The 71,717-nt window shown below is 47.9% G+C and overlaps 2 protein-coding genes and 1 long non-coding RNA gene across 4 annotated transcripts; 2 read left to right on the forward strand and 1 right to left on the reverse strand.

The window, feature by feature from the left end:
* The first annotated feature begins 3,607 nt into the window (after positions 1 to 3,607).
* Positions 3,608 to 5,119, forward strand: LOC149326493 (uncharacterized). The gene is made up of 2 exons (XM_089565067.1): positions 3,608 to 3,749; positions 4,668 to 5,119. The coding sequence occupies exons 1-2, from the start codon at positions 3,608 to 3,610 to the stop codon at positions 5,117 to 5,119; spliced, it is 594 nt and encodes a 197-aa protein (XP_089421193.1).
* Positions 5,120 to 28,688: 23,569 nt separating this feature from the next.
* LOC149326494 (uncharacterized) lies at positions 28,689 to 32,320 on the reverse strand. The gene is made up of 2 exons (XR_016286247.1): positions 32,175 to 32,320; positions 28,689 to 30,869 (listed from the first exon to the last, which is right to left on the reverse strand). It is a non-coding gene; the product is annotated as an uncharacterized LOC149326494 (long non-coding RNA).
* A 6,303-nt stretch (positions 32,321 to 38,623) lies between these two features.
* On the forward strand, positions 38,624 to 44,900 carry LOC149326495 (BEN domain-containing protein 5-like). 2 transcript variants are annotated; one of them, XM_089563259.1, is made up of 4 exons: positions 38,624 to 38,728; positions 39,854 to 39,987; positions 42,357 to 42,582; positions 44,728 to 44,900. In XM_089563259.1, the coding sequence occupies exons 3-4, from the start codon at positions 42,408 to 42,410 to the stop codon at positions 44,874 to 44,876; spliced, it is 324 nt and encodes a 107-aa protein (XP_089419385.1). In that variant the 5' UTR covers positions 38,624 to 38,728; positions 39,854 to 39,987; positions 42,357 to 42,407; the 3' UTR covers positions 44,877 to 44,900. The 2 variants fall into 2 exon arrangements, with proteins under 2 accessions (XP_089419385.1, XP_089419384.1); XM_089563258.1 differs by lacking the exons at positions 38,624 to 38,728; positions 39,854 to 39,987 and having other exon boundaries at positions 41,264 to 42,582.
* The last annotated feature ends 26,817 nt before the right edge of the window (positions 44,901 to 71,717 follow it).

Consider the following 71,717-nt stretch of genomic DNA (forward strand, 5'->3'; position numbering starts at 1 on the left):
CGATGTTTTATGTACATGAGCTATCTACAAACCGTGGCACATCAACACACATAAGCTACAAAAAACTGGAAAAAAGGCAATAACAACACAGCACTGAGATTGAGTACAGCTCCGGTTCATACTCGGTCTGTGTATGCAATTCTTTTATGTGTACAGTCATTCTACCGAAATGACCTTTCGCAGAAACAACAGATTCACAACGTCGGTCCATCATGCGTGCTTTCCACAGGCTGTGTAATCCAATTAAAAACAACATATCTCAGGGCTGATCAACAAATGGTAGTGCAGTGAGATATCGTACAGAATGCGGCTAAATGAAGTTTTTTTTTTCAGTGTCTGTTGCATGATGCTCCAGAAGAGTATTGGATCTTTACAATGAATGGGACAATGCTCAATCGTTTCAGAAGCATCCCAAAGGCGACAGTTCAACATAGACACGAAAATACAATTTTTTTCTAGCCATGTTTTAACTGGTACTGTCTCAGTGTGTAGCCTAAAGAGAAATGTTTTTGTGCATGGCGAGAGGGGCATTTTACCTACTCTGTTGAGTACGTCATGACCCTGTAAACCAAAATACAAAAACCGATACTTTGGCCGAGGAAAGAGCATACAGATTAAGTCCTTGTACATTTAAGGCAGAAAGCTCGGCTAGTTGGTGTTTGGATTGAGAGGACGTAGTAGTAGCACTAAAAAACAAGGACGACCGAGTAGAGAAAGACAACACAGGCGCTAGTGTTGTCTTTCTGTACCCTGTCGTCCTTGTTTTTTAGCGCTACTACTATGTCCTCTCAGTCCTTGTACAACCGTTTCCTTGACACCTGTGGCATCTTCACGTGTGTTTCCGATGTGCGCGCACCTTTTATCGCCTTATCTGGCGATCCTTCATAGCTTCGACCTATCGCTATGTACACGTGCTCCTTCCTATCTTCCGGCCACTCGGCTGCTTATAAATACGTCCTACACTTTTGAATAAACGTTCATTTTTCTGGTTCTACTGGCTGTGCGGCTGCTTCCCTGGTTCGGCGTTCTGCGGGCATGCTATGGATATGCAACAGTGGCGACGAGGATGAACACTGCCCATGCAGTGAAAGTCGACATTGAACAGGAACCCACAGAGAACCGAGAAACCAAGGCCAGCATGGCTCACCACCTTCCGGACTTCGAAGAAGGCAAAGATAAGTGGCAACCGTACCTTGTTAAAGTGGAAGCATACTTCGAAGCGAATGTGATTGAAGACGGGTCTAAGAAAAGAGCATTGCTGGTTGCCGCGTTAAACACGCATACGATTCAAGTGCTGGCAGGAAAGGTTGCCCCGCGAAAACCAAATGCGTTGACGTATGCAGAAGTCGTCGAAGTACTAAGTGAGCACTACAGTCCGAAGAGACACGAAATCACCGAAAGCTTCAAGTTCTTCAGTCGTTGTCAAGCGGAGGGAGAGCCGATTAATGAATTCCTGGTAGAGATTCGCCGAATAGCTGACAATTGCAATTTTGGCAGTGCTTTGGATCGCATGCTACGAGATCGCATTGTGTGTGGTATACGGTCAGGTGCCCTACAGAAGCAGCTACTCGCAAAGCAGGGCTTAAAGCTTCAAGAAGCTGAGACGATGGTCCTTGCAGCTGAGGCTGCGGATAGTGGCGTGGAACGCATGTTTAGACCGACAACGACACCCGGTACAACGACACCCGTGTTAAAAGTACGGGCGTATCAGACGGGAATTCGGCCAGATGAGAGGAGGGCTGCTGAGCATCAAGAATGCGCAAGGTGTGGTAGTACAAAACATAGTGACGCAGGTTGCTCCTGGTCTAACGCCCGTTGTTACCGCTGTGGACGACGTGGTCACCTCGCAAGGAAATGTCGAAGCCACGGCGCTCAGGGACAATGCACGGCAAGGACGGCGCGAACTAACGCCCTTTCAGGGACGGAAACCTCAGTAGACGAGGAACACGATGCCGCCCACATTTGGACTTTGGTAACTCAAAGAAAAAACTGTCTGGAACCACCGATCCGCCGAACATTTGCCTGGGGAGGCGTGCAGCTTAGCATGGAAGTCGATACTGGGTCGCCCGTTTGTGTCATTCCGCGTCACCTGTACGATAAGCATCGCGAGCAATGGCCGAAACTCAAACCGTCCAGCCTGAATTTATCGTCCTACACAGGACGCCTTCCAATAGTTGGGGAGCTTGCGCTCCAGGTTTGCCATAAAGGGGCGACAGTAAAGTGTGCGCTGACCGTGTTGGACTGTGCTGGACCAAGCCTCTGTGGTCGTGATTTAATCCAGCAGCTGAACAGAGCAGGCGTTCCGGTGGTTCGGTTTGTCGAGGACTCCGTGTCAACAAAAGAAGCAAGCGAAGCCAGAGTGAACAACATATTCCATGACTACCACGACGTGTTCTCCGAGGAACTGGGGCTAATCAAGGGTCCTCCAGCCAGCTTGCACCTGAAGGAAGGCGCCGTACCCAAGTTCTGTAAGGCCAGACCCATTCCATACGCGTTACGCGAGCGAGTGTCACTTGAACTAGACCGTTTAGTTTCGCTGGGCGTACTGTCCCCGGTGGCTCATTCTGAATGGGCAACGCCCATAGTCACAGTGCTTAAGAAAGACGGTGCAGTAAGAATCTGCGGAGATTTCAAGGCCACGGTAAATCCAGCGTGTGCAACAGAGCAATACCCATTGCCAATCATTGAGGATATGTTTGCCCAACTTCATGATGGGGACTATTTCAGCACTCTGGATTTACGGGATGCATACAGTCAAGTGGCTTTAGACGATAACGCGAAGAAAGTTTGCGTCATTAATACGCCAAAAGGGCTATTTTGCTACAATAGGCTTCCTTTCGGGATAGCCTCTGCACCCGCAATATTCCAAAGAAAAATGGATGAGGTTTTGGCTGGCCTTCCAGGAGCGCAGGCTTATCTTGACGATGTGCTCATTTCCGAGAGAGCGAGTGACAGCGGTGAGAGGCTCAAAACCGTCTTAGAGCGCTTCCGAGAGTGCGGTGTAAAGCTAAGGACCGATAAGTGCAAGTTGCGTAGCCCAGCGGTAACTTATCTTGGTCATCGCATCGATCGTGATGGGCTTCATCCGACAGAGAAAAACCTTGACGCTATCATGCAGGCGCCGAGCCCCTGTAATGTCAGCGAGCTACGTGCGTTTTTGGGTATGGTTACGTTTTACGCGAGGTTTCTGCCGAACATGTCAACCACACTTGGTCCATTGTATCAGCTGCTTGAAAAAAATGCACGTTGGCAATGGAAACAGCCTCAAGAGCTCGCGTTTGAACGTGCCAAGGAAAGCCTTAAAACAGCCAAGGTTCTCGTTCATTTCGACCCTTCGAAGGAACTTAAGCTTGAATGTGATGCATCTCCGTACGGTGTGGGAGCTGTCTTGTTTCACACGACTGGTAACATTCACAGGCCGATCGGGTTCCGCTCGCGAACATTGACCCAGGCGGAGCGCAAGTATTCACAGCTCGAGCGAGAGGCACTGGCTCTGGTATTCGGCGTCACGAAATTCCGTGACTACCTTCTAGGTCGGGAATTTACCTTGGTGACTGACCATCAGCCACTGCTCGGCCTGCTGAGATCAGACAAGCAAACGCCCACAATGGCCGCCACACGGATACAACGGTGGGCGCTTCACCTGGGGGCCTACCGATACCGGCTACAGTACGCACCAGGACGACAGATGCTGAATGCGGACGCCCTGAGCCGACTTCCGCAGCGTTCTCCGGAATCTGGCGACGACGGTGAGCCGCCCGAATATGTGCTGTCGCTGAACGAGCTGAACAATGGCGCCGTAACAACGCGTGAGCTGAAGGCATTGACGTCTTCTGACCCTGTCCTGGTCGAGGTCAAACGGTACATACTACATGGGTGGCCCAGGAACACAAACGGAATGACCCGGGCTGTGCTGCCGTTTTTTGACCGTAAACTAGAACTATCCGTAGCACATGAACTGGTGTACTGGGGTAATAGGGTCATAATACCGACCGAAGCTAGGGAGCGTGTGCTGCATATCCTACACGAAACGCACCAGGGTTCACCGGCAATGAAATCCGTCGCACGTTCTCTGTTCTGGTGGCCAGGCCTCGACAGAAACATTGAAGAGGTGTCTGCTCAGTGCCAGCGCTGTGTGCAAAATCTGCCAATGCCAGCCGCGGCCCCCGTCGTTAACTGGCCTGAAACAGGCGAAAGGTGGTCCCGTATTCACATTGACTACGCGGGTCCGATCTGCGGAAAAATGATACTCGTAGTAGTCGACGCACATACCAAGTGGCTCGAAGCACTGCCTTTGGCGCATGCTTCAACGCAGACTACAATTAACGGTCTGCGTGACATTTTCAGCAGGTTTGGAATACCTCGCACAGTCGTTTCTGACAACGGTACCCAGTTTACCAGTGAAGACTTCGTGTCGTTCATGGCAAACAACAACATTGTGCACCTTCGATGCGCTCCATACCATCCCCAGTCTAATGGTGCGGCGGAAAGGGCCGTGCGAACTGTGAAAAATGGCCTTCGAAAAATGAGTAAAGGGAACCTGGAAGAGAACCTAGCACGGTTGCTTTTTAACTACCGGAGGACTCCGCAAAAGTCGGGTAAATCCCCAGCAGAGCTGCTTTTGGGCTATCAAACACGCTCACGCTTGGACACATGTTTTCCTCCAGCCCTTGCGGGACCAAAAGAGAGCATCGATGACTGGCTGCCACTACCTGGAAGGGAGGTATATGCCCGCAATTACGGTGCGGGGAGCAAGTGGACACCCGGCCATGTGAAGGCGACGTCTGGATCGAGAATGGTGACAGTGGAAACATCGGACGGAGTCGTCCAGCGGCACGTAGACCAGGTCCGCCCGCGGCAAGAAGCACCAGGGGTTACCCCGGCAGTAACTACAACCACCACACATCCCAGTGAGCCAGACGAAGCAACACAACTACAGCATCCAAAAACTGTGAGCCCGGAGGAAGACACCAATGCGCGGCGCATCCCAAATGGCAACGATTCTCCACATTTTCCAGCACCAGATATTCCGGTGGCCCCGTTGAATACGGGTGTCGCCCAGCAAGCTCTAAGACGCTCGACAAGAGAACGCAAGCCAGTGCAGCGCTTTCATTTCTGAGGAGGAAGGAATGTGGCATCTTCACGTGTGTTTCCGATGTGCGCGCACCTTTTATCGCCTTATCTGGCGATCCTTCATAGCTTCGACCTATCGCTATGTACACGTGCTCCTTCCTATCTTCCGGCCACTCGGCTGCTTATAAATACGTCCTACACTTTTGAATAAACGTTCATTTTTCTGGTTCTACTGGCTGTGCGGCTGCTTCCCTGGTTCGGCGTTCTGCGGGCATGCTATGGATATGCAACAACACCGAAAAAAAGGAACTCGGGGGAAAAACGAACAAGTAGGAAACGAACAACACACCTCATGCATAACTCCACACAAACAAGGACGATCAGAAGCATAAAAAAAAACAATGAGGATGGGTGAAACATGAACTAAATTAAATAAAAATTTACTAATGGACTAAATTTAATCGCCGCAGCCAGTACGCCTCGTGTTAAACTGCACCACACTCTCGCTCTGTGCATTGGAAAGCGTCGTCTCCATCAACTTCCATCTGCTCTGTCCCGCGGCACTGCCTGCTCACCGTCATCTTGTACGCAGCAGAAGTCTACGACTCTCCTCTCCACACATCCAATGTAATATTTCTTAGTCAATCCGCAGTCTTTTTAAATGCCACCTGGTCTCATTTCCATACTCCGCAGATATGTTTCGTGCAGTCTCTCCTCGATCCCTTAAACATTAAGCTCACAGATATCCGTCCACTGTATAGCATCTCACCTTCAGTCGAGATTGCATTTGATAACATTTTCCCATCGAATGCCAAGCTCCAGCCCTTTCCTCTCCTTCACGGTTTGTTACAGGACCACCTAAGGTCCTTTCCTTTTCATATTCTCATTGCTATCGATGCCTAGCAGGATCGTGAAAAGGCAGGTGTGGGCATTTTTTCACCTGCATTGGGATGGTCCTTTTCTCTCCGTCTCCCTGACTCCACTCCAATTTATCTGGCCGAATTATTAGCTGTAATTCTAGCCTTACGTAAATTTGATCCTGCCGTTTCTCAAGTCGTGGTTATGACGGACTCTCTTTCTATTTGTTTTTCATTATCATCACCCTCTTACGCCTCTTTAAGCAGCTGATCCCGCTCCATCTAAATTCGGCGAGGTTGCTTTGGGTACCGGGTCACGTGGCCATTCGATTAAATGAGGTTGCTGATTCATTAACAATGGCCTCTCTCTGTGGCCCAATAATTGCTGTCCTGCCAACCTGCGCATATACTCCTGCGGTGAGGTTTCGCAGTTACACAATATTTCAGGAATTTTCAGCCTCGGCGCTTACTTCATCTCAAGAATATCAGCACCTTCTGCACCCTTGGAGTAGCAAAGACTGGACCTCGCGCAGACTGGAGGTCTCTTTCACGCGTTTGCGATGCCGAGTTCCTCTGCTAAATTTCTACCTTCACACGTCTGGTCTGGCGGTTTCTCCACTGTGCCCATTTTGTGCCGAGCCTGAGACAGTGGATCACTACCTGCTGTTCTGCCGCCGAATCTCTTCTTTGAGGAGGCGCCTATTAGAAATTCCGTTTCACCAGCTGGGTCTGCCTGTGTCCACTGAGGTTGTTCTTTCCTTTGGCGCTACTTCGCTTGGACGAAGCTACAGGAGTGCGCGCTGTGCAGTTCAAAAATTTCTTCTAGAAACACAGCGACTCCCATGCTAATGTTAATTTTATTTGTTTATTTTTCGATTTGTTTTCATTTTTCTGATTATCAAACAGTTCATTTATTATTATTATTTATTTTTTCTATATCTCTATCAGTCAATACAAAATTGAACCATTCCATATGTTGCACTCAAATTTGCACATAAAGCCGTCGTTCCATCTTCGATCTCCCAGCTAACAGGACCCCTTTCGTTTCGTCGTGCAATCTGTCAGCCAATGCCCTGTTAAGACTCCTTTTCCTCTAAAACTGCTAATCATTCCAAAAGTTCACCGCCTGTGTCTTGGCCACTCCCCCGTAGTGGGTATGTGCCATTCTACTTGAGGCCAACCAACCAACTATGCTTTCACCCTAATTCGAATGTAGTAATCCTTCTCCGTAGTTTTTCCTGATCAGAGCAAAATCAGGTTTTTTCTGTGATTTCTATAAGATGCAAGGAAATATTCTTCAAAGAAAAAATAGTGAAAAGAGCTTAGGTCACCTTGTGCTAGCAGTATGATATGTGCCTCGGAACTTAGACAGATGGCTCGAGAAAATATGAAAAATTTGATTGGATTTGTTATTGGCATTGAATGGTGCGAATGATTAGGATAAATTTGCGCACGTTTGCACTGATGCTATTTATTTTTGCTCGTTTACATGAACCCGACGATGGCGGGTTGAGAGAGGGAATCGGGCTGAGCAAGGTGAGCCCAACTCAACGACTACAGCGGCGAAAATGCTTTCCCTGGGCGCCAAAGAGGCTTGAAGGGCCGTTCACCCTTGTCCAAAAATCTGGGGAGCGAACCGGATTCGGCCGCTTTTAACGCCGACCCGGGGGTGGTGGTGGTAGTGGTTTATTTAAAAAATAAAAAGTGAAGCAAAGAGTGTTGCCGGCCGCGGCAATTGCTATCTAATATCTTAAGCACCCGAGCTGCAGCCGGCGGAAACGAAAGGGAAAGGAAGAGGATAGTGAGGAGAAGTATAGAGGGGAGCGACAGCGAGAAAGGACAGGGGAGAGCTTTGTACACTATTTACAAAATACAAAAGTAATCAAGTTCGCGCCGCTCGCGCGCTAATGTCCAAGCATTGTCCGAAAATAAGTGCGCGCGAGCGGCCACTGCGCACAATCACTTACACAAGAAGTAAACTGTATGTACATAGCCGCGCGCACGTAGCGTCCTGTCTCGGATTAATCGCGCGCGCGGCACACTGCACTAGCGGCCGGGGTGGGGCGCCCGGCCGCGTATACCGTCCGAGGTAGCACCCACGGAGCGTTCGTGTCAAGGCCGGAATACATGGAGCGTTTTTACCGCGGCGCGTCGTCGATTTTCGCCCGACGGCGCAGATTTGACGCCCGGCGTCGAGAGAAACGCCCGCCGCCGCCGATCAGGACCGGCTAGATTTTGACGCGCGGCGTCCGGTGAGACCGGAAGCGGCGGCTGAAGCGAGCCAATGGCAGCACAGAAAGCCCGCTCTTCCGGTCCTCTGCCTGCCGCCGCCAACATGGCCGCCATGGCCGTCGAGCTGCGCCGTGTTTTTGGCACGGAAATGTTATTGTCGTGAAAATAAACGCTTCATCAGACTTGAAATGTCGCTTTTTTTGGAGAACATGGCCGAATCTTGGATCGGAATGCCTGCGCTCCCTCCCTGAAGCGAATCTGCCGAAGAAAACTGCAGCCGCTGGTGTCCGCGGCTGAGCGGGCGTCCAAAGGTACGCGACGGCATGCATTCGAGCTCGCAAATTTTTAGAGATACTTAAGCGCGCGTGCTAAAATTTGTGCAATGGTGTCGAAGGGAAACTTTCCTGATTTTAACAGAATGGTCAGCGTCGCTGTTCTCACAGACCGCCTTGCACAGTGGTGTTTGCCACTTGTTGATCACATTTGCTTTCGCGTCGAGGGATACGCGGCGGCGCGCCGCCGCTTCAACGCTCCATGTATCTCCAGCCGAGCGTCGCGCCGCCGCGACGTTTTCTGCCGCCCGAATGTCGTCGGAAAAAACGTCGCATGTATCCCGGCCTTCACGCGTGCACTACCTGGCGTAGAGCAAGCGGGGAGCCAAGTCCGCCTGCTCGATGAACGCACAGAGGCTCACCATTGTTCTGTCACGGGTGCGCGCACTGCCGCGCGGCCACAGGAGCGCTTCGAGACTGTCCGGGATGATTCCCAGCGCCCTGTAGGCCGCGAGCATCTCGCGACGCGGCACTGCAGAAGCGGTACAGCGAAGGAGCATGTGCTCCAATGTCTCCACTGCGCCGCATTCAGCGCACGCGTCGCTCGACGAAAGTCCGTGGCGCACCCGTCTTTCCCCGGGCCACACGCAGCCGACGCGCACTCGGATGATCATCACCCGCTGGAGGCGCGACAGTGAGCGCGCGCCAACGAGAGAAATGCGCTCTCCTCGCGCGATGCGAGGGTCCGGGTGTTGCTGACGGAGGTGGTCGTAGATCACCGCACGCACATCTTCCAGAGCGAGCGGTTCGTCGCTGGGAGGAAGCTGATGTGCGGCGGTGGCGAGCTCGTCGGCTTGCTCGTTGCCGCGGATGCCGCAGTGACCGGGCACCCACTGCACGCGAATACTGCATCTGCGCTCCGCGAGGCGCTCAATGCGCTCGAGTAACGCGCACAGCAACGGGGTGCCACGGGCGGGAGTCTGCAGGCGGCTGAGGGCGGCATGGGAATCACACAGCAGAGCACACCTGGGTGGCGGCGGAGTAAGGGTGAGCACCAGGTCCAAGCCCAGGCGAAGACCCAGTAGCTCCGCCGTGGTCGAAGAGCCCAGGTAAGCCACTCTTTGCTGGCGGTGCAGCTGCAGGGCGGGGATGGTGGCCGCTGCGGCGAGCGAGCAGTTTTCGCTCACCACGGAGCCGTCAGTGAACAAAAGCAGATGGTCGCGCAGTTGCTCGTAGATGACGGCTCCGGCTAGCTGCTGCACTGCACATAGTGGTGTGCTGCGTTTTCCCGCGATGCCGACGATCTCTCGCTGTACCTCCGTCGTGAGGGGCCAGGGGGAGCAGAGGCCGAAGGGGGGCGTGGTGCGCGTCAGCTGGTCATGTTCCTGCAGTGCCGCGCCCATTCTTGAGCGCGGGTAGTGACGAAGGCGCTGCAGGAGTTCCGCGCCGTCTGGTGCGCGGTGAAGGCGATCAATGTGGTGCAGCGAGCGCTGCGTGGCCTGTAGCTGCAGCGGCCACGCGCCCGCCTCGGCCAGTGTCGCCTCGCATTGCGAGTTTCCGGGTAGACCGAGGCAGGTCCGCAGCGCTTTGCGATGCTGCACCTCCAGTGCCTTCCATGAGGTTTGCGCACCGGCCGACCCGGGGGAGAAATAGTGGCGCGGAGAGGCCGATCGGTCCGAGATCGATTTCTGCCACCCGCAAAATTCTGGCGATCCCTTCGGCCAACAGGAAGGCCAGGAGGAAGTTATATTCCCGCGGCTTCCGACATGGCGGCGCTCGTCGAAGCAGGATGCCCCGTTTCGCCGCATCTGTTTTCTGAATACAACTGTTTTGCATTTTGAAAGAAAATCTTCAAATAAACAACCAATGAAATGAAATGAAATCGTTGTTGCTGCTTTTTTCAGTGTGTTCACTAACATTAAATGGGGCACCGGTCTTTCGCTTCGTCTGACCTCACGTATAAAAAAAACGTAGCCGAATCTGCTTAACTTTTTATTGAAAGCAACGATTCTGCCGCTTCAAGGCTAAAGAAAACGTTGGTGTTTGGACAGTAATGGTTCCCGTCCTAAAAACCAGAGGAGGGCGGCTCCACGCTGAGCATATCTTGGCGTCTTTACCAGCATACGCTGAGCTAAGAGTGGGAATTTGAGGAAATGGCGTAGCGTCCCGCAATACACCAGCGTTTAGCATATGCACGCTTACGGTACGCATAGAGTATAGATTTACGTTTTTTTTGCTAACCATATCTGCGTACGCCGTCAGCTGCGATGCCGTGGCCGCGAGAAAAAGCAGCTGCACGGCGGTTCCGCCTCTTCACGAAGTCAACACATGATTTCGCTTGGCTCTTCGGACTTTTGGGCAGCTGTGAAGGGTGCTCGAGTGTGAGTCAACCACCCCTTGCAGTGGAATTGACAAGACTGGGCAGCGTTTGCACAAAGCAGTAACCGGTTTTCTTCCTGACAACTCTACAAAAAGCCCCAGTAGCGTTGAGTCAGTAGCCACTGGAGATAAATGCACATCTTTCCAGAAGCGGACCCCTCCAGCATCCGGGCATGGTCGCCAAAGTTCCCCCTAGCCATTTCTAGGAAAACTTCTTTACAATGACAGGGTGGGTTGTACATAGCAGGCAACGCTGCCAAAGCTAGCGCACCTGTTCGCAGCACCTGAAGTTTGCTCCCACTGCACCAGCGCCACTTCTCCCCTGCCGATCATTTTGGCATTTCCGGGCTGTCCGGGCACGTCGCCGGCGGAGCGCATTGAGCCAGCAGCCTGTCGACTGGTATGCGCGTGCTGCTCGCGCAGCTGGCACTCTCTCTTTCATTCTGAACACGTGCCGTCCTGCTCGCGGGCGTACAAAAGTGGGTTGCCGCTCGCTGTGAATTCCGCGACGTTCTCAGAGTGGAGAAACTTGTTGTGTCAGGGGCTGTCACAATAGTTCTCTGAACATCAACGGCCAAGGACTGCCCTTGGAATTCTACAGATTTCCTGGAAAAATTAATATTGGAAAAACTAACCTACAGTAACGGAAATATTGAAGGTAATGGTCTACCCTTTCTATATGCAGCAAAATATTAAATATTTTTTATCGCTCGTATCGAGCAGTGGACGATAGGAAAAACGTTAATACGAAAAAAAAATGCAAGCCTATCGATGTGAGATTGCTATAGTGAAATCTTGCAGTATGTGAAAAAGATGCGTTCATACACTTTTTCCTATTCAAAAATGTTTTTGTCCGGCATTGTTGGGTATGAAATGGATGAGAACGAGAAACGGCAGGCCTCGATAACTGCTATGAGCAGGGTGAAGTAAGCTTTTTCCTGTTGCTAAACACGTTTGGCATGTTGCACGCGTAATAGTATTTATGAGCAGTTTTTGCTGTAATTCACTAAGCATGCAGTGTGTAGTCAAGCTCGCGCTAACGAAACTCATTTTTTTGCCATTTTTTATTTTGGAGACTGACAACAACTAGCGGCATTATGCAGACGCGTGTGAGGCAAGGTCATTGATCGCCTCAGTGTTCCGACTTGTGACGCCTGGCTCAATTTTCGAAGTTGCCTTACATGTAAAAAATGTCAAAAAATAAAAATAATCAAAATCTTTGCTTGCACATGAATGAGCGTTTGCATATGAGCGATGGCTCTGCAAATAAATTGTTTTGGGGATGCGCGTGCGCTGTAATCGGCATTAAAATAAATATACCAACCGCTTATCTCCGTTGTAGCGATTGACCAAACTAGAGCATTTTTTTCTCTTAGCCGTATATAGCAAGCAGCTGGTAGGCGCATTTCGTACGTGTTTTCGTTTTTCTCCTCAGCCTCGCGTGTCGCCTTAAGGCCACTTTATTTTAAGTTACAATAAAAATTATTTCCATTATTATTCAGCGAAACACGTAACAAAATCCTTATTATTTGGCCAACAAACCTGCATGCACCGAACTGCTCACCCACCCAACGAAATTAAGCATCTTGCGAAGATGGCCGCGCCAAAAAAAATGGTATTTACCTCGAATTCCACGTCTTAAAGGGGTCGTGAAATGTTTTCAGAGAATTTTGAACGACGTGTGTATTTGGAATTCTGACACTTCATTCTATAATATACCTTGGTTCGTTTCATCGTCTGGGTTGATTGAATAGCGAAAAAAAACTAAATTTCGGTTTCCCAGCGCGCGTCCCCCTCAACTCGCAGCAAACGTCATTTTAAGAAGCCAATCAGAGGCTTCTGTCGTCAACACAACATGGCGGCTTAGCGAGGCCTGTTTAGCCATAGTTGACCGAGGTTACAGCACGCATATTGACTCGAATGTGGCACCGTCACGGCGTCGTCTGCTCAGAATGGAGTCTGCTAGCTGTCACGCTGACACATGTGCGAAAACTTGGCCGGCGCGCCGCACCAGTCGCCGCTTGCGAACTGCCGCCTACTGCAAGCAGGGGCACGGAGCGGCAAGCATCTTTGCGCCGCTAGACTCATGCCCGGCCCACAACTGGTGTAACACTGCCACCGCACACCAGCGCCTGCGCTCTGCTTGGCTACTGAAGTTCGCACTCGAAAAGACAAAATAGCGATGTTATCAGAAAGACTGCCGGCTGTACTCGGGCGGCGACAAAGCATGCCTGCACACGTAGCGCACTTTCGGCAACGGCGCTGGACGCGGGCGCGCCGGGCGACGAACTGCACTGCTCTCTGGCTGCCCTGGTCGTCCCTAGGCCTTTTTCGCATCGAAGCCGTGTTGGACAGCGCTTCGGAAGTAGCCTGGGTTATAATAAAATGCCTGCTTTTGGCATCGCTTTACTGTCAACAGCATCGTCTCACAACAAAAAATATGGTCATTGTTGCGGTGCGCTCGGCAGCGGAGCTATATAGCGGACGCCAGGCGCGCAAGCCGGACCGCAACGGTCGGGCAGCGGCAGCTGAGCGGCGGTTGTGGCAAGAAATTTGCTCGTATTACAGTTGCTGCTTCTACCAGCAACTCGGAATTGTTCAACGATCCTCAAAAATGATCTATTTTCCACACTTCTTGCTCCCACAGTTTATTATTTGCGTGAATAAAAATCTTTAGCACATTTTTATGACGCCAGCGGACGCGTGATCCAGGTTTGCCGGCCGGCCCGCAGACTCGCTGTATTTCACATTCGCACCAGAAAAGAAAAAATAGCCATGCTATCAGAAAGGCTGCCTGTTATATTCGAGCAGTGGCAGCATGCCGAGCTTTCGGCAACGACGCCGCCTGCGGACGCGTCGGGCGATGAACTGCGGGGCTTGCCGGCGGCCCTGGTCGTCGCTAAGCCTGCCTGGTTTTGCATCGATACTATCGATACCGTAGCTGAGGGAGCTTCGGAACTGGTCAGCGCTGTGAAAGGTACTACTCTCGTCACCCCTTTAACTGGGAACCTGTCCCATAAGAAAATAAAGATATGCTCGATTTCCGCGAAGCCAGCGGAGCTAGCAAATACCAGCTATGCGAGCGGCGACCAGGCAGTAAATAAAGCGGTCATGGGACGAAATTTGCTTGTATCGCCGAATTAAATGCTGCCAGCAACTCGGCATCAGCCAACGATCCTCAAAAATGATTCAATTTTGGCATTCATCTATTCCAGTGCTTGTTATGAGCGTGAACAAATAATACTAGCGTGTTTTTCTGACGCCGGCGGCCGGCATCCAGGCTGACAGGCCGGCCCCGAGAAGCGAACCCCCACGTCATTATGACGCTGGCGCTCTGCGCGCTCGCATTCTGCCCCTTGTCAGTGCGATGCGCCGCGTGCGGCTTGTCACTGACATCGGTTGGGCGCAGGTGGCGAGCTGCTCTCAGTCGTTGTTACGCCGCTCGAAACGGCACGTCTCGCGCCCTGCAAGTAGCAGTCATGCCGAGAGGCCGCGACACCTCTGCCTGCGGGAGCCCCGACCGTGAACCTGCGAACCCGGTCGTGGACTCGAGTCTTCATCTCTATCGCAAGGGGTGGGTTGACTCGCAGCCCCATCTGCAAATTATGCCTAACCCTCTTCACGCTTCTGGAATATATTTTTCCTGCAGCAAAGAACAGAAGCGCGGAGCCGATGCGCGCCGCGATAGCTGACTCGTTCGTATCGAGTTCATGTAAACAGAGAGTCGTCGAGATGGGCTGACCTTGCTGAGCTCGATTCCGACTCAAACCACCGCTGTCAAGGAACACCACCGAGATAGGTTCACGTAAGCAAGGCTATGTCGAGCCGCTGACACTGAAGCCAAGGAGGATGGAGAAGCAGAACTGAAACCGAAACTGGTCCGAGGTCAGTGATTGATGTATGACCACGCGCTGCACTTTAACAGAGTGCAATTACGCGTGCAAATAATTGGAAAACCTTGTTTCACTTTCTGAATTTCTCATAAAGCTATTATTTTAGGGCAAACGAAAGTTGAACATATCTCTATACGTTTCTGAAGGTCTTAAAATGACGTAGTCGAGTAGTGCGTGTGCCGGCCGACGGCGGCGCATGGTCGTTTCATGAACGCATAAAGTTAGCGATTTCGAACGGGCTTTATTAAATGCAGACTCAATATTGTGACGAAATATTGCGGAATCAGCATGTCTAATGTTTATGGAAGCAGTAAAAATTAAGACCGGGCAGCTTCATTTTCTTTTCACAACCCCTTTAAATGATCTCGTCATTTACTTGCGGTACACATTTCGCCATTACGGGACCGGCTTTTTCGTCAACCATCTGCTTCACGGAGTGGGCCTGATCCACTAGCAGTTCATTTTTCAAGTTTGCGCAGCGAAAAAAAAATTCACTGTCCACTATCTGAGAGCGTACTGCCGCGACAGAAAGAAATGCGAACAGCGCAGTGCCTAGGCGCTCCGCTGCTGGAATTTATTTCCGTCACGCTTATACTTAGCTCGCAACACAAATACGCTAGAGACATCCGTGATACAACAATGTACCACTGCTGCGTCTTTTTGTTACTACCGAGATAAAAACGCATTGAAGATAAATTCCGACTGCGCAGCGCGTGGGCGCCGTGCTGCTCGCATTTTTTTCTAGCGCCCTGTACATTTTGCTAATCCTCTGAAGCTCTGAAGGGCAATTTTCACTGGCGTCTGCAGCGCCCCCCTGCGAAGCTGTGGTCCCCTGAGCTCTCCTTGATCCGTGACTAATGTAACCCAGCCAGACTGACCACGTGTTCTTTCTGGCGCAGCGTAAAACTGAAATAAGATACATTGTTTCCGCCCGTTGTATTAACGTACTTTAATTATGCAGGGCGTCACATTTAAGACACCTCTGTTGGGCCACAGCGCCGAGGGTATTCTGGATTTCAAATTCTAAAACTGATGTGGATATTAATTGTAGTGGGCTACACGCCTCTCAATAATTAAAAAACCTAACAATAACAGTTAAAAAGTCAACTATTCAATATTAGTTAACCAGGCTGATAGTTAGCACGTCTTAACCGTATTCTGAATTACTTCACCGCTGGCAATGCTTTGGCGAAAAAAAAGGCATTTGTTAACTCAAGAGGCCTATTTTTAACAAGTGTGTAAAGTCTTAGGTGTAACGCCCTGCATTGCCAACCGACGCGAAATTAGGAGGTTGTAGGTTCGGATCCGTCCGGCGGCATGTGGTTGTTTTATTTTTTCCGTTCTAATCAACTATCTTTAAAAGTAACAACCCTATTGCAATGCCACTGACTAACTCCTCAAAATAAAATAAAAATAAATCCCCTATGCTCGATGGTTTCGGTGACTGTTGGCTTCCGTCATGTATAACCACGGAGTCACTCCATTCTACCCTTCGCGCACAGCATCCTCGAAGCGGGCAGGAATGTTCTCATCACATCCCCAGAATACCACCACCATTCGATTCCACCTCAGCCTCTTGCGGGGTCGCCCCACTCTGTATCACACTGCATGGCCTTGCCAAAGCATGCAAGTAACTCCAAAAATACCAAGTCCGAAACCTGAGCGGTGGGAGGCCTCGCAGCCCGGCTCAACGCCTGCCATCATCCATCATCCCCACCCCATTCTACTAATTTTATTCCATATTGTTCTTCTGTTTTTGGCGGTTTCACAGCCGCTGTTCTTGTTCCCGCTTCCAGTTTCCTGTAATTAAAATTAAAAAAAAAAACAGAACATGAGAAGACCGTGTACTAGGATAGAAGCCGCAAAGTTAAGCAAACATTCTTGGAAAACAGGACGGCGTTAAAAGACCTCAGGTCAGTACCCGCGTTCTCAGAAATATGCAGACTGGCCATTTTGATAAATACAGAAATTAATAAAAAGGGGGGGGGGGCATTAGAATAGGTGGATTTTTGGTTCGAATTAGGGGATAAAGGGTATTTCGGAAAAGAAATGTCATAAAGTTAACTGCACTGATGTTATTGGTCAGATGTTTTAGGGGAATCCCCAAGGTGGAGTAGATTTGTAATGAGGGAGTAATTACTCACTGACATCCACCCGAGCGCAGCCATACGGTTACGGCTTTTTTTTCTTTAAATACGAAGTTTCTGAGAAAGCTGTGTAGCTTTCTTTTGTAGCCATATGGCTGCGCATGGGTGGATGTCAATGAGTGATTACTCTCTTATTACACTCATGTTATTGTCAGTTACACGTCTATTCCACTTTTATTTAAGGCAAGCCAAAACAAATTGTGTTATCTACAAACACTTTTGAAACGGGACTAGTTCGAACACCATGTGGGTTACGTTGACTGAGTTTTACTTTTCGTCAGGGGCCGTCACAAGGACCAAGGAATAGCAGTTTACATTCGACCTCAAGGCTTTTTCCGCACTCTAGGCACCCGGCAGCAGTGTGATAAGAACTTTGGAGATATAGCTGAGCGGCCGCATCAGTTAAGATCAAAGCCGAGTCCTTGTGTCTTTGTGTGTCAAACTTAGACAAGATTGCAACGGAAGTCAACATAAAAAAAAGAGGACGCTCAGTGCTTGCCGAGAAAAAAAAAACCTTCCATGCCGCCAAGAGTGCAATGAAGGCCGGATGCACTGACTCGTCAGTATAAGGTATCGGAGAAGTCGTGTTTAAGATTATTAATGGTAGCGGTTTTAGTTAAGATCATCACAAACTTATGACAACTCATACTATAAGGCAGGGCGTGCATTGAAACCCAACTGAAGTTTCCCCGTCAGCTAAAAAAAAAAACGAAACGAGGGGAAGATACAGACATCAACTCTCAGCCCTGGATTTGAGTACCCACGGTCCACTGTTTTCTTGGTCAGAGCAAGCTCCGGTCCCCCGTTTTTCTTTGATTTCTATTAGATACAAGTTAAAATTCTTGAAAGATAAAAAATGCGAGAAGATCTTAGGTCACCTTGTGCTAGCAGTGTACGCGCCTCGGTACTTAGGTAGATCCCTCGAGCAAATAAGAAAAATAATTTTATTTCATATTTGCATTGAATGGTGAGATCAGTTGGGATAAATTTGGCTGGTTTGCACTGATGCTACTAATACGCAGCAGGTCAACAGAGGGAGTTTTCCTGTGAGTCCACGCACGTGAGTCGACAGCAAACCTCTTCTAGAACGACCGAGCTGCGTGCACTTGGCAGCAAGCGCGTAATACAACAGGGACATCCGTTTCGAAACGAGCTGGGCGGGAACCTGAGCTTCGTGCTTCCTTTCTGAATGAAGTATTTCGTGCAGCCATAGGCCAAGCAGTGAGCTGGCATTTTCATTCACGATGCAAAAGCGAGGCAAGGAGCTCACATCATTCGCCGCACTACAGCGAGGGAATAATAAGGGAGTAATTACTCATTGACGTCCACCCGAGCGCAGCCATACGGCTACAAAGGAAAGCTATACAGCTTTCTCAGAAACTTCGTAGTTAAAGAAGAATTTGACCTACAGCGAGGGAATGCACGGCCGGCTCATGTTTTCCAACCAAAACCAAATCGCCTCATCGGCGCCTGCGCACGGGCGCTAGCGCGTGGGTCGGAAGCGGGGTCTGGTTTGCAACGATCGGAGGACCTCGGGGCTCTCGGGGACTCTCTTCTTCATGACTGGAAGCTCTTTCAGGTTCCCCCTAATTTTCTTGGAATTCTTGCAGCTCCCCAACCATCTTCTGTTTATAGTGGTAGTTCAACAGCGCAAACACACACAGACCAAGAAGGAAACAAGACAAACACAGTGCTTCAGTGCTGTGTTTGTCCTGTCTCCTTCTTGGTCTGTGTGTGTTTGCGCTGTTGAACCACCACTATTCAGCGCTGTGTTTGTCTTGTCTCCTTCTTGGTCTGTGTGTGTTTGCGCTGTTGAACCACCACTATGAATCTACACCAACTAGCCGAATCTGCAGTTCTTCTACATCTTTTGTTCACGGCTTGACATTTTTTCAGCCGGCTCGGGAGGGGAATCGAGCCAGCACCAGGAGCATGGAGGTGCATGCCACTTTTCGACGCCCGTCGCGGCGCGTGCTGGGCGCGCAGGCGCTTAGCCTGTACGCCTCGGAAGTGACCATCGAAATGGGGCTTTAGTGTTAGGAATTGCGAGAAACAGCAGCGACACGGCAGTTCCGCTTCGTCAGGGCGTCAACACTTGCGAACAAGTCTTAGAGCTTACAGCAGCCGAATCCGCTTGGCTCCTGGGATTTTCGGACAACTGTGAACAGCTTTCGAGTGTGAGTCAACCCACCCCTTGCAGTGGAGTTGACAAGACTTGGCAGCGTTTGCACGAAGCAGTAACCGGTTTTCTTTCTCACAGCTCGACGAAAAGCCTGTGTAGAGTTGAGTAAGTGTCCACTAGATAGCGTCGTGGTCAAAATTTCCGGAGCCCTTCACTACGGCGTCTCTCATAGCCTGAGTCGGTTTGGGACGTTAAACCCCATAAACCAACCAACCAACCAACCCGTCGCAAGCGAATCCTCTCCTCCCCCATCCCCTTCCCCGCTCCCAGCAGTGCCCACACAATGGGAGTGGCAGAAGCCGAGCTCATCCCTCCCTCATAACCACAAGTAGTAGTAGTTCCAGTAGCGCACCCCTCCATTGGATTGGATTGGATTTGGGCCTTATCCCTTTGTAACGGGCGGACATTACACGAACGTCCTAGCCAACTTTGTGACGCTACGGCGAAGTCTGTCCCGCCGTGTCGTCATCACCACCTAACGCTTCAGCCCTCCACTGCAGAGTCCCTCATAACCTGAGTTCCTCTGGGACGTCAATGATGATGATAGATTGGCCCAAGGGCACCCGTGGCCAAGAGCGCATGGCACAAGGTATTTGCTTCTACTCAAGGTGGAGGCAAAAACCCATCTCTCAAGCATTTCACCCTGAATAAGCCGAGCACCAGGCCAGGGGAAAGCTTGTACCCATTGTATAACAGGTGGGTACGCGGCGGCACTGGGGATCCAACCTCGCACCTCCCGCATGCGAGGCTGATGCTCAAACGACTAGGCCACCGCTGCGGGCTTTGGGATGTTAAACCCCATAAGTTAAAGTAACTTAACTATTGAGATTTTGCAGACATGGCAATCCGCCTTCTTATATGACCCATGTGCACATGCCCATAGATATGACTGGAAGCAATCTAGTAGATATGACGGGAAGCGATCTGCACACAGTTACTCAGTGCCGTGCCATGCGTAGCGCACTAAAAACAACGAAAACGATCGCTGCAACGAAGTATTCGCAACCCATTGAACTGGTTCTTCAAAAGAAAAAAACGAAATTCACGGTAAATATTATCCGTCCTGCTTATCAACGTAAGTAGCTAGTTATCATGAAGCTTGTCGAGACCGTCCGCAACAAAAGGACGCCACCGATCGGGCCAGTAGGACTACTGAAGAAGACGGTTCCGGCGTCAAGGTTATTCTACCTGGTCGAGGTGGATCTTCCTGGCTTTTTCCCGCAATCGACCTCCGGGAACAACTGCAACATCGTGGCGATGGACTACCTGACCTTCTAGGCCGAAGCGTAAGATCTGCCGAATGGCAGAGTGGCGGAAGTCGGGAAACATTACAGCTATAGCTATACTCAGTTCAAAACTAGAGTTTCAGTCCGGTGTGCGTATGTTTAACACTGGAGTGACCTTTGGGCTTAGTGGTCTCACAGCAACAGCCTTCTGTGAGATGCCGATGCATACTTTGGCCATGGCCAGTGCGATGTTGACTTCAAATTAAACCCCGGTCGTTTCCAAAATATTGGCCATCCCAACCCCCAAATTTAGCTGACCCCATCCCTGATATTTGACCTTTATCAATTTGGACCAAAATCGATGCCCAGGGTAATTTGAATGCTGTCGATACGATGCTATTCTCCAAATTTGACCCTCGCTACTCCTAAGTTTGGCCCACCCCAAAATTTAAACCTTCCTCGATTTATGGTTAATGGTTTATGGGGTGTAACGTCCCAAAACGACTAAGGCTATGAGAGACGCCGTAGTGGAGGGTTCCGGAAATTTGGACCACCTGGGGTTCTTTAACGTGCACTGACATCGCACAGTACACGGGCCTCTAGAATTTCTCCTCCAAAGAAATTCTAGCCGGCGCGGCCGGGATCGAACCTTCCTCGATTTGGACAAAATTCGATGCCCAGACAATATGACTATAGGCTATGATGGTAATATCCAAATTTGACCGAGGTCACTTCAAAAATCTGGTCCCGCCAGCCCCCGAAACCTGACTTCCTTCAATTTCGATCAAACCGTGTCAAGCCTAATTTGACCTCAATCGTTCCGTTGGTTTGACCTTTGACATTTGAACCGAATCCAGAGCATTTCGTATATTTAAACGACATGCTCTGGATTCGTGACAGCGATATTCACGCGATAGACTAGCAAGAATAGCTATCGCTCGATCATTCGATGCAACATAGTTATATAGCTGTTAGCGCGGTTATTACAGGGGACGGGTAGAACAAGCCTGGAAACGCATTATCGTCGCTAACAGAAACTTTTCAGCTGCCGTTTTTGAACAAAATTTAACCTTGGTTCCTGCATCAAATCCACAGTTAGCGCACACTTCGTCGCTCCATAGTCGCTATTTCTTCAGTTTTACAGCGAGAGCATCAGACGTCACGTCAGGAGCGAAATCCTCCATCCCATCTCACAGAATTCTTCCTAAGTGACGAGCAATTAAGATGTGAAGCAAAAAGTGGTGAGGCATCAAAAGCAGGTTTGTTACCTTTCTGTTCGAAAAGCGAAAACTTAAGTCAAACCAGACGTGTAGATGCTTGGACTGGTTGGATCGTAATTCGGGGAAAAAACATAGCGCAAAAAAGACGAGGACACACAGCTTTAACTTCTGTTAGCAGACTGCCGCGTCTGTCATTGCATACCCCTTCTCAAAAAATGTGCGGTTTCAACATTGCGCGAAAATTGCTTTACAGGTGAAATAATTGAGGCTAAATGGATTACACTTTTGAAAACTGACAGTGTAAGTAGCCCTTCTGTGACGATGTTGATAAAGGAGCTTGCGTATGCGGTTGATATACTTTGCGAGCGCAGTGTACTAATGGTTGTCACAAAATTCGGCGCATTTTAGAAACAAACAAAGAAAAACCACCGCGCGCACGGCGTCTCGCCGGCGCGAGCCCAACGGGAGAGAGGGAAAGCCCCGCCGAGCGCGTGCCTCTCTCTCCACCGCCACGGCATGCGCGGAGGTTATGAGTCATCCACGCCGATTTTTCTGGAACATGCGAGTCGTTTCTTCTGTTAACCGGGGGAAGAGGGGGAAGCCTTGCGTGCGCTAAGACATGTCCCCCTCCTCTGCACTCGGACGTCGGCGACGCCGCCACGACGGCGCCACGCTAGAACACGCTGGAACCTTCGCGAAACGACTCCTCTGACCAATGGGGACGCGCGGCCGGCGAGAGAACGAAAGGGAAACCACACTGCAAATGCTGCGTGTATGTGCGCGCCTACTCTGGCGCGTTGAACAAACAGACGTGAAAGCGAGCCTATAAAAGAGGACGTTGACCGCTATCAGTCAGTAATACCCCTGTCAAGCGGGCAAGTTAAGTGCACTTACGGAGAGTGCGCTTCGGCATCCCGAGTGACACTTTGGGCTACGCAGTGCTAAACGGGAAAGCAAAGTGCACTCATAGTAAAAAAAAATGGCGACAGAAAATGAGCGGAATTTCTGAATAGGACGATGGAAAATAAAAAAAGACTCATAATATTTGATTGCTTAACGTGATAGCGCAAATAAAACGAGGTTCAGCAGTTTTTAACGTTGAAAAAAAAAATGAAAATAGAAGAAAAGCCAAGACCAGCCAAGACTATCCAGAATTTCGACAACAAACAAGATGGCGGCGGGCAGCGATGTTGCATCTGATCACGTTTACTTGTTTTGTTGCTTCGCTTGTAGTTATAACCAAGGAACTTTTTTTCTGAAAACAGTGTTATAGCACGTAAAATAAAGTTGTAAGTACTTTTTATGCACTATACATTTTGTACCATTGGAACCGCTGGCGTCGAGGCTACGCACTCGGCCAGCAAAGTGTGGTCCGTGAACGCACTTTCAGCGGAGTGCACTCTTCCGCGAGTGACACTCCACTTGCGTCGTTTAGATGCGGCAAAGTGTACTTACAGCGAAGTACACTCTCCTTAAGTGCACTTAACTTGCCCGCTTGACAGGGGTATAAATCTCGTTAAATATGAGTATCTGTTCTCGCTTCGGCGAGCGCGGCTTCGGCCGCTTCTTTTTGAGCAGCGTCCGCTCCGGCGGACGCAGTTGTTGCTGCGACGCGCGTCTTTTCTTTCCTTTTTTTCTTTCCTCTGATCTTTTAACTCTCCTCTATCTGCACGTGGCAGCGGTGGTGGCTTAGCTCGAGCCAGTAGCAGGCCCGTGCAATTTCCTCTTCATCCTTCTCTCAGTCACAACAACAACAACAGCTATCAGTCAGTCCGGACCGCCGTTTAAGCTTCATCGAAGCGCGCCCGTTCGACTCCCGGGGAAAACACCACTCGGCCAGCCACGGACCAACGAGGCAACGTTCGCCAGTCTGCGGGACGGCATCGTCGTGGAACTCTGGTCGTCGGACTGCCGCAGTGCCCGGTGAACAAATTGTGTTTTGTTTGTTTATCTCTCTCGCTTGTTTTAGTGCACTTTAGGTGTAATATTTCCGTTGAATTGTATTCTCTCTCGAGTTTAACTTTGCACGTGTTGCATTGTTCAATTAATCACTGTGTATGTGTCTGTACTAGTGATTGTGTAATCATCTGTATCGTCTCGTTGCTATATAAACTTTGTTTTGTTTTGTGAACCTTTGGCTCCGACCCATTCTCTGGCTTGCGACCAGCGAAAGCTGGGCACCGAACGCCCAAAAACCTCTTGTCACTTGGTAGCTGGTCTCCGCTGAGTTTGCCACGCTGAGTCGAGGGCATCTCCTTTGAGTCCGGGACCGCTACCCCCACACGCTCTAAGGGTGTCTAGGAGCTTCCCACGTAAAAGTGCGCGAAGTCTGGGTGACAATGGTAGAACTGTGATACAATGGTACAAAAACCACCCTTCCTTTATGCAATAAATCATTGTTGGAAGTTGGCGCTGTGTGTGTGAGGCCGTCTTTTACACGCTTCATTTTTTCCCCTCAAGTTAAACGCAGTAGACATCTGCTTTTCTCCATGCATTGCTCACCATTGTTCTCAGCAGCTCTTCAGGTGGGAAGTCCTCCCAGCCAACGTCCTGGTCTTCAAAGCGGCGTCCGTCACGTGGGCAGGTGTGGACGCCGTGCTTAGCACTCCGCTCATAGCAAGCGTCGCACAGCGCGTGCATGCAGGGCAGCAAAGCTGTCCTGTTGCGTACCAGTCCGCACGCGCTGCATACCCTGTATTCCGGAAGAGGCTCGACGAAGGCCAGGGGCTTCCAGTCGATCATTGGCGAGAACCCGTCAAGCGTATACCGCCTTCCACTCGGAGCCATCGTTGACCGCGTTCCGTTGCCTCAACAAGGGCTGCTCGCAAAGCTACGCAGCTGCGGAAGAATGTACATGGCCAGGATTCTGGTTCATGCGCCCCTAGCTCACAAATCCGCCACCACGCGCCGCATGAAGTTGTGCTCCTCCTTCTCTTACATTCCTACTTCCTGGTTTGGGAGAGCTATGCCTTCACCTTCCCCCAATGTCCACTTTGTGTGTATAGACAGGCGTCAGGCCGTGACGTCACGGAGATGCGGCGGCGCTGGAGTCAGCAGTGACTTTCGCTGTGCAGGCAAAAGCCAGTACCGTGTGCCTTGGGTATGCCATGCTTGAGCGTTTCTGAGCGCATTTTGCAATATTCCGGCGAGCTGTGGTGCGGGTGGTTGAACCGCAATGCTCAAGAAAGGCAGCGGCACAAGTTTGCACAAGTTTATCGCATTTAGATAATGGGCCAAAGCGATGCGCAGCGGCCATGGAACAGGAAAAGTTCGGCGACGGATCGGCTGCGCGGCTAGTATTGCATTTCTGCATCGAAATATAATAGTTTGCGCCCTTAATCCGCATGTTTGCTCTTCAGTCGCGCCGCAAACAGTGCAAGAATCAGCGTCTGCAGCTTGTTCGGGTTCTGTCGGGCTTTCATTATGAGATGTCTGGACTCGACATTCCATGTGGGTGTGACCGCAAATTGAACGCAGGGGACCGTTTTCAGGCAACAATCACCCGGAGTACGTCCCGGGCAGAGCCGTATATTCCCTTCGGGAGAGTTCGGCGGTTTTTTGATCTCGCTGCCAGTCTGGCAACTGCTGCACTCGCGTCTGGCAACCCATCACCTCCGCCCCGCCAACGCCATTTTGTGCCGAGGCTGCTCGCGACGCTGTGCAGGCGGTGGTGCTGTCAGCAGTTGCGCTTCCCTTGTGACCGGCCTGCTGCATCTTTGCTGTTTATTCGTGCACTTATCGGCCGTGTAACCTTTCGCGGACCAGCACGGAGATCGCAATGGGAGCCTGCAGCGCAGTGGGCTGCTCGAACTCGCAGAAAAAAGGGTTCGCACTTTACCGTTTCCCGCAAGGCGACAAGAATCGAGCACGGCGCCGCGTTTGGGAAGTGAGAACGAAGCGAGATAAATGGAAAGCCAATGACAACTCACGCCTTTGTGAGGTAAGTGTAAAATTAGTCTGTGTAATTATGCCCGCATTCATTGTGTACATGCGCGCACACCTGTTACATGCAGGTACACTTCGAGCCAGAGCAGTTTGAGCCACTTCGCAAAGGACCGAAGAAGCTGAAGTGCACAGCAATACCGACACTTTTTTCGCATTGCGCAGGCAAGCAGAAGCGGGAACCGCCAAAAAAGAGAGAGGTAAATCTTATGTGCCTTCGTTATCGCGACTTGTTTACAGCAGTGATTGCATCTTGCTTGATAAGCGAGCAGTCTTCGCAGGGCATGCCGGTCGCAGTAATTCAGTGGACTCAGTTATAGTGATATGGCTTTGCCGCTTACCGCTCAGAGTTCTCGCGTTTAACCATTTCAGCCCTGGGTTTTTCGTTTTGGTCGCAGATTTTTCCTGTCTGTTTTTACAATGTCTAAGGCGTGATGGCAACACAGTAAGAATTTGAAGCTCTTGATGCAAATAGGAACTGATTTACAGTTATGGCGTAAAAATCGGACATCAGGTCTCAGTGGGTGAAAAAATGCGAAAGGGACCGCTTTATTTACCGCAATTAAAAACAAAAAGGCGACCGAAAAAAAAATTATTGATTTGCAGTACTGAGAACTCTACAGAAGCTTCTTTCACTTTGTAAGAGATAGATGAATCATGCAGTTTCTGCAATCGATGCTCCCTGCTGTTTACCTTGCGTTTTTGTATCATTTTTCCACGTTCCTGTCGCTTACATGTGTGTGTGTTCTAGATGATAGTATGTCACATCAGCAAGTGCACCATCTCGCTGCATACATAAAATCATGACGATGTATTGATTGATTCATGTTTCTCAAAAATGGAAAATGTGGGTATGTATAATGGTTCGAAGATACATCTGCTGGGAAAAAAGAAAACTGTTACAGAAACTTGCTCAAATAAAAAAAGTGCACTTATTTCATGTCAGCTGTTGTACAATGACAATTGATTTAGCTGTGTTATTGTACAGGACATGAATCACCGTTTGTAATGAGCCGTTTGTATTTGCTGTTTTCAGAGTTTTATTCCTTGCTGTACAAGTTAAATGATCAGCCAGCCTTCTGCCATTTCCAATGCTACTGCTAGGCTTACGCCTGTTTTGCCAGACTGCCTTCGTCCCGTTTAGCATGTCCTTTAGGAAATGCATTAAATATTGGCAACACAGCCTTCAAGTTGCCTGTCAGTTTTCTGCTGCTTAATATGCCAAGTAAGAGCTAAACACCTTTTCTGCTGTTTGCATCTTATGTTTTCACTGTTTGCTGCTAAGTTGTCTGGATTGTTAATTTGTTCAGTATTCATTCAGCTAGCTTTGTCTGTCTATTTACTCCAGCAGAGTACTTTCACAGTCAGCATCTCGGCTCCAAGCACTGTGCCTGTAGGAGCTGATTCGGTGCAGAACCTGCTTGAAAATGTAAGATGCACACCTATTCATATTATGCGTGGTTTTTGGTTCACTCTAAGGGCCTATTCAGTTTTCTTGTGGCATGTGCTCATGCTGCAGTGTTTACTTCGATGATGTGCACCTATGCTGCCATGCCTTTGCCTGAATCTGCTTCGTCTCAAACTTGTCCATTACAGCAGGTGAGCTACCTGAATTTTTCCTACCACTACAGATCTCACGTAGAAAGGTAAGCCACTGTAGCTTGCATTCACATTTAAATTTCTATCACTCTTTCTTCCACTAATTTATGTTGTCGCTTGAGTATGATCACTGTAAATGAGCTGTAAAAATGTTTAGGAAGTGCAGTGTGCATGTTAGCCTTGTGCTCTTAAGCAGTATGCTATGCTACCCTCTAGAGTGGATGACCAACCACAGCAAGCAAACCACTTTTCGTGTTGTAGTATATAGCCCCATGCTGGGAATGGAGTGCACCATGCATAGATAATGAGGGAACTGTAATCAAAGGTACAGGCAGGATGGCAATAATTTGACTGGCCACACACCTAAAATACTAGAAGGAATGCCTGAACGAACATGAAATTGACTGAGTTGGCATCACTATAATTGGTTGAAAATCTTTATTCCATGTTTGTTTGGTAGAATTTTTTCAGACTTCCAGAAATAAAATAGACGAAGGAATAAGTAATCTTCTCAGTCCTTATACCGGTGCTTTGCCCATTCTCAGGCATTTTCAAACCACACGCCATTAAAACAATAGCTAACGAGACAATTTTTTAGATGGTAGTTGTATAAGAGTTTGTTTGAGCCTTGTGCATGCATATAATAATGGCTGTGGTTGTCCTTCGACGTGTGGGTTTTCAGCCTATGCTTGGCTAAAGTAGTATTTTACTGCTGATTACTGCTTTAATACCCAGTTGAAAAATACACCAGGATGGCTTGGTGTGTTCTGGTGTTTCCTAGTGTGAACACCAGCTTCTGTAGTGTGTTCTGATGTTAACACCAGACCGGGCTGGTGTGTTGTAGTGTGCACACCAGATCGTTTTGGTGTGTTGTAACGTGCACACCAGCCCGGTTTGGTGTGTCTTAGTGTGCACACCAGCCCGGTTTGGTGTGTCGTAGTGTGCACACCAGAATGGGTTGGTGTGCTGCAGCGGGCACACCACAACGGGTTGGCGTGTTGTCGCGTGCACACCAGAAAGCGTTGGTGTGTTGTAGCATGCACAATACACTTGATTGGTGTATTTTGGTACCCACAGCGTGCAGTGTTAGTGTGTTGTAGTGCATATACCAGACTGCATGGGTTGTGGTGTGCACACTGTTTTGGTCGTCAATTGCACTTAAGAGTGGATTGGTTAATTTTGGCATGAAAAACACTTTGAATAGGCATTAAGGTTTGGACACCAATCAACCACATTCTGGCTGACACACACAGGAAGTTAGTGTGCTGTTGTAAACGTATACAACTACACTGCAGTACCTAATTTAGTTTACTTTAGTTTGGGGGCATACACAGCAAAGACAAATATTGGCAGAGTGCATCCATCCTAATCTGGACTTCTTGTCTAACGCGCGTCGCACTGATCACAAAGTGTAGTATAGAACTATACCAACCATTTTTCAGGTAAAGCGAAGGGCAGAAGTGTTTCATGCTTAAGCATGCCCTAACTTTGCTTCACTGGATGTTATGTGCTGATGCAAATGCCTCAACATACCATTTCAAGCAGAACGTATGCAGCAGAAGGTCGCCCTTTTAGATCTAATCGCCTCTGTGAAACAATGTTGAGTAGAATGATAATTAAGGTAACCTCCTAACATGTTTTCATAAACATGTGTGAAAATTATATATCAAACATCATAATTCTTTATTTACACTACAAATGAAGCGCTATTTTAACAAACCTCACATAACAAACTAACAATCTCACATAACAAACCAAAACAGGTACATTTGAACCTTAGGCCAAATATGGCATATGAAAAATGCGATTACAAGCCACATTCAACTTTAGTAATTACAAACAGGACTACACACTGGACATTAGACAGAAGGCTTCTTCTATATACAATGACCTATAGCAGTGCAACACAGAGATGCAGAGATGTTTCACCATAATCGAGAACAGCACAGGGAAATAAACTTCAAATGACATATGCAGCAAAAGGTGCACACCTTCCATGCAACTGAGGCAAATATTGTCACAGAGTGGTGACTGCAGTACAGAGAGCAAGAAGACAGCGAAAATTGCTTCTAACCGAAACACTTTTTGTGCCGACTTGCACAAGCAAAGAACTGAATGACTCCGCGGCGGCGTAGCAACAGGCGAACTCTGCGGTCGGACAGAATGCCTGCCGCTCTTGGCCATGCTGAATTTAAAGCTGATAGCGAACATTCGAGATAAAGCGTGCAAAGTTACTAGAACATTCTGGAATAACGTAGAAGCGGCTCCGCCTGGATGCGATCAATCGAGATAAATCTGGTCGCGTCTTGCATCACAGCCAAAGCAATAAAGCGGCGCACCGGCAACACTGAAGAATAAACAAACACTACAAAGGTTAACAGAATTTCTCCCCTTTCAAAGAAGCATCGACCCAATGCTTTAAAACATAAGACTACAAACAAATAAAATGGACTGTGCAAAAAAAACAGTGTGGGAACAGTGTCCTTCAGCATGCATAATTGGGCTCTAGACGGACAACATAGAAAACTTCTGGTCATACGCAGCGTTGCAGGGATTGGCTATAAGCCAATTTAAATTTGTCCCTGGCATCTGTTCCTAATCACTTTCATAGAGATTGGGCACCTTCACAATATGTGACTGGTCGCTCTGTGCCACAAGCACACAAGGTGAAATAACTTTCTGCTCACAAATTAGGCACAACCCAACATCAGTCGGAGGGTGTTCAGCAGTGAACATGAAAGGCATAAAGCTTTCCTCGGTAATTAGTTCTTGGCAGAGCAAGAAGATACTGTTTTCCACTAAAAAGATTTTGATCACTCGCAAGAACTTGCCATCATCTGTTAGAATATATTCAGAGCACGTTTTCTCGGTCCTGTTGTAATTGGCACTATGTACAGTGAACCCTTTAATACGTGCTCTGAGGTATTCACTCATACTGGGCACAGCACCAATGGTCTGGCTGATCAAATCCAGAACATGGCATTCAAGACTGCCAGGCTGCAATGGCGAACCTAATACTCCTAACTGGAGCTTATTGCCTTGCTTCCCCGAGATCAGCTTTTGCTGCTTGTTCAGGTAGGGTGGCAGTGGTACCAGACGCTTCAGGGACTTCTGCACCTCTCGCATGATGAAGCGCTCTGCTATTTGATGTGGAACACCTTTCGCTGCAGAAACCATCTTGAGAATGTCACCATTCCCTCCTTCAAATGGGAAGGTAGAGGTTGCCCACAGTGTCCCAGTCATGCGCACAGATTTTGCAAGGTGCACAAGTTGGTGCACATTGAATGTCAGGGTGTGTTCACCATAGAGAATTGGCATCTGCTCAACAAACTCCACAAGAAGCCTTTCGGCACAAAAAATATCTGTCTCTTCAACACTTGCTGGTAAGAGTAAACTCTGTGCAAGAAGGCAGAAATGCGTCAAATATCTCTGCGGAAGCATATCGAAGAGGCAAGGTGCACTGTAGTAAAGAAGCCAATATCTCCACTCTGTAGCTTTCCAAAACGAGCGCTCAGTTACCAGTCTTGGCAATCTGGTGAAATTGGTGGCCGAATTTTCAACAGGCGGTCATTCAACTCCCTCACATGATTCCCAATGTGCCAGGCACTTCCTGGTGAACACAGCCAAAGTTCCATTTGCTGCGATGTGACACCTTCCAGTACGCAGTGCATGTTGTCCGGTGGAAAGCCCCACGACAGGTCCAATGTGCTGAGGGTTGCGACGGCTGACAAGCCCTTCATACCATCCACAGGACGGTCTCACCTGGCTGCAAGTTTCATTGTACTGTACACAGTGTCATGGCATCGCTCGACCATATCTCGCCCCTCCATGATATATTTCAGGGTGCCTGAAAAAAGAAATGACAGATAAATTTCTCATAGTACTATGCATAATAAACAAAGAAATACATGCTAAAGAACAGACAGGAGAGTACGAATGCACATGTAAGTGCTGGTTATGAAATGCTACAATAACTTAAACTACATGCAATGGTACCACATCTACCTTTAATCAATGCACAAGCCCATTTTACAAAATTAGGCTTTTCATGTTACACTCAGAATATGCAAATGGGCAATAAGTCAACATGTGGAGCTTGCATGCCCTATTTTTCACTGCAGAACCCAACTTCCAAGAGGTAGACCTAGGCTATGGGAGATGCTAATGAAAAGCTCTGGATTATTAGGATCACTATGGAATCTGACCTGCACAGTCAATCTTCCTGACCTTTAATGTGCATAGCTTCTGCAGGAAGAGGTACAAAAGTTTACAAGAGTGCTTGTGTAAGATAGAACTTCCAAGTGACAATTTTTTCCATTCTGAATCCATACATGTGCACCACAGGTGACAACTGTGATTCCAGTCTTCACACCTCGTACGTCTTGGATCACCAGACAATAAACTTATCACAAGAGTTTAAACAGACAGCACAGACATTTGCTCACATAATTAACAGCACCCAATCTCCTCGTAGCTAGAAATAAGTGCCCTGTGCATATCTGCACATATTTCTCACAGTAAACACGAAGCTAAATGTGACTGCTCACCAACGCGCAAAATGACCGTCCTTTGTCATTATGCCTGCTAGAGAGTAAACTAAGCACCACACAACAGCCTTTTGTTTCAGAATACTTATGAGGAGTTTTAGAAGACCTGTGATCCCTATGGTCGAAAACTGCTATACCCTGGCACTTGTCAGGCTCCATCTCTGGAATATGTGAATAGAAAAATTTCTTTAAAAGACTAAGCAGCAGAGTTACAGCTGTCACAATCAAGCAACTTTGCCATCCTTTTCTCTGCCATACCATCTTCGAGTCTCTCTCTCTCCCCCATATGGGTGATAATCCTTCCCAAGTGAAATTTCTTTCACTGCTTTTATGGGGATGCACAGATTGTCACGTCATCATCATGGCCCTCCATCACCAAGTTGCTGCAACACCAAGTTCTTTTTGTATTAGAACACAACCTTGTTCAAACTGATATGAACCAGTATTTTTATACCTGGTAACAGTTGATACCAACCACATGGGATACGAGTATGTTGCTTGTTGCATGTGAATGCATTTAAGCAACAAAATTATGTTCTTAGAGCTGTACAGTGTGCAGAAAGCAGAAGAGGCAAAGCTTGTAATATGACTGAAACAATTCTTACCATCAACAAGCGTTTCTTTTTGAAGGCACCAAGAACAGCCATAGTATCTGTTGTATTGCTTAGCATTCAGCAGTGAAGCGCGAGCTGGCGAGTCAACACAAAAGCACAACACATTCACTGTTGACTGCACAACTTTGCTGGCAAATGACCACGTGAAGTGTGGAATTTCTCAACAAATGTCTTCAAGTAGAGGCGAGTAGGTGGGTGACCTTTGGCAAACCAAATGACGCCGATGAGGATGTTCTTCCAACGATAGGAAAGAGGGAGCTCATTAAGCGCTACTTGAATTGGCCAGACTGACCCTTACATGACTGACCCTTACACAGTTTTTATTTCATCATGAACCAACTCGCCCAAACTAGAGTTTTACTGGACCATAGGAAGCATCCGACCGTTTACATTATTGTGGTTGCACTACATGCGAGTACACGCTACGAAGCAGAACAGAGTCGACGTCTGGTTGGTCTTGCGATGATGCAATACAATCAGCGGTGTTGCAGTGGAAATAAATTAGTGTTAGAAGCGAATTAACACAGCGACTGCCGTGAAGCAACAAGCAGGGAGAGAAATGTGGAACCGGAAGTAGCTGTAGCAGACGACTTTTCCATGAGCCTCTGCGCTGACTCTGGAAACGCACCTCACCCATTGAAAGGGGACAATCTATCCATCCCCCTCCACAAGCCTGAAATTTTGCATAGGAAAACTTTGCTTATCCCAATTTTCCGAAGAAAAAAAAATCTCCAAGCACTACACAGTTCAAGTGGTTTGCCCTCCCCCCCCCCCTTACACACACACACACACACACACACACACTGATGTACTACCCTACTGCCCTTTGCCCCAGAATGAATCTAAATTTTCGTGTAAATGTTGAGGTGTTCAGAGGCAATTCTTGAATTCAAGCGAAGCCACATAGATATGTGCACGTAGACTTGCTGTGGTGACTATGTGTTTAGGTGCTTGGCAGTTGAGCCCGAAAATGCATGTTTCGTTTCTTGTGTGCCCTTTTGATAGTTTAATGTTAGCTGCCTGTGAACCAGGCAGATGCGGTATTATGAGAAAATGTATTATTTTATTTGCCTATGTTTCCTGCCCACTCAGTTGTGCTAATGCTTGTTCTATGCATGGGCTCATGCCGCTGTTGAGCAACTCTCTTTTTAAAAATATTAGCATCTCTTGTTGTTGTCTGCCTTGTGTGACTGTTGTGAAATCATACTCAACGAAACTAGCAATGCTGAACTGTAAGGCGGCTTGTCGCACTTTCACTCTTGGTCCTACCTTTTTAACACTTTCCCATATAAAATTTAAAGGAGTGTAGATACCAAATTTTGGTTGCCTATGTTTTCTTGTTTGTAATGGTGCGTTAGACATTACTATACATGGAACACCATGAGGTATCTGGCTACAGCTGCCAAATAATAATCAAATTTCATCTCTTACCTGATTCGGCTTCTGTTACAAAAGCAGTGTGATGGCTACGATGTCAGGTCAGTATAGGTCACATGAGGCATGAAGACAGCTGCAATATAATCGCTGCTGCTTCACTCATTGCGATTCTGCTGCTGTGGTGGCTCAGTTATGGTTCTCGACTGTTGACTTGAAAAGCGGGGGTTAAGTCCCAGCCACTATGATCACATTTCAGTGGAGTTGAAATGCTAGAGTCTCATGTGTTGCGCGATGTCAGTACATATTCGAGAACCCCAGGTGTGGGTGAAATTATCCGGAGCCCTCCACTTTGGGATCCCTCATAGCCGGGGTCGCTTTAGGACGCCACAACTCCCATGAACCATGCTCCAAACCCATTGCCATTCCAGCTCTTGCGGCAAGCTGTCTTTAGCATCACAGTGAATTAAAATTATGAAGCAGTGATTATGTTGCACTTTTTATTTGTGTCTCACGTGACTTATACTGACCTTTCACGTTGTAGCCATTACTTGACTGCTGAAGCTGAAACAGGTGAGATACGAAATTCGATTATAAATTATTTAGTGATTGTAGGTCAGTGTCACATGGTGGTCCATGTATACTATCTCTTATGGATCATTATAAAGAAAAAAACATAAACCTGTGATGAAAATATTAAAATGTGAAGGGAATCGGAATGATGTTCATGCGGAATGATACCAACTCGGGGTATACATGAACAGGTTGCAGTCATTCACTTCAATACTGATGTTTTTTTCTTCTGTTGCTGATGTAGCCTTTCCAATGTTTTTTTGTAGCAACCTGAAGATGAGGTGCATGACAACGCCTCTACAAGTCATCCCAACTTGGATGATGAGCCTTCAACCCTGCATCTTGATGACAGCATTTCTGATGCACTACTGCCAAGGCTTGATGAGGACACCAATGGGCTTGACAACCATGTGCTAGAGGACCCCGATGAAGACTTGTCGGAATTTATCAGAGTGAACTCCGAGTCGAGACTTCCACACAGAACACTACCCACCTGCAGGCGATGCTGCGTGTATTAACATTATTAACATTTGTTGTTGCTGCTGGCCTTCCTTGGACACAAGTGGACAGCTTGTTGAAGCTGTTGAATGCATTTCTTGGCCAGAACGTCTTCCCATCGACAAAATATGGCTTTAGGAAGTTATGGGATTTCTACAAATCAAGGATGGTGGAAGTCCATACATACTGCCCAACGTGTGAGTGCCTGACATCAAGCTGCGGCCTAGATTTCCAGCACTGCACTAATTGTGCAGCCACAATGACTGTGGCACAGCTGGTGAAAAAAAGGAAGCTTTTTCATAACTGTCGACCTCAAGCATCAGCTACAGTGTCTCTTAAAGAAGTTTGGGGATATAGTTGGCGCAAACCTCCAGAAACTCACAGCTGAAACTCATCAGGGAGCTTATAAGGATATTACAGATGGCCAACTGTACAGAAAGGTCCGCCGTGAAAGGAACATGAATTGGAGTGACCTGACTGTTACCGCTAACAGCGATGGATCGCCAGTATTTAAGTCGAGCAAAGGGTCAGTCTGGCCAATTCAGGTAGCGCTTAATGAGCTCCCTCTTCCCTATCGTTGGAAGAACATCCTCATCGGCGTCATTTGGTTTGCCAAAGGTCACCCACCTACTCGCCTCTACTTGAAGACATTTGTTGAGAAATTCCACACTATGGGCAGCTTCACGTGGTCATTTGCCAGCAAAGTTGTGCAGTCAACAGTGAATGTGTTGTGCTTTTGTGTTGACTCGCCAGCTCGCGCTTCACTGCTGAATGCTAAGCAATACAACGGATACTATGGCTGTTCTTGGTGCCTTCAAAAAGAAACGCTTGTTGATGGTAAGAATTGTTTCAGTCATATTACAAGCTTTGCCTCTTCTGCTTTCTGCACACTGTACAGCTCTAAGAACATAATTTTGTTGCTTAAATGCATTCACATGCAACAAGCAACATACTCGTATCCCATGTGGTTGGTATCAACTGTTACCAGGTATAAAAATACTGGTTCATATCAGTTTGAACAAGGTTGTGTTCTAATACAAAAAGAACTTGGTGTTGCAGCAACTTGGTGATGGAGGGCCATGATGATGACGTGACAATCTGTGCATCCCCATAAAAGCAGTGAAAGAAATTTCACTTGGGAAGGATTATCACCCATATGGGGGAGAGAGAGAGACTCGAAGATGGTATGGCAGAGAAAAGGATGGCAAAGTTGCTTGATTGTGACAGCTGTAACTCTGCTGCTTAGTCTTTTAAAGAAATTTTTCTATTCACATATTCCAGAGATGGAGCCTGACAAGTGCCAGGGTATAGCAGTTTTCGACCATAGGGATCACAGGTCTTCTAAAACTCCTCATAAGTATTCTGAAACAAAAGGCTGTTGTGTGGTGCTTAGTTTACTCTCTAGCAGGCATAATGACAAAGGACGGTCATTTTGCGCGTTGGTGAGCAGTCACATTTAGCTTCGTGTTTACTGTGAGAAATATGTGCAGATATGCACAGGGCACTTATTTCTAGCTACGAGGAGATTGGGTGCTGTTAATTATGTGAGCAAATGTCTGTGCTGCCTGTTTAAACTCTTGTGATAAGTTTATTGTCTGGTGATCCAAGACGTACGAGGTGTGAAGACTGGAATCACAGTTGTCACCTGTGGTGCACATGTATGGATTCAGAATGGAAAAAATTGTCACTTGGAAGTTCTATCTTACACAAGCACTCTTGTAAACTTTTGTACCTCTTCCTGCAGAAGCTATGCACATTAAAGGTCAGGAAGATTGACTGTGCAGGTCAGATTCCATAGTGATCCTAATAATCCAGAGCTTTTCATTAGCATCTCCCATAGCCTAGGTCTACCTCTTGGAAGTTGGGTTCTGCAGTGAAAAATAGGGCATGCAAGCTCCACATGTTGACTTATTGCCCATTTACATATTCTGAGTGTAACATGAAAAGCCTAATTTTGTAAAATGGGCTTGTGCATTGATTAAAGGTAGATGTGGTACCATTGCATGTAGTTTAAGTTATTGTAGCATTTCATAACCAGCACTTACATGTGCATTCGTACTCTCCTGTCTGTTCTTTAGCATGTATTTCTTTGTTTATTATGCATAGTACTATGAGAAATTTATCTGTCATTTCTTTTTTCAGGCACCCTGAAATATATCATGGAGGGGCGAGATATGGTCGAGCGATGCCATGACACTGTGTACAGTACAATTAAACTTGCAGCCAGGTGAGACCGTCCTGTGGATGGTATGAAGGGCTTGTCAGCCGTCGCAACCCTCAGCACATTGGACCTGTCGTGGGGCTTTCCACCGGACAACATGCACTGCGTACTGGAAGGTGTCACATCGCAGCAAATGGAACTTTGGCTGTGTTCACCAGGAAGTGCCTGGCACATTGGGAATCATGTGAGGGAGTTGAATGACCGCCTGTTGAAAATTCGGCCACCAATTTCACCAGATTGCCAAGACTGGTAACTGAGCGCTCGTTTTGGAAAGCTACAGAGTGGAGATATTGGCTTCTTTACTACAGTGCACCTTGCCTCTTCGATATGCTTCCGCAGAGATATTTGACGCATTTCTGCCTTCTTGCACAGAGTTTACTCTTACCAGCAAGTGTTGAAGAGACAGATATTTTTTGTGCCGAAAGGCTTCTTGTGGAGTTTGTTGAGCAGATGCCAATTCTCTATGGTGAACACACCCTGACATTCAATGTGCACCAACTTGTGCACCTTGCAAAATCTGTGCGCATGACTGGGACACTGTGGGCAACCTCTACCTTCCCATTTGAAGGAGGGAATGGTGACATTCTCAAGATGGTTTCTGCAGCGAAAGGTGTTCCACATCAAATAGCAGAGCGCTTCATCATGCGAGAGGTGCAGAAGTCCCTGAAGCGTCTGGTACCACTGCCACCCTACCTGAACAAGCAGCAAAAGCTGATCTCGGGGAAGCAAGGCAATAAGCTCCAGTTAGGAGTATTAGGTTCGCCATTGCAGCCTGGCAGTCTTGAATGCCATGTTCTGGATTTGATCAGCCAGACCATTGGTGCTGTGCCCAGTATGAGTGAATACCTCAGAGCACGTATTAAAGGGTTCACTGTACATAGTGCCAATTACAACAGGACCGAGAAAACGTGCTCTGAATATATTCTAACAGATGATGGCAAGTTCTTGCGAGTGATCAAAATCTTTTTAGTGGAAAACAGTATCTTCTTGCTCTGCCAAGAACTAATTACCGAGGAAAGCTTTATGCCTTTCATGTTCACTGCTGAACACCCTCGGACTGATGTTGGGTTGTGCCTAATTTGTGAGCAGAAAGTTATTTCACCTTGTGTGCTTGTGGCACAGAGCGACCAGTCACATATTGTGAAGGTGCCCAATCTCTATGAAAGTGATTAGGAACAGATGCCAGGGACAAATTTAAATTGGCTTATAGCCAATCCCTGCAACGCTGCGTATGACCAGAAGTTTTCTATGTTGTCCGTCTAGAGCCCAATTATGCATGCTGAAGTACACTGTTCCCACACTGTTTTTTTTGCACAGTCCATTTTATTTGTTTGTAGTCTTATGTTTTAAAGCATTGGGTCGATGCTTCTTTGAAAGGGGAGAAATTCTGTTAACCTTTGTAGTGTTTGTTTATTCTTCAGTGTTGCCGGTGCGCCGCTTTATTGCTTTGGCTGTGATGCAAGACGCGACCAGATTTATCTCGATTTATCTCGAGACTATCTCGAGACTAACACCATGGCTTTAATGATCCTAACGTCTGCATCACAGTGGAAATGTGAACTTTAGCTGCATATGTTCATGTTCTTAGTGGAGCTTAGATAAATTACCTAAAAAGACCAAAAACAAAAAGATGAGAAAGTATGATGAAACAAGAAAAAATGAACTTGCTAAACGGGAAGTCTAACACAGCAAACGTTTTTGTCAACAGCTGCTGAAGTGAGCAATGTGGCTAGCATTGCACTCGTTGAGAATGCCGCTGAAGACACCCCTCCAAGGGCGGTGACACTGTTACCACAACAGTGCCACCCCATCCTGTCACTGGAAGGGCCCACGCTGCTGTCATCTGAAGTACGCAATGCGTGCTTATCAGCTGAGGAAGGTATGGAAAGTCATCAGCAGCACTCCGGAATCATGTCTATTATCTGTGCCCTGCCGCGGTGGCTCAGTGATTACGGCGCTCGGCTGCTGACCCAAAAGACGCAGGTTCCATCCCGGCCGCGGCGGCCGAATTTCGATGGAGGCAAAATGCTAGAGGCCCGTGTACTGTGCAATGTCAGTGCACGTTAAAGAACCCCGGGTGGTCGAAATCTCCGTAGCCCTTCACTGCGGCGTCCCTCATAGCCTGAGTTGCCTCGGGCCCCAGTAAACCCCAGTAAACCAATAAACCATGCCCACTATCTGTAATTGCCAGTGACATTGTTGCTGAGTCCTTAACCTACCACTGGGCACATTTTTTTCAGTTCGCAGCAAGTTTATAGCCCGTTTTTCAAGCTGCAAGGATAGCCTAATGACGGAACGAACAGGGAAGGGTATAGAAATGAGGAGCTCGTTACAGCATAAATAGGAAGGTAGCCAACAGTCATTGAAACCAAAGGAAGCATACGAGAATGTTGTTTTTAAATCACTATTCATGATGCTAATGGGAAATTCATCGGTACGGGCAGCAGCCATGTTGAGAAGGCTTGAAATTAACCTCAGGACAGCGCAGTGCGTGTAACATTAAGAGACAGAAAGAGAGTAGTGCGGTAGTATATGGTATGGAGGACAGGTGGTGAATGGTCCATTACTACTTATGAAATAGATTCCAAAAAAAGGTAAACATTGCAGACGAGATTAGGAAATCTGTGGGCTGTAGGATGGCTGTAGCTGGCCCAATACTAAATTGGGGGTCAGTGGGTAGTGCTTTTAACCTGGTTTGGGCATAGGCAGGATGATGAAGTTCACCACCAGAAATAACTGCATTTTGCTTTTCTTTGCTATGCATTAAACGCAAGTAATAAGGGGTAGCTAGCTGTCTTGCCATAAGTATGGATAAAATTGATTCCATATTTCATGTCTGCATAACAAAAGAATAATCTAATTATTTATTTGATATGCTTCGAGGCTGAGGGTATTGATTTCAGTGTAAATTGTATGAAATGTTGTTCCTACTGCACTAGTCTGAATTGTGGCTTAATCTCTACTAGGTAAATATCAAGCTTGTGTTGTGCCGTATTGCGTGCAGACATGCCGGCTTTGGAAGGAGGTGAGGCATCTGTGATGTCTTGAGAAGTACACCTTCCAGCAGTGCCTGCTGGACCGCCTGCAGCAGAACCACGACCAGTCCAGGGTGTTTGTACTCTGACAGACAGTGGAAAGGTGAAAGCACCTAAATATCATGTCTTATGAAATGTGACTTTGAGAACTGCTTGCTGTTGCATCAGTGGGGGTAGCATGCACTTATATTCATTCACCGGTGTTGAATGTTTAGAAAGTTGATACTTGTCTATACTGGCTATAGCAGCATAAATAAGACGTGGCACCAGCATTCACTTGCATCTGTAAATTTTTATTCAAGAAACACAGATTATAGAATGAAAGAAAAAAAAGAAACAGAAAAAAAAGGTCACCATCCAAATCGAGCAACATTTGTCCTGCTGCGAAAATTTACTAGACGCTCATGAAACGAATTTCACCTCTACATGTAATTGTTATATCTGCCCTTTTATTCCCTTAGGTAATCTCTGGTGTCGCAGTACAATTAACCAACTCCTATAAATACTTGGGTGTAACCTTAAGCCAAGATCTAATCTGGAATGCGCATGTCACTAACATTCTATCATCAGCTAACAAAACCCTTGGTTTCCTGAAACGTCATTTGCGCCATGCACCGCCAAACGTTAAGCTTCTTGCCTACAAGTCCCTGGTTCGAACAAAACTAGAATATGCATCCCCCATTTGGAGCCCTAACCAAATCTATTTGTTTGAAATCACTAGAATCGCTACAGAACCGAGCCACTAGATTCATTCATTCATGTTATTCATATGATATCAGCATGTCATCTTTAAAAGCAGAGTTGAGCCTAGCAAACCTTGCCTGTCGTCGTCGCATCGCCAGTATGTGTTTATTTCAGAAGTTTTTTACAGCTCATTGCGTATTCCACCCTACATTAGCCCTCCAGGACGCATTTCACTCCGCCTTGGTCATCCCCTGCAAGTTTCCCGTCCACAGACTCATACCACAACGTTTGCTGCATCATTCTTTCCTCGCTCAGGCAAACACTAGAACGGCCTTCCACACGACGTCGCTGCAACCACCTGTCCATTCTCATTTTTGAATTGTATAAACGCCATATTTAATGAATAACATCTTTGTACACAAAATTTAATTCTATTTGTACCCACCCCTTATGTAATACCCCCTAACTGGGGGTCTTTAAGGTAATAAAGTGAAGTGAAGTGAGGTGAACGGAGTGGATTCCAAGAGAAGGCAAGCGTAGCAGGGTGCGGCAGAAAGTTAGGTGGGTGGATGAGATCAAGAAGTTTGCAGGGATACAGTGGCGGCAACTGGCAAAAGGACAGGGTCAGTTGGAGACATGGGAGAGGCCTTTGCCCTGCAGTGGGCGCAGTCAGGCTGATGATGATGCATGTGGGTGTCTTATATTTTGGTGTATGCTTTTCAGCTGTGCACTCTTTCTTAGCATTGTCATGCGTAGTAAACAAGCTAGATGCTTTACAAAATTTGTCTATTAGGCCAGTTGGTTTAGCACACTGAATTTTGAATGCACGAGTAAGGACGGAGGAGAAGTGTTTGTCCCGTTCACTTCTGTCCTTCATCATTACCAGTGCTTTTAAAATTCAGTAAGCTATATCCATTTTATTTTGGTGGTTTAACGACAGGTATATGGGACTAGTTTTGGTCAGGCTTGAACAGTCAGATGTTTATTTCTTGCGGCTCGTGCAGTTACTTTACAGGTTCAGTTTGGTCCACAAAGGTAGCCCATATAGTATTGATGATCACTAAAATTTTTCCATATGATCATGCTTAGTGCTGCTTTTAAAAAGAGCACTGGCAGCTAGCACGCCAATGAGATGTTAGGGGTCAGTGCAGGTTGAGCAGTAGAAGAGCCTGTGCTGTAGCCATGTGCCCCACAATGTCAGCAAAAGGGGAGGCATGAGGGTGAAGCATGAGAGGCCAGCTCTGTGTCGGAAGGGTTGCTTGTCTTTGTGTGTGGTCTTTCGCATTGCTTAGTCATCATGACATGTCTTGAGAAGGGCATCTGGTGGCTATAGAAATTTTGTGACCATTCCACTCTACAAGGGGCACCATATCATGTGAAGCACAAACAGCACGGCTTTTTTGTGTGCTGTTCTTATTTTTTTAGCATTTGTTACTGTGCGCACATACTAATTGGCTATGTCCAGCAAGGTAGAGCCATTTTTCTGAAATTATTTGCCGATAGCATTCCAAACATGTATTCAGATTAGCATTAGCCAGTTACAAGCACTGCATGCAGTTACCTTTGATACTCCACTGCTGTTAAGAAGTGCCACTAAATGCCCATCGCACTGTTAATGTCCACGCTTAAGTTCTGCAGTTATTTTCAAGTTTTAAATGATTTTGACCTTGGTGCTGTGGCAAGTGCTAACACTGAGTTTTGAGTCAGAATGCACTCGGTAAACAATGATAATTTGTACATTATGTACGTCCCTTTCAGTTCGGCATGCCATTTTTCTTTTTCCTGCAGGTACACCTGGCCAATGGCCACGAAATATCGAAAGAGGCATACGATGCTCTCATGGCGCTGCCAAAAGATTCGCTGTTTGTCAAAAGAGCGGCAACCACATTGTGGTCAACAGAAGTGCTGGCTCAGCGCAGCTTCACCGGAACGCTGTCCAACAGATTCCTGGCAGAGGGTGGGGACAAGGCACCGCAGAAGCCACTGACGCTGCTGAAGGTGGAGACGATAAGGGGTAATTATTGTATTCTACTGGGGTTAGCACATGTGCATATTGTCATATTGCATTAACATATGAAAGGAGGCTATCTCGACCTTGGCAATAGCTCATGAGAAGGTAATAATTATCAAACACTATTTGACTCATATTAGAATGGATCAATTCATTGCATGGCTTTTGGTTGTGCACGAGAATTCATGTGCAGTTAGCTACTTGACAGGCACAATGAGAAGCATTTGGTAGAGATAAAAACTTCCTACAGAGCTGAGCCGCTAGATGAGCGTATGGCATGAGCACTCCACATCTGTGGCAACAACCAAAGAACATAACTTGTTTTGTGATGCTAAAATAGGCTGTTGTCACATGACAATGTTGAGCTGGAAAGTTAGGTTCTTAAGAGCTGCGCATTTTTAAAACCTTTAAATGTGCACTGAACAGGAATCAGAACTCGTCTTTTTGCCACGGGAACCCGATCTACACATTCCAAGCATTCTTAGAAACTTTGAATTATTGCCCTGTGGGGCTGATTTTCCTCATTTAAATGTGATTAATGTCTGGCTCCCGCCTTTTTTTTAATTCTCCGCAGTCGGGGAGGAGTCAGCCAACGCATGGAGTGCCTTGCAGGCAGTCGCATGGCGGCTTTGCTTTCGTTTTTATTTTGCTTTTTTGTTACATTTCCGTGGATAAATAGATCTATTCACAGACTACATAGCTGCAAATTAGGCCCACAAAAATAAAAATACGCGTGGACTCTGCTTTCGCCAATCACTCCGTATCGCTCCGCCGATGGCAGAGCGGCAAGCCGCCACAGGACTGGTTGAAAGATTAGTCGACTCCTCCCACTGTCTGCGGGGGAATTAAAAAAAAAGGCGGGAACCGGGTGTTTAATTCGATTTAAACTAGAGAAACCGACTGCACAGGGAAATAATTCGCAGTTTCTAAGAACGTTCGGAATGTGTAGAACGAGTTCCATCGGTAAAAGTATGAGTTCAGATTCCTCTTTAGTGCATCTTTAACGCAAACGCTGATGGTATCATTCTTATGTATCTTCCTGTCATTTTTTGTTATTGTTTCATCTTTATTGCCTTAGCAAAGGCACTAATTATGGGATGGTTTAGCACAAACATATTCTCGGGAAATGTACGCAGTTCGACGTGTTGTACACTTCGCATACATAGTAGTGCTTGGTGTTCTTTGGCTTTGTGTTCAGGACCATACCATGTATGCATCTGCTAGGGCACTGGGCACTGCCTGCATTCTTACAATTGACAAACGCTTTTTTCTGATGACCTTAGTCATTTTTCTGCTTTACACTTGGCGTGAATATTAAGGCGACATGCTCATTTTGATGATGTAGGCAGTGCAAAGTGTCACAGCAGCTGTCGTGCTTGCAGTATTGGCACTCATGGCCTTTGCACATGCACAAGATTTGGCAACATAGCTTTGTGCAACCTTTCTAGAGTGGAGAAAGTGATTTGTTTACATATCTGCTCAGATTTACCCAGAATCAGAACACCTTGTTGCACTATTACTCATATTAGGCAGAAGTCTTCTAGGCTTAATTCTAGGCTCATTTACAACTTTCTTTTGATGTGCTGTGTTTTAGGGTGTTTCGCTTAAATTTGCTCACCATTACTGCTGCACTGTTCTGTTGAGATTGCACATGCTTCTACACTTACTAAGAGCAGAAGGAATGGCATTGTGCATCGTCAGAGCTACAGCTTTGTGCCCTAATTGTGTTACAGGTGTTGAAACATGGACGGTCTCACACCAGGATTTGGCCCTTTTCATGTGTGAATCGAACTATGGGTTCATTTTCTAACCCAATTTTCGCAGCAATGAATGACTCTGCAACATCAACATGGCCCCAAAGCCATACAATTAATTTTTACAAAGAACTAAAGCTGGATGAGGCTGTCCTCTGTGTCCCTGTGATATGATCAGGCGAATGAATTTACTTATCATGTAGCATACTGTTCTTTGTTACAACAAGCCGTGGCGTTACAAGTAGATGCGGCGGTTTTTGTAGTGCTGAGCTAATTGTCAGGCTAAGACTTACTGTATGTCCTGGAAATTGGTTCTACAACAACAATTCTGCCGAAGCCAGAATAATGACAAAGCTTGCGCTATTTTTAACTCTTATGCCTGATTTTCTTTCAGTGTTCTTCAGGCATTATGCCCGCAGTCGGGGAGTGACGGACGAAGCAGCCACGGAAGCTGAAAAAAGCATAAGACTGGCTATCACAGAAAACTTGCGAACTTCGCCGAAAGAGGCCCGCTGCTTCAAAGAGCTAAGCGAATCAGAATAAATTTTGTTTCTTTTTTCTTTTCTACATGCCCTTGCAATTTCTTTTGGCAATCATACGAATTGAGTATTGGCGTATGCGTGCAAATTTTGTTTAATTTTCTTTCCCTAAAATTTCTATTGGTAAGTGTAAAAATTGAGTGCTGGTGTATGCATGCTGTTATGTGTATCCTAATGCACTGCATCGCTATCAAAGCACATTGAATTTGCGTTTTTCTCACGGTCACTCTGCGTACACACAACTCTTCTCTTTGAGCTCTCCAGTGATAGTGAACAACTGCGCAAGCATTGCAGAAGCTGGTGGTTTAACTGTACTTGTGCAGTTTATATCAGCAACAGTACCAAAGACAAAAGAGGGCAGCTGTCGAGCTCACACTTCCCTCCTCACGTGTGAAGTTGGCGTCTTGTGGAGCCACACCTTGCCTGCTTCACCCACGTGCGCTTCTTTTCAACCTGTTTTCTCGGTACCAGGTATGCTTGTTATGCTCCACAGCGGGCGGCACATATCGTGAAACAGGCAAATTGTTCCCGAAGGCTCCTAACCCGGTCAGCACGGCACCAAATTAAATCACATCAGAAAACACCAGACCGGGCCACACCAAAAACATCAGCCCGGGTCACACCAGACCCGGTAACACCAGACCCGGTAACACCAGACCGGGACACACCAGTCCGGGACACACCAGTCCGGGTCACACCAGACCGGGTCACACCAGGCCGGGTCACACCAGGCCGGGTCACACCAGGCCGGGTCACACCAGAACCCGTGTCTGAATTTCCGGTCTGGTGTAAACACCAGATACGGGCTGGTGTTTTTTTCGACTGGGTACTGATGTACTCATAACACTTATTTGGATTTTGATGCTTCAGAAAATGGCAGACCTGGCGGCAGGTAAAGCGCCTGCATAAAAAGAATAAAGGCTTTGTGCAAGAAAACGCAAGACTCAAAAAGGGCATCGAAAGGGTCTTCACTCAGGATCAACTACAAGCACTAGGCCGAGAGAACAACACTGGCTGCCCGTGGTCTGCCGAAACAGTCAAGAAGGCGCTGAGACTGCACTTCACGTGTGGCTCTACAGGCTACAACCTCCTCATTTCTGAAGGTCAGCCTCTGCCAGCCGAACGTACTTTACGGGAACATATGCAAGGCATTAAATTTGAACCCGGGATCCTCCATGAAGTGTTTGAGATGATGAAGTGCAAGGTAGCAGCATTTAAGCAACATGAACGAAAATGTGTTCTTATGATAGATGAAATGCAACTGCATGACAAGCTCGAGTACGACCCAAGCTCACAAAGTGTGTGTGGCTTTACCACTCTAGGACAAAAAGCTGTTGATCCTGTTTTAGCCACCCACTGCTTAGCGTTCATGGTAGGAGGTGTTTCTACACGATGGAAGCAAGTGGTGGGCTACCATTTCACTGGATCATCTTTCAAAGGCAGTGAATGCGCAGCTGTTGTGCGTGAGATCATAAGGAAGTGTAGTTCTATTGGATTGGATGTTGTGGCCATTACTAGTGACATGGGTGCAGGGAACCGAGCTTTATGGAGACTGCTTGGTGTGTCGGCAGAAAGGAATGGCTTGGTGTCATACTCGACACCACACCCAGATCAGCCATCAAAGAACATATGTGTGCTAGCAGATGTTCCACACATACTAAAGAACATCAGGAATCACCTCTGTAGACTACAGACCATAACACTGCCAGACAACATTGTTGAGGAATTTAAGTTACCGACTAATATTGTTCACATGTGGCCTGTGATAGAATTAATAAAACATGAAAAGCAAAAACCCTACAAACTGGCACCACATCTAAGTGAGTTACATATTTCTCCAGGCCATTTTGACAAAATGAAGGCAGCCCCAGCAGCAGATTTGATGAGCCACAAAACTGCATGTGCAATTGAGCAGCTTGTTGATAATGGCTTGCTAAGACCCAAAGCCCGAACCACAGCCTGGTTTTTTAAACAAGTAAATAAATGGTTTGATTTGATTTGTAGTCGGCACATTGGAACTGCATTCAGCCAGAGTAAAGAGGGAAAATATGAGATGGCCGTAAACTTTATGCAGTTCTTCAAAAACCTCTTTCGGGACATTAAAATAGGTGACGGTTCATGGAAACCTGTGCAAACTGGTGTGCTGCTTAGCACCACTAGCATTTTGTCGCTCCAGAAAGACCTCATTCAACAGGGCTACAAATTTGTCCTCACAGATCGTTTCACACAAGACAGCCTCGAGAACCTTTTTTCAATGATTCGTGCAAGGAATCCAATTCCTACACCCTATCAGTGCAAGCTGGCCCTTCGTGTTATCAGTGTTTCACAGTATTTGAAGCCTGCAAAAAAAGGAAGCTACGACATTGATGACGGGGCTTTTTTTTTGGCTGATTATAAGTCCAAGTTTTCAGACAGCGTCACAAAAGTCATTGAAGGTGTAGATGAGGTTGACGACATTTTACCCGAGATGAGCAGCACAGAAGAGAGTGCGTTCGTGTACATGGCAGGGTACCTTGCTTCATCTGTGCTGAAAAACAACACGACATGCAACCTCTCTGAGCAGTCTACAGTAGACCCACAAAATGATGCCAAGTGCGTACAGTTCATACGGTCCAAGTCTTATAAAGATGGTTGCCTTGCTATTCCAAGTCAGAGCCTTGTGTCCCTGTTACAGATGTGCGAAAGCATATTTGTAAAGCACGCATCTACTTTGCACAAGCAAACAAACAATGCCAAACGGTTGCATGACATAATGATGGGATTTGCGGCCGAATTATTGCATCTAACCACTTCTGTTCTTCACACCTGTAGTGACGGAACGAGTCCGGCGAACGCGCAACGTGCACGGATCTGCTGACTACCGACCGTTCGTGGCAGCTACCTGCCGCCACGTGTTCACTGAATCACCGCCAGATCATCGCTTCACCACCCATCATAAAGAGCCCACAGCGCAAGCGCCATCACTGCCCGCGGCAGCGCCCCTCCTGGATCTGCTATAAAAAGACAGACGATCAGCTGCCGAGTGGGATTTGCGGCCGAATTATTGCATCTAACCACTTCTGTTCTTCACACCTGTAGTGACGGAACGAGTCCGGCGAACGCGCAACGTGCACGGATCTGCTGACTACCGACCGTTCGTGGCAGCTACCTGCCGCCACGTGTTCACTGAATCACCGCCAGATCATCGCTTCACCACCCATCATAAAGAGCCCACAGCGCAAGCGCCATCACTGCCCGCGGCAGCGCCCCTCCTGGATCTGCTATAAAAAGACAGACGATCAGCTGCCGAGTGGGATTTGCGGCCGAATTATTGCATCTAACCACTTCTGTTCTTCACACCTGTAGTGACGGAACGAGTCCGGCGAACGCGCAACGTGCACGGATCTGCTGACTACCGACCGTTCGTGGCAGCTACCTGCCGCCACGTGTTCACTGAATCACCGCCAGATCATCGCTTCACCACCCATCATAAAGAGCCCACAGCGCAAGCGCCATCACTGCCCGCGGCAGCGCCCCTCCTGGATCTGCTATAAAATGACAGACGATCAGCTGCCGAGTGGGATTTGCGGCCGAATTATTGCATCTAACCACTTCTGTTCTTCACACCTGTAGGTGAGTGGGACGCAAATACATAGGCTCGGTAGATTACTACCTTTGTTTTGGCTGCAAATCCCAACTGAGTTTTTCTGAGCTGTCAATGCTGTGGTGATGGGTGTCGACCTTTGCACATACCGTGTTCGAATTGGTTGTTTTGTTCAAATTGGTTGTCTTGTGCCGCTTGACAGAGAAACAGTATCATTTTCAACAGTATGGTTTTGCCCGGGGTCAGCTACTGCAAACGTATGTGTTCTTGGTCGGCTGACCTTAGCCATTTCTTGTATTTGGCTCCTGCTGATCTGTGCTGGGACGTTGAGACAAATCCTGGCCCTGACAAATGTGATCAAATTCTCGCTGCTATCAGAGAAATGACATTATCCAGTGAAAAGTTCCAAAAAGAAATTCTTGGAAAGGTCAAAGACTTGCAGTTGGGCGTCATAGAGATCAAACGGCGCCTATCTAAACTTGAAGAAAACTCGGATGTAGTTAGCGACGTCTTAAGGAAGTCAACAACTTGGGCTCGATGATCAAAGAATCCCAAGACAGGCTGCAAAGCATAGAAACAACACAATCGCGTCAGTCTAGCATAGTTGTTGACGACCTCAATAACAGAATGCGTAGAAATAACTTGATCTTCAAAGGTATTAAAGAGGAAACAACGGAAACATGGAAAGATACGGAAGAAGTTGTGACTAAGTTTGTAACCAAAACCTTAGGCATTTCAGTTGGCGAAATTGAACGTGCCCACAGAATAGGAGAGCAAAGGCAGGACAGCATCCGCCCAATAATTGTGAAGTTCTTAAATTTCAAAGACAAAACAAACATTCTCAAAAATGCATCCAAATTAAAAGATCTCGACTCCGCTTCCGTTTGGATAGAGGAAGATTTCTCGCCTAGGATGCAGTTTATTCGGAAACAGCTCAGAGACTTCGCCCGAAATACTAGAAATCCTGGGGAAAAGTATAAGCTCTTATTTGATAAGCTCCTTCTCAATAACACACTGTATTCATTTAACTCCGCCACTAAAGAAGTGATTGCCCTCCCCAAGCGCGACTCTAAAGAAGTGGCTGCTGTCCCCAAAAGCGGCACTAGTGAAATGACCACTACTGAACATGACGCAACCACTGAGGACCACTCACTACAAAATAAACCCATAAATTCAGCATTGTCAATTTTAGTGTAAAACTTCCGCAGCCTCCTTCCAAAACAAGATAATGTGTGTTCTTATGTTGAAGCATGCTCAGCTGACCTTGTGCTGGGCACAGAGACCTGGTTATCTCCCGATATTGCTGATTCTGAACTATCTTTGTCCAGCCATTTTTCATTATTTAGAAAAGATCGCATTACCTCGCGCGGTGGCGGGGTGTTGATCGCCGTAAGGAAAAGCCTGCAAGCCTATGTTGTTGATACAGGATCGTGTCTGGAAATTTTATGGGTTGCATTGCGTCTATCACCATCAGTAACTTGTGCCGTTGGGGTCTGCTACCGCCCACCTGATTCGCACGAGGAATTCCCTGAAAACCTAAATGAATCTCTAACTTACGTGCAGAACAAATTTCCACGCTCGCCAATATTCCTGGCAGGTGATTTCAATTATCCGCATATTGATTGGCAGACATGCAGCCCCCTTCACGGCATAAGAACGCGTGAATGCCAGAATTTTCTGGATGTGCTCTCACTTTTTGATCTGCATCAACTAGTTTCCATACCTACGCGTGGTGATTCACTTTTAGATCTTGTTCTGACAACGGAACCCGACAAGACAACTGTAAGCGTGCTCGATGGTGTCAGTGACCACAGTATTTTGCAGTGCGATTTCACAGTAGCCAGGAATAAACCAGAAAAGGCAAAGAAAGTTATATTTGACTATGCCAGGGCAAATGTTGATATGCTGCTCAATGAACTATCATCATTTTCTGCCGATGTTTTTCATTCTTTCAGTTCACGGGATGCCAATGAAAACTGGTCTCTTATTCGCGATAAACTAACTTTGTTAAAAGATAAGTACGTGCCCAAAGTCACCATCACCACATCTACAGAAAGCACATGGTTCACAAGGAGCGTCAAAAGATGTATAAACGAAAAGAAAAGGTTGTTCGCGAAATATAAAGTGTCAGGATCTGCGCGCGATTGGAATCAATACCGCACACATGCGCAACTGTGCAAAACTGAAATTGAAGACGCGTAAGACAAGTTTTATAACCATGACATTTCGCATCTGTTAAAGAACAATCCTAAAAAGTTTTGGCGAGTTGTTAATCCAAATTACAGTTCCAACTCCTCAGTGTCAATAACTAAAGAAGGCAAGCTCCTTACCTCCTCTCAGGTAGCAGAGGAATTTAACCAATTTTTTTGCTCAGTGTTCACAGATGAGAGCCCTTTACCTTCTGACCTGACATTTACAAAGCTGCCTTCAACTATGCCCGACATAACTGTCACGCCAGAGGGCGTGTCCTCTGCCATAGACCGCCTACCCGCTAACTCCGCACCCGGCCTCGATGGGATATGTCCTAAATTACTCAAAATAGCAAAACCTGCAATATGCCCCATCTTAGCTGCTATCTTTCAGCAATCCATTGACACAGGTTGTGTTCCAAAGGACTGGAAAATTGCACGTGTCATTCCCGTTTTTAAATCTGGCGATGCTTCTAACCCTTCAAATTACAGGCCCATTTCGTTAACTAACATCAGCTGCAAGTTGCTCGAGCACATACTCTCATCTGCCATCATGGGTTATCTGGTACAGCATAACTTCTTTTTTGTCAATCAGCACGGCTTCTTACACGGCCGATCTTGCGAAACACAGCTGTTTGAACTGATCACTGACCTTCATCACGCTGTTCGTGCTCACTCTATAATAGACGCCGTATTCGTAGATTTCGCCAAAGCATTCGATAAAGTCCCACACATACGTCTAATAAATAAACTTGAGAATCTGAACTTAAATCCTAAAATTATTTCTTGGATCAAGAGTTTTTTGGCCAGTCGGTATCAAACAGTCTTTGTTAATGGGCATTCATCGTCCCTCTCCCCCGTTAAATCTGGAGTACCGCAAGGGTCTGTACTCGGACCTATCTTGTTCTTAGTTTATATTAATGATATAAGTAATAACCTAAATTCCACGGTCAGATTATTTGCAGATGATTGCGTGATATACAGAGAGATTACTGATCCTTCCGACTCTACTCGTCTACAATCAGACCTTAACAAAATTAATGACTGGTGCACACAATGGCAAATGGAGATTAACACCTCAAAAACAAAAGTTGTTAGATTTACCACAATATCTAGCGCCGAACCTTGTCGTTACACTTTGAACAATGTGCGAGTAGAATCGGCACCCATCATAAAATATTTAGGTTTGCATTTAGCAGTAGACCTCTCATGGAACAGGCACATCGATACAGTTATTAACAAAGCTTCCAAAACACTCGGCTTCCTCAGACGTAACCTGCGTTTAGCTAATCCAGGAACAAAGATATTAGCATACACTACATTAGTTCGCTCGAAATTGGATTACGCCTCTTTGATCTAGAACCCCCATCAAGCATACCTAGTAACAAAATTGGAGTCCCTGCAAAATAAAGCCGCCCGGTTCATATCGAAGAACTACTCTCGATCAGCGAGTGTAACTGAAATAAAGAAAGCTCTAAATTTACCTCTTCTCGAAAAACGGAGAATGGTTTCCATACTGTCATTTTTCTACAAATTATATCACAGTCATTCTTCCTTTGCTTCGTACCATATCAAGCCGGCTCATCGGATATTCCCACGCATTGATCACCAACTGAAAGTAGAACCCATTTTTGCTAGAACTAGTCTCTTCTTTCATTCGCCTCTCCTCATCGCCATCCGTCAATGGAATCTACTCCCTGGCACCATTGCGTCTGCCAATGATTACGAAGCGTTTCTAACCGCTCTAAAACGTCACTTCGAGCTGTAACCTTCATATTTTTGCATTCTTGTTGAAGCACTGCTTTTGAAGGAAACCTGAGTGTTCTTTGTCATGTGCCTTTATATTTTGAGTGTTCGATGCTTTTCAACGATGTGTTCCCGGCCAACGAATTTTGTACTCATCGGAAATTTTTTCTGTTGTTCCCCCCTATGTAATGCCCGCTCGGGCCTTTAGGGTATTTAAAATAAATAAATAATAAAAAGCTCTGCAAGTAGTGTACATTTTCCACAGTGTCGCAGCATTAAGGCTCACACAATACAACGTTTCATTGTCTTTCGTATCCGCATCCATTTAAAAGATCTCAGTAAGAAAGAACGTGAAAAGCAAAAGGCAGCTTTGGCAGCCAGGAAATTCGCAAGTGCATCAACAGCTCGTAAGGCAGCACAAGAGGGCCCTTCTGGCTGCGTCCTTCAGGCATGAAGTGTTATGGTAGGCAAAAACAGCAGCTGACGGCTTCCCTTGCTCGCTCTGCACTCTGTGTATTTACATATTCGCTCATCTGAATCATGAATCACCAAACTATTCTTTGTTTTATCACGCTGCGCATCACTTTTTATATTTCAGTCATTTTTATGATCCTGTGTTCTTGTATTTGTTTGCAGCTATGATTTTACTGATTGCGTTTACTCCTTTGTGGTAGTAGAGCACTGTTTTGTCTTACCCTTTTTTGATCATTAGTAATACGTTTTCTTTTTACGCTTGCAATTTTCAAGCAAACTTAAGTTGGATAAAATTGCTGTGAGGCGTTATTCTGTAAATTCAATGTAAAAGGGATTGATGTGAATGACAAGCAAAGCTACTAACTGAACACGGTGCTGCCTGAAATGCTCACAATAAAGAGAATACACATACTGTTAGCATTTCAGTTAATGCACACGCTTCTTAGCTGTCAACTTTGTGTGAAGTTTTGTTGCTTCTGCTAATTTTTTTATGGGTTGCTTTTTTTAGAAGTCACATAGGTCCTTATCAGGCCCTGCATACATAACTCGCATGTGCGCTTTGCAGAACTGTCAAACACGCCACTTCAGCAGCCAGTGTTTCAGCTTTTCAAGAACTGTGAGACAACAAGGGCACTTTCAGTAGCCTTACAAACTGGCTTGTCTAAATCGGCGTCTCTTTACCACTGCCAAATTATTTGATGATGGTTGTGAATTTTTGACGCAAGGCCACCTGGGAATAAAGAGCGCTATGGCACAAAATGTTTTCGTCTTCTCAAAATGGGGTCAAAGAACCATTTCCCAAGCATTTCACAACGACAAAACAAAGCACCAGGCGGGTAAAGCTTGTCCCCTTTGTATCATCAGTTGGTACCAGGTGGCACTGCTGGGAATCGAACCCTACACCTTCTGCATGTGGGGTGGATGCTCGTACCACTAGGCCATAGCTGTGATAGCCAAAATTCTCAACTTTCTTGTACTTTACCATGGCAATAATGTGTAATTATTTTTGAAACACTGATTTGGCCAGGTATGTATAGTAACGCAGATTGAAGATAAAACTCATAGAGGAAGAAATATTGCCACCGTACGAACCATTCAGTGGCGCCATACCGCGGCCGAACTGTTTAAGCTGGGATATGCCAAGCCTTGGGCACTCGAGGTGCTCGAAGAACGTCGTCTTCCTCGCTCGAGCTTCCTGCTGGCTGGCACGCCCACCTCGTCTACTTAGAACCTGGTCTCTTTCTTCAACCGTTTGTCGGTGACATATTTGGTGGAGCCGGCTGGGTAACGTCCCATGTACACTGACTCCGAAGACGCCTTTGAAGCCAGTTCCCAGGGCGTAGACACAACCCCCGTGCACAAAGCGAGCCGCCGCCTGCTAGGCCTACAGCCAGAGTTTAGCGGCCTGACAAAACCGTCAAGGAAGATGACAACAACCACTGGTAGCCAGACCACTCAACGTTTTGGAGCTGACGCTCCGTTCGTGCTCCACGCGCCCCGGTCACCGCCGACGTTCCACGGAGACAGGTTTGAAGACGTTGAAGATTGGCTGGCCAGTTTCGACCGTGTGGCAGCCTTCAACCAGTGGGACGGTGAGCGCAAGTTGAGGAATGTCTACTTCGCGCTAGAGGACTCGGCAAAGATCTGGTTCGAGAACCACGAGACCTCTTTTGCCACCTGGGAGGTTTTTCGGCGTGAGTTGCTGGCGACATTCGGCAAGAGTGAAAGAAAAGAGAAGGCGGAAGTCGCTCTGCACTCCAGGTCGCAGCAGCCAAATGAGAGCGTCACCATGTTCGTTGAGGACATGATGCGTCTCTTCAATCGAGCCGACCCTGCTATGCCCGAGGCCAAGAAAGTGCGCCACCTAATGCGCGGCGTAAAGGAGCAGCTCTTTGCTGGACTGGTCCGTGACCCGCCAAGAACAGTGGCCGACTTCACAAGGGAGGCAACGGGTATCGAGCGCTCTATGCAAGAGCGAGGCGCGCACTACGGACGTCAGGCTACCGTAGCAGCCGCTTCCCAGTACACGCCTACGTCGCTGCCCGCCGATGAGCTTCGGGAGCTTGTAAGAAGCCTCGTTCGCGAGGAACTGGCGAAACTTCGCCTTGAAGTTCCACAGGCCAGTGTCGCTGCCGTAACGGACGTGGTCCGTGACGAAATCCGACGAGCTGTGCAGCCGCCTCCCGCTCCACACCCGGCGCCCTCCGTTATGACGTACAGCGAAGCACTACGAGGTCCTAGGCCAGCGATGCAAGCCTTTTCCCCCGTCGTTCCCGTGCCAGTACCATCCCTGCCAGTACCTGCCATGCCAGTACCACCCGTGCAGCAGGAGTACAGGCCCCCCATGAGCAAAGCGCACGTGTGGCGTACGCCAAACAATCGGCCGCTCTGTTACCACTGCGGGGAGCCCGGCCACATCCTCCGTCACTGCCCCTACCGCAGAATGGGCTTAAGGGGGTTTTCACCTGATGCACCTCGACCACGCTACGGTGAAAGACCACGGGATATCGAGATGTACCTGGCTGATAACGTGCAGTCCTCGACCCCGCAGCGACGCCAGTCCCGATCGCCATCCCCAAGGCGGTTCTCTTCGCCCGGCCGCCCGTCGTCCTCTGGCCAGTTCAGAGGCGCATCCCCACATCGGGAAAACTGAAGACGGCGTCCTCCGGGGGTAGGGCCGCCGCTACTGGAACGTGTCAAGAGCCTCCACCCGAACATTCGCCGCGACGCTCCGATCAACGACAACGTGACCCGACGACATCAACGACGCGCTGTGACCGACTGGTTTCCGCCGAAATTCCGGTATCCGCCGACAACCATGACGTTACCGCACTCGTGGATACCGGCGCCGATTTTTCTGTAATGAGCAGTCAGTTAGCCACAGCCCTGAGGAAGGTTCTAACTCCTTGGTCCGGGCCGCAGATCCGGACAGCTGGTGGCCATGTCGTAACTCCGATTGGTGTCTGCACTTCGCGAATCCAGATCCGCGGTGTTACTTTCCCTGGTTGCTTTGCTGTGTTACCCGAGTGCTCCAAGGACCTCATACTCGGTTTGGATTTCCTTCAGGAGTACGGTACCGTCATCAATCTTCAGGAGCTAATCGTGTCGTTTTCCACCCAAGGCCCTGTCGACGACGATGCCGAGCCACGCAGGGCTAAGCTATGCGTCTGTGACGACCAGGTACTAATCCCGTCAAGAGCCAGCATGTTTGTTACCGTAGAGTGCGATAACAGCCCCAGCACTCGTGGCATCGCTGAAACCAACATCTCGCTGCTCCTTGGTCGGCAAGTCTGTGTAGCTCGCGGCATTATTGAATTGAACAGTGGGCGAACCGAACTTCTGGTGACCAATTTTGGTTCTCAACCTCAGTGTTTGCCTGGCAAAACAGCTATTGCGTATTTCGAAGAACTTTGTGAATTCGCGGGACAGCACGCGTTGTCCGAAATCCCGGCATCAGTGGAGGCACCGACCACTCCCATCAAGACCGACGTGAACCCGAACCTCCCCTCTCATCAGAAGCAATGCCTAGAGAGCATTATCGAATCTTTCCGCGACTGTTTTGCATCGACCTCTAAAGTTAGGCAGACTCCGCTCACAAAGCATCGCATTATTGTTGACGCAAACCAGCGACCGTTATACCAGCCGCCTTATCGGGTCTCTTCGAAGGAACGTGACGCTATTCACCGACAAGTTCAAGAAATGCTTCAGGACGACGTGATACAGCCGTCGACGAGCCCGTGGGCATCGCCTGTTGTTCTTGTGGCGAAGAAGGATGGAACCCTACGGTTCTGTGTTGATTACAGGCGTCTAAACAAAGTCACCAAAAAGGACGTTTATCCTCTGCCGCGGATTGATGACTCCCTGGACCGGCTACGCCACGCCACGTATTTCTCGTCACTAGATTTACGTAGTGGCTATTGGCAGATCGAGGTGGATGAGCGCGACCGGGAAAAGACCGCCTTTATTACACCGGATGGTCTGTACGAATTCCGGGTGCTCCCTTTCGGACTGTGCTCGGCTCCTGCCACCTTCCAGCGGATGATGGACACCGTGCTTGCCGACCTAAAATGGCAGTCTTGCCTCGTCTACCTGGATGACGTTGTCATCTTCTCCGCTACGTTCGAAGAGCACCTGAGGCGCCTGCGCGCCGTGTTCGCCGCAATTCGTTCGGCCGGTCTTTCCCTCAAGCCGGAAAAGTGTCACTTCGCTTTCCAGGAGTTGAAGTTTCTGGGCCACATCGTGAGCGCTAAGGGAGTAAGCCCTGATCCCGATAAGACTGCCGCCGTCGCTGCTTTTCCCATGCCAACCGATAAGCGAAGTGTGCGCCGCTTTCTGGGCCTCTGCGCCTATTATCGGCGTTTTGTGCGAAACTTCTCCCAGATTGCTGAGCCCCTCATCCGCCTCACGAAAGATGCCGAACCGTTCTTCTGGGGCCAGGAGCAACAACAGGCCTTCGAAGACCTCCGCACTCGTCTGCAAAGTACGCCCATCCTTGGCCACTTCGACGAGTCAGCCGACACTGAACTGCACACAGACGCCAGCAACATCGGCCTCGGTGCGGTCCTTGTGCAGTGGCAGGATGGTCTCGAACGCGTAATCGCATACGCAAGCCGCACCTTGTCACGCTCGGAGGCGAACTATTCCACCACTGAAAAGGAATGCCTGGCAGTTGTGTGGGCAGTGACCAAATTTCACCCGTACTTATACGGCCGCCCTTTTAGAGTCGTCAGTGATCACCATTCGCTGTGCTGGCTGGCGAACCTCAAAGATCCCTCGGGGCGGCTTGCACGCTGGAGCCTTCGCCTTCAAGAATTCGACGTCACCATCGTCTATAAGTCTGGCAGGAAGCACAGTGATGCCGACTGTCTGTCTCGTGCTCCTGTTGAGGACAACGGAGCTGATCCCGACACCGATTTTGTTTTTCTCGGCGCCATCTCCACGTCCGTCCTCGCTCAACACCAAAGAGACGACATTGAATTACGGCCTCTCATTGAGTATCTTGAAGGAAGCGCTGAGTCTCCACCGCGAATCTTCTCACGTGGATTGTCGTCGTTCTGTTTGCGCGATGGCGTTCTGTATAAGAAAAACTACCACCCGACGGAAGCTGTCTATCTGCTCGTCGTACCCGCGGCCTTGCGCGACGAAGTCCTGCAGGCGTGCCATGATGACCCATCTTCTGGCCACCTGGGTTTTTCCCGCACTTTGGCGCGGATACGCCAGAAGTACTACTGGCCCAGGGTTGCTGCAGTTGTACAGCGTTACGTCAGAACTTGTCGCGAGTGCCAACGTCGCAAGACGCCACCGACGAAGCCAGCCGGACTACTGCAGCCTATTGATCCGCCACAAGCCCCCTTCCACCAAGTTGGCATGGACTTACTCGGCCCATTTCCACAGTCCTCGCTGGGTAACCGCTACATTGTGGTCGCCACCGACTACCTCACCCGGTACTGTGAAACTAAAGCTCTCCCTCGTGGTACCGCTGACGAAATTGCGAACTTTTTCGTTCAAAACATTGTGCTTCGTCACGGTGCACCGACCATCGTTGTAACTGACAGGGGAACGGCGTTCACCTCGGCCCTTACGCAGGAGGTTATGCGCCTTAGCGGCACCTGTCACCGCAAAACAACCGCTTATCACCCTCAAACGAACGGACTCACCGAACGGCTCAACAAGACGATCGCCGACATGATCTCCATGTATGTTGACGCAGACCACCGGACCTGGGACGCCATACTTCCTTACGTAACGTTCGCCTATAATACTGCTCTGCAAGAAACGACGCGTTTCACTCCATTTCGTTTAGTGCATGGTCGCGAAGCCACCACCATGCTGGACGCAATGTTGCTTCCGAGCAGTACTCCCTCAACTGTTGTGGGTGCTGACCACTTCGTTCGTCACGCCGAGGCCGCCCGCCAACTCGCTCGACAGCGCATACGGCACCAGCAAACCCACGACGCTCGCCGCTATAATCTCCGCCACAGAGCTGTTAGTTACCAGCCGGGCGAACAAGTCTGGGTTTGGAGCCCAATCCGCATGCGTGGACGCTCCGAAAAGCTTCTGCGCAGATATTTCGGCCCCTACGAGGTACTCCGCAAAGTCAGTGATGTCAACTACGAAGTTCTTCCCCAAGGAACAGTTCGTTCCTCCAGATGGCCGACCTCCGAAGTCATCCATGTCGCCCGGATGAAGCCGTACCACGCCCGCTAGCGCTTCAGGCGTGTCTACAGCTACCGCCGGACACATGCAGCGTCCCTTCTCTTCATGCTGCGCACTGCTGCGGCACCGAGTCGGTGCCCTTCAGAGAGGGGGAGCAATGCCACCGTACGAACCATTCAGTGGCGCCATACCGCGGCCGAACTGTTTAAGCTGGGATTTGCCAAGCCTTGGGCACTCGAGGTGCTCGAAGAACGTCGTCTTCCTCGCTCGAGCTTCCTGCTGGCTGGCACGCCCACCTCGTCTACTTAGAACCTGGTCTCTTTCTTCAACCGTTTGTCGGTGACAATATTGAGCTTGCAGCTGCAGATAAAGTCAGAGGGGAATTCCTGCATTTCAGAAATAAACTTGAATGCTGATAAGCCAAAGTCAGGTCTCATCAGAATATACATCAATCTCCTCACCTTGTGTTGTGGCAGTTATGTTTCTGATATCTGTGTTACATCCCGGCTTGTAGTCTTTATCGTGTGTCTTTCTTTGTAACAATAGTGTATATAAAACTTTGTATTGAATGTCTTGTAAACATATGTGGAAATGAATCGCATGGGTGTTCTTTGCGTCTTTTTTTCATATTGTCCTTTCATTACCCATGGTTCCATTGAAATGTATAACGTTACGTTGCCTCTGTTTTTTATTTTGCTGTATAATTGATGACCACGTGCATACTTTACTCATTACCGCCCCCCCCCCCCTTTATGTAATTCCCAACCCAGCGCCCTTAAGGGACAGTAAATGATGATGTTTCTCCTTTTTATTGTTTGACCTTTTGTATTTGAGTGTAATTATGTGTCATGGGTTTTTGTTTTTGGAATTTTTTAAATAGCTCTTACCCCTCCAGATGATGTTTCAGCATATGCAGCGATAAAATATTTCTATGTGATTTTGTTTCATTACTGCAGTACACTCTAGTTCAGCACTTATAATCTTTTGATAGGAGGTGATGCTTTGAAAACTTGTGTACATAAAGGTATTTAAATGAAAACAAATGTCTCCAAGCTCATTTTAACTTGCCGAAAATCCGAACTTTATAACTACAAGCCTGTCCAGAGTCCATCACAGTGTTTAATGATCGCATCTGTACAAACAACCTCCGCACAAGTGCTGTACTTAACTCAAGCACAGTTGATTCTGAGGCGGCCATCGAATAGCCTCTTTTTATACGCCTTGCAACTGGCCCCCTCCTTTCGGCTTGTTGTTGAGAAGGCCTTCAAGATGTTTAAATTGATGATTACACACACATGTAATTCTAAGTCACGCATAAGCCATGAAGTTAACAAAAACGGTCAAGTGATAGCACCACGCAATCTAACATACCTGTTGAGAACAAATTGCAAATTATTTTTTTTTATCCGGCCATAAACTAGTATAATCAAGTGGCTCTCAATGATACGAGGCAAAATTACGATGCCTTACTGGCACCGATGTCATTGATCAGTTTTTTTTTTGGTCATTTGTACTTTTTGACGACCTCTTTTGCCTGGGCCAATCAGTGAGCCTATTTAAATAACGAACCAAGTGCATACACCGCAGTTTTATTCACGCAGACCAATCGAGTAATAAATGCCCTATCACTGCATACTAGCAAAACGTTGGGGGGGGGGGGGGGGGAGGGTCAGAGGGCTGACGCTCACTGAAGTAAATCAGTTATATTTTTGTCAGTAAGCAACGCCATTTCACTTTTTCAGTGGCCAGCACTGAAAACTTAATAAGCCCAAAAACAATCGCTGCCGTATTTCGCGACGCTGTCAAGCTAGAAACGATAGGGGAGTTAAGCTGAACGAATAAATAGTTCCATCAAAACATTTGAACACCAAAATTATATAAGCGTCCGACATAACGAAATGCCGCACGTACGACACCTAAGCGTCTAAAAAACAATGTTCATTTGGTTTATGCGGTTAAAATGAAATAAACTCTCGCAGCCCACAAAGCTGGCACACAACTGCAGATCTGCCGCGAACCAGAACCGCAACACAGAGCGTATTGGCGCACGCCCAGGCAATCCTGCTTTTGAAGCATGTTAAACTCGGCTTCTGTAAGGCTACCTTTCTGTGAACATTCAAATACGCAGGTTATTTGCGGTTATTTTCTTCGATAAAAGTTCGCCAGAGGCGCAGCGCTAGCACGCCCGCCAAGGAGAGCTTCGGGCGCCTCGGCACAAAATGGCGGACCGCGCCGCCGCTAAATTTGGATGGCTGTTAGCCCCGCCCCTCCGCCAAACTCTCCCGAAGGGAATATACGGCTCTGGTCGCGGGCACCTCTTCGCGCTAAAAAAAAGAAACAAAAAAAAACAGCTGCCAGTCGCCTTCAGCATTCATCGGGCCACTAAGCACGACGTTTGAAGCAGCACTGTAGTCCGGTAGTAGGAATATACGACGCGTATTTTTTTCTCTATTTTCGCTTCCACGAGCTTCAACTTGTACGTTTTTTCCCCACCTATCCTAGAAAACTATTAAACGTCGCTAAGGTATCGGCAAAATCGTGCAGTGTTATTTCCCATTTTACCGGAATTTTACAATTACTGGTCAATCAGAACCTGGCGAAAACAGCAAATACCAGACCAAAAACCAGTTATCAAGCAGAATAAGGCCTGCAATCAGAATGACTCAAAATATTTAGCTCTGCAGAGCAAACATAACTTCGTTGTAGCTCGAGATAAACTTCTATCCATTCGCCTCTGCACCTCTCTTAAAGCCAAGCGAATAAAAAGGCATTTTTTCAGACATTACCAGTGAAGATCGCATTTGCATGACTCATTCAAAGTAACTGCATGGCTTCAGTGTCCAGTAGTGTTCGGCGTTCACTTATTGCTGGACGAGAGCAGGCACATCACAAAGGTTCGTCATGGGAAAAAGCTGCCTCCCGTCGTCCTTCTTGCACTTAGCGATCGGGTATGCTGTATCGCCCCAAATGTCGAGTCTGCAGACCTGTATACCTCGTGCTTTCTCGGTTTCATTTAATAAGTCAACCTAGTCGACCGCCGTAGCCGCACCGTTGCTGCCAAACATAGGAGCGCAGAAGTAAGCCTATGCAGTGCTGCGCCAGATAATTCTGTCTGGCGAACAGGTTGAAAAAGTGCTGAACTGCTCTCCGGTCACCAACAGAAATGTTTCTAACCACAAGCGACGCGCACGCTTTGAAATATGCGCGCACGCGAGTTGATTTCGAAGGCAACATCGCTTGGCGCGGGGTAGGCATGCTACGTTTTTGCCTACACCCCGCGTCGCTGCCGACCGCAGCGCCACCTTTGTTTACAAACATGACGCTTGTCTATACTCCCCTCGCGTGAACCCAGCTTTTCGGGGCCCCGGCTGAGATTCTCTTTATTCTTTTGTCACCCAGTGTGTTCAAGGCGCGCTGATTGTGTGGCTCCCCTACTCGCTCCCTTCTTTGCTGGGGTGAAAGAAAAAAAGCCGGACCGTGGCTAGTGCCTTTTACGCACGCCGTCTTCGTCGAAAAATTGCGGGCGGTTTAGCGCTGCCAAGTACGAAATATTTTTCGAAAGCAAGTTTTTGCATGTGGACACCAACGCGCGCACCTGTTTTTTGGGCACAGATGGAAGTTGTTGAAGACGACGTGGCGCAAAGCACAGCGTGAGAGTGTGTTGCAGTTTAGTAGGAGGCCGTGATCGGCTGCGGTGAGACCATAGTGCTCTCATGTACAGGCCAGCGAGACTGATCTGTTTGCACCGCCGCGGGTTGCAAACTCAGTCGCGGCAATATTTCTTTTGTTTGTTTGTTCATTTTTTTACATAACTACGTTACAGCGCTGCTATGACACTGCGGATGCTATGTTGCAGTTGCTATGTTCTTGGCACAAACTTACATTTATAGCAAGATCTTGCTCGGGATTTACACACCGGAACAGTGCTTTCGTACTAATAATGCAAGTCTGTATACGAGACCAGAAATACCCAAAAGTTCCAAAAGCCGTTCAGAACTTCGAGACAAGGAGAATGCCAAAGCGGCTGATAAAGACAAGCTTGTTGCTGCGATAACCAGGCAGTGGCGCCCTAAAAGCCCGGCAGTTGCTCTCATTAACACCATCGACAACTTCTATAAAGCATGAAGAACAAGCTAAATGCGCATGCACATTCTGAGAGAAAGTGCATCACTAAAAATTAAGATCCTGGACAGCCGTGAGGTGAACAGTGAATCAAACAAAAAATGAAACCTAAGAAACTGAAGAGCCACGCAAACATATTGCTCTGAGTCGAGGGAAATTGAGATAGTCTAAACGCCCAGTTTTGTCCCTAATTGCGTTCAGCACATGTTCTACGTAGTACGAATGATTTTTGTATTTCCGAAATTATTTCCGTATCAGTTATTTGGATTTTTCTGTGAGGAAACAATTTCTGCAGATCACTGCCATATCGACTGATCAGAAACACATGTCGTAAGCTTAAAGCCCAGTTACAGCGTGAACACCTCAATGTACATGCAGTAGTGCGGTTAGCAGGCACGTAGGCAGGAATTTTTTTAGAGAGTGGCCCGGGGTAAATTTCGAGCTAATGGGGGGGGGGCTTTGATAGGTGTCTTGCTGGCAGTTAAAAATATAATACTGCCCTGCAGCACTGCCTAAAGTACAACGAGCTTGCCTCAAGACGCAACGCAAAACTGTTATTGAACAAACTAGCGGCCGCATAAGCATTAGTGAAAACACGGCATTGCGGATTTGTTTTCACTTTTTTTTTTTTTTGCTCGAAGAGGCTGCAGTCATATGGGTCCGTAAGTGTAGGCTGATCTCGTATGGTGACCTGATACATGCAGCAGGACATGCGGCTAATTTACGGTATTTCACATCTACGCATAACCTCAGTCACCATGTTCTTTTCATTTTTCCGAAACGAAGGAACACAATATGCTTCGCGCCCGTTTCCTGCATCCGTGTAGTATTTTGGAGATAGCTCTACTGAAACGTATATCCATTTTCATGAGATTTGCCGTCGCATATATGATATAGTTTGATGCGCTTACATAGGAATAGCGCTTGCATTCACGCAACTTTTTGTTGACACTCTTCGCGCGCGCACACACGCGCACACGCACGCACACTCCTAGCATCTGATATAGGCCTAAGAGCTAGACCACCGATAGGCCTCCACCAGCGCTGGTGGAGCCTTACCAGCGGTTAGAAGGGGTTGGATCGGCACAGGACGTGATGCTTTGCAAGTGCAGGCGCCTGTCTTGTGATAGTGCAAATAAGAAATTCGAGAACGCAACACGCAACCAGATCCTCCGGCTGTGTCGCTTTCGTCATGTACAAATGATCTGTAGAGAAATGGATACCTTGCTCCACACGACTGGTTTCTTCGACTGGTTCTGGTCTCGCCTTTTCATAATTGTTGTGTAATGGATTGTTTACGAAGTAAAGGCTCTAAGGTAGAGCCTTTTCTTGTACCGTCTTCTTCATTAAGTCAACAGACGAGAACCACGGCCGCACAATGATACGTTTTCATCGGGTGGCCGGAGAACACCTTGCCGTTGCCTCAGCATGGCGGTGGAACAACAGCGACCTGATGCGATCGAGTTTTTTTTTTATCCGGTGGTGAGGCTTTCAATATTATTGTTCGCCGAGGTCCGTCGGTACGTCTGGAGTTTTCTTTACCTTAAATAAAATTAACTAAAAGAAAATACCTTACGGCCGCGAGTGGGTTTTCATGCCGGACGGCGCGATTAGATTAGTTTTGCTGGCCACTGCATCAGACCACTACATCATCGCCTTTTGTTCTATGTACATGAACCATGTACAAACCATGAGGAAAACAGTGGCAGGTCGACATGACACGTAATACGACACACCTCAGCAGCACAGCACTCGCTCTTACATCGCCGCAGCCGAACGTCCCGTGTCCTAAACTAGCAGTCTCTCGCGCTGTCCTTTGGGTTTCTTCTGCATCAACTTACAGCCGTGCGCAGTGGATCCCAATATCGAAACCGCAGTGCTAACGCACCAAATTCGCACATCCCGTAGCCTCGCCAAATCGACCAAAAATTTTTCCGTGCCACTCTTTGTGCCTTGCACTGCCCTCTTCACAAAGCTGGTGGCAGTCCTGAGTAACCAGGACGTCAAAGAATGCAACTGATTCTCTCCAAAAACTCTGATGTGACTTTTCAGAAATGTTTGACCGCTTCAGGACTTACCCTTCGCCAGGAGTGACACATCAACCGCTGTAAGGTTTTTTTTTTTTTTTTTTTTACGTGAGCCGGCAAGGATGCATTCAGGCATGAGGCCTTTCAGGGCCGGTTTGGCAGACACGCCAGCTTTGTCGTTCTTCAGCGTCGGAATTAAAAAAAACAGCGCACTTTAGGAGAATTCTCGGCCTGCGGTCCACGGCTCGAGGAAAAGTAAAAGGGGAAAAAGAGAAAGGCGCACGCAAAGGTACAGCAGGAGACAGCACCCTCTCCCTACTGCCCTTTGCTTTCTCCTCCCCCTTACCCCCGCAACCGGTCACCCACGTACCTCTTGAAAATACCCTGTGCCCCCTGCCTATTCGTCATCCATATAATTCTGTGAATCTTGTGTCGCGTTGTCATAGCCTTTTTGAGAGGAACTTTGTCAAAGAATTGTGTCGGAAGGGTACGGTGAAATTCAAGCAAGTATAGGTTGAAAGCAATTCCCAATTCTTCCTTATTTATTTTTTTAAAATCAGCGACAGCTGTGCTTTGCGCATGCGGTTCGCGGGCGGTTTGGTTGTTCGATTTCCAGTGCCGCCGGGTAGCTATCGGTTTCCAATGCATACAGTTTTTCTCGTGGTTTCTCTGAGGTGAATTGATTCGAAGAAAGTATTTCACCTTACCTTATGTAGAAGAAAACACTGTTACATGGCCATTAAAACTCGTCAACAAAAGACAACATCCTTATAGAAAAACACGGAACGAAAACAATTCGTCGCGTAGGCTAGGTACACGCCAGGAAAACGCGTATGCAATCCGTACGTAAAAGGCGTCAGCAAAACCTTGGCCAGCATTCTCGGAAAGGAAGCGGTGGGAACTGGGTACCAGCCGGACACCATTATCAGGCGCCTCCTCCACTGTCCCAAAGACTCATCGTCCTACAGGAAAGATGCAAGGCGCGGTACGGAAAAACCCTGCTCGAGTGCTTGGCGTCTAGAGCGGCGTTTACTTGACGGGATTTTTAGTTGAGGAGTTGGGTTGAAGACCGGTCATGGCTTCATGTAAACATCGCAGAGTCGGTTCCGGGAGTCGAGGAAGTGAGTCCAGTCGACTCCGCTTCCGAAAGGAGATGGGGGGGGGGGTTGACTCGCTCAACCCCAATGGAAGATAGCACGTAAACCGGATCATCGAGACGAAGAGTCGGGTTAGCGGGAGGGGAGAGGATAAATTGCGATCCTGTTTTTACGCTTGCGCCATCGCGCCCGCGGGACAGTGGTGCCATGCTGCAATCTTGGAGTCTGCCACTGCCCTCACCGCTGCGCTGCTCGACGCTTGGTGTCGCTGCGGTTTAACCGGTCTCGACTCGCTAAAATCTAGTTCATGCACACCCGCAATCGTCGAGTCGGGCTGACCTTACACAACTCGACCCGCCGATTCAATCTACCGCAGTACGGTTCATGTAAACGAGGCTTAGGCTGGGGACACCAACAATATGACGGAAAGGGTGAAGCAGCACAAATCTTATGTCAAGCAAATGAACAGCAGCGCAGTGGTCGTACTTCCCAGCCATGCCACCACAGAGGTGACTTTGACGCAGTGTTGTTGGCGTTACAGAAAAAAAGTAACTAAATACGTTACTCGTTACACTAAAAAAAAAGAACGCGTTACCGCCCTACGTTACGTACAAAAAAGGTAATGCGTTACCGAAAAAAAGTATCGCACGTTACTTTGCCGTTACTCCATGCCATAAATTTTAATCGGTGCGTCTTCTCCGTAAGAAATCAAGATGGCAATTTTATAAAGCTCATACTTCATATAATTCCAACTTCACAAAGAAAACAGCTGAACTCAACAAATTAACAGTAATTCTGGTGCGCTTCCGCTTACGAAATTACGCGGAAATTGTGTAGCAATAAAGAATGCTTAAATGTCATAGTTACGGAAAAAATATATTTGCGCACATAAGCAATTTTTTTTTTACTTGAACCTGCATAATTATCGCAAAAATGCGAGTGTTTACGTCAAGGTGTTCAAGGTCAGCTTCGCTCGCTTAGGAACTCAATAACCAGAAACGTAGCCGCAGTTGCAGATAGAAACAGCCTGTTGACTGCAATCCCCTTTTCTGTGCTGTACCATTGTACTCTTTCGACGGCTCTCTTGGGGCCATCTTGAAGTAAAGTGGCGACATTCCTGAGTTTGCACAGAAGAGGGAACTGCTTCCACCAAGAATGCGAGAGTGTCGCCTGGGAACGAGACCTTTTGGTTGGAGAACAAGCTTACGCAGAAATTGACTTACATACTTCTGCAAATGGTCTATTGGTAGCTCGGCATGCGTCCACTCTTTAGAGAGTTGTGTGTGTGTGAGTGGTTTGGGGGTGAAGACAAGTGTGTGACTGCTTGTTCGTGCTTTCCTTTTTAATTGAGTGCGTCGTCAAGGGCAGGTGTTTTCTGGCATGCATGCGAGCCGCAGCAAGGGTCGTCGAGAACACCGGTAGATGTTGTTTCTTTGCAACATCATTTTCGGTGTTTTTTTTTTGAGAGAGAGGCGGAAGGGGACAATTGAAGTAAAAGTAACTAGTAAAAGTAAAAGTAACGTGACACCTCACGTTACCGAAAAATGTTAACGTAAGTACGTTACCCGTTACAGTTCCGAAATGGTAACGAGTACGTTACTAAGTTACCGAAAAAAGTAACGTGTTACCGGTAACGCCGTTACTTGTAACGCGTTACCGACAATACTGCTTTGACGGCACTATTGTGGTGGAAACAGAACCAAACTGCGCAGAAGCCTTGTACTTGAGTCATGACGGAAGACAATGTTGAATGTTCTCTGGGAACCACTCCCTTTTCCTACAGCCACGGTTTAAGCTCCGTGACCCTGCGGTCGACCTTATGTGGGCGTAAAAAAGCCTCCGCAAGGCGCCCGCAGTCGCACCTTCAAGAAGTAGTAGTAATGGTTTAGTGACAAAAAAATACAGAAAGGAAGCACGAGAGCTGCAGCCGGCGGAATTCGCGGAATTCACAGACGGTGGAAGTCACGGGCCGAGAACCGGTTGTCGGGCTCATGTATACGCTAGGGGGTCGAGCAAAGGGACCGTCGAGTCGAGCTGGGCCAGCCCGGCTGCAGGGGGTGGATTGGCTCTGCCCGACCCGGTTGGAAGGAGCACGTATACACTGACGCATCGGCTTGGCGCCTCCTCTCTTGCCTCTTCTCTGGTCTGGCTGGCGCTGTGCAGGAACTCGGAGATATTAAGCATGAAATGCTTTTAGCGCCCGTTGTCGGCAGTGTGGTGACGTCACGCCGAGACCGAGAGCCATCATCCGGGCACTGAAACCCACTCAACCGGGCATTGAATTCCACTCATCCGGGCTCTGAAACGAGAACATCCGGGCACCGTACGAGACTTAACGAGACTCAACGAGACTCTCTAAGCCCTCCTACGGGACCGGCATACAAGCACCGGTTGCTCTCCAAACGAGTCACAAAAAACAACTGCTGCCAGTGTCTTCTAAATGTTTATCAAGATATCAGTCGAGCTGTGCATTTGATAATGCACGGAATTATAATTTCCGATTTCTAATAACGCGTGCAAAAAGCACATAGATGCCACAATACCCTTCGTTGTCATACGTGATCTGTTAGGGGCTTTGAGAGAAGGCCGCTTAGAGAAATTTAGCTCCCGTTGTCGGCAGTGTGGTGACGTCACGCCGAGACCGAGAGCCGACATCCGGGCACTGAATTCCAGTCGTCCGGGCACTGAAACGAGAGCATCCGGGCACCGTACGAGATTTAACGACTCTCTAAGCCCTCCTACAGGACCGGCATACAAGCGCCGGCAGCTTCGCGCCGAACGGGTGGTGGCGTTCCTCTCTTCCTGTACGGTGCGGTTCGGGTGTCCACCGAGATGACAGAGAACTACTGCGCCATTTCCTTTCCTCAAAAAGCGTTACGTTCAAAGGGCAAGGCATCGCGCCGAACGGGTGGTGGCGTTCCTCCCTTCCTTTACGGTGTGGTTCGGGTGTCCACCGAGATGACAGAGAATTACTGCGTCATTTCCTTTCGTCAAAAAGGCTTGCGTTCAGAGGTCAAGGCATCGCGCCGAACGGGTGGTGGCGTTCCTCCTTTCCTATATCCACCGAGATGACGGAGAATTACAGCGTAATTTCCTTCCCTCAAAAAGCGTCGCGTTCAGAGGTCAAGGCATCGCGCCGAACGGGTGGTGGCGTTCCTCCCTTCCTTTACGGTGTGGTTCGGGTGTCCACCGAGATGACAGAGAATTACTGCGTCATTTCCTTTCGTCAAAAAGGCTTGCGTTCAGAGGTCAAGGCATCGCGCCGAACGGGTGGTGGCGTTCCTCCTTTCCTATATCCACCGAGATGACGGAGAATTACAGCGTAATTTCCTTCCCTCAAAAAGCGTCGCGTTCAGAGGTCAAGGCATCGCGCCGAACGGGTGGTGGCGTTCCTCCCTTCCTTTACGGTGTGGTTCGGGTGTCCACCGAGATGACAGAGAATTACTGCGTCATTTCCTTTCGTCAAAAAGGCTTGCGTTCAGAGGTCAAGGCATCGCGCCGAACGGGTGGTGGCGTTCCTCCTTTCCTATATCCACCGAGATGACGGAGAATTACAGCGTAATTTCCTTCCCTCAAAAAGCGTCGCGTTCAGAGGTCAAGGCATCGCGCCGAACGGGTGGTGGCGTTCCTCCTTTCCTATATCCACCGAGATGACGGAGAATTACAGCGTAATTTCCTTCCCTCAAAAAGCGTCGCGTTCAGAGGTCAAGGCATCGCGCCGAACGGGTGGTGGCGTTCCTCCTTTCCTATATCCACCGAGATGACGGAGAATTACTGCGTAATTTCCTTCCCTCAAAAAGCGTCGCGTTCAGAGGTCAAGGCATCGCGCCGAACGGGTGGTGGCGTTCCGTGGACTGCCTGGCAGCGCTACAACACGCTGTCGCGTTCCACTCCTAAAGGCGAAGCTTAAGTCATCAATTAGCAGTTAATTAATTAGTTATTAATCAGGAATTAGTCCCTAATGCGTTACTAATAAGTAATTTGTCATTACTTCGTCATCAATTATGTGTGACGTAATTCAGTGGTAACGTCACCAGTGTCACATAGGCAAAGTGGTGCGGAAAACGCTTTCGCCTCTACATACTTTAGACAGTTTCGAACGCGTTGCATGTAGTACATTCTTGGCAGGCCTGCGTCTCGTGGGGGTGGTGGTAGTGGTTTATTTAAAAAATAAAAAGTGAAGCAAAAGAGTGTTGCCGGCCGCGGCAATTGCTATTTAATATCTTAAGCACCCGAGCTGCAGCCGGCGGAAACGAAAAGGAAAGGGAGAGGATAGTGCTTTCCTCCTCTCTGGCTGGTTCGGAAAGGCGGTATCCGTGCGTCCCGTGCGTTCTCTGCGGTTCTCCGTGTTTATTGTATGTGGTTGCTTAGCGATAGGAGCCCGATTTGGGTGTATGTGCGATGTAAGCTGAAACGAGGTCTTCGCGAAACCACTGCGCAGTCGTCTGCTGTTCAAACAACTACAAGAAGCGAAGGCGGCTTGAAGCGGAGCAGTGTGAAGAACACCGAGAGCCACGGCGGCAGTGCGGTTGCGGGCTCGCGAGCACCAACTGCTGATGTCGCTAAGATGTGGGTCGTCCGTGAACCGTGCAAAATCAAAACATAAGTAATAATTCGGGGAAATGATGCAGCAGCACTGCGGGTTGCGTGAAACATTTCTGTTATAGCTCTTCTGTAAAAATTTTTGTGCACGATTGTTTGTTTTTCATCCGTCCCCCCCTATGTAGTGCCCTGCTAGGCCTTGAATAAATAAATAACTGCCGACACTGGCGACTGATTATTAGCGACAACGGCACTGTAAACATAGCTTATTTGGCAGTACTTGAAAGCCATGATGCATTGCGTAAATGCAACAGCTGTTTGCTTGCAGTAAATATCCGATAAACGAGCAGGGCTTAAAAACCTGAAGGCCGCAGCTTTGACGTGTCCACCGTGCATCGTGACACCTCATGCTTCGACCAAATACTATTTTCAACTGACGCCATAATGCAAAGTGCCGATAGCCTGCGCTGCCCAGGTGGCACTGCAGTTATTCCACGATTCGAGTAAAAACTGCTGCCGTCAGTCGCTTGGGCCGCTACAAACGCGAGGGCACATTATGAACGATTAGAAGCCCGCGTTTGGTTGATAGCACTATTTTCCTCGCTTCTGCACACATAACACAGATAGCTGTCAGGCACCACGTGTGGCTTCGACAGAGCGCAGAAGCTCATGCCAATAAGCTCAGGAAGGTGGCGTGGAATAGCACCACGAGTGCACCAAAAACTGCTTGCTCCTCTCGCTATCCTGTGTGTTACGGCGCTGCAATCGACATGGAAAACTTCAGCGCAGGTTCCCCGCGCTTTCTCGCTCTTTCAGCATTAATCAGAGGCCGCACCCGAGACAGACCAAACAGATGCACCCCTCAGGAACTGTCACAACATGTGCACCAGTTTCGAGTGTATAAATTAC

Source organism: Amblyomma mixtum, chromosome 10, assembly GCF_055824585.1.
Source record: "Amblyomma mixtum isolate Tamu chromosome 10, ASM5582458v1, whole genome shotgun sequence".
NCBI classification, from domain to species: domain Eukaryota; kingdom Metazoa; phylum Arthropoda; class Arachnida; order Ixodida; family Ixodidae; genus Amblyomma; species Amblyomma mixtum.

Excerpts from the sequence above, each read along its gene's own strand:
- LOC149326493 (XM_089565067.1), top strand. The coding sequence starts at position 3,608 with ATGGCCGCCACACGGATACAACGGTGGGCGCTTCACCTGGGGGCCTAC. Across the intron at positions 3,750-4,667 it reads TCCGGAATCTGGCGACGACG|CCCTTGCGGGACCAAAAGAG; the intron begins GTGAGCCGCCCG and ends GTTTTCCTCCAG.
- LOC149326495 (XM_089563258.1), top strand. The coding sequence starts at position 42,333 with ATGCCATTTTTCTTTTTCCTGCAGGTACACCTGGCCAATGGCCACGAA. Across the intron at positions 42,583-44,727 it reads GAAGGTGGAGACGATAAGGG|TGTTCTTCAGGCATTATGCC; the intron begins GTAATTATTGTA and ends ATTTTCTTTCAG.